We start from the raw sequence: 68,524 nt of genomic DNA on the forward strand, positions 1-68,524 counted from the left end.
ATTAGGACTTCTAGTTTCAGCCCCCAAATGTAAAAAAAAAAAAAAACTTAGAATTTATTACTCTTTTCCTTAAAACAAGAAAAAGTTGGAAACCCTGAAAATAAATGACTTCCCTTTGACCTATCAGAGAACTGAGTTTTCAAAGAAAATCATTCCTTCAGAATCTGGAGAGAAAAGTCATCCAAAAAGAAAGAGGCCTGGGGTCTCCCTGGTGGCACAGGGGTTAAAGAGGGAGCTATCAAGCTATTGCCAAACCACTGCAGCGCAAGTTCAATCCCTGCGGCTGGTGCAGCAGACCTCTGCTGCCTGGCCCGTTGCTCCCTCAGCAGTGTATTTCTGTAGATCTGTCTGTTCTGCTCCCCACTCTCTCTGGTGAGTCCTCTCACCCCTGCACCTCTGGCTTACACCCCAGTTCTTGTATGCATAAATAAATAAATCTTTAAAAAAAAAAAAAAACAGAAAAGAAAAGAAAAAGGCCTGACCTGGTTGCCCTGAGGAGACTTTGGAGCCATAAACTAATAGGAAGGCTGAAAAAGTAATTTAGGCAAATTGTTGGAGAATGAATATGAACCACCATAAAATGTATCTCCCCATTGGTCAAGAAGAAATTCCACTCTAGTGTTACAGGAGTGGACAAAGGACACAACAACAATGGACATACAAGAATGACAGCAGTTCATTAGCCACATACACTCACAGCCCAAGAAAGGAGGAAGATATGGGAGTTTCACTTGGGAACTGAGTTAATAACGAAGGATTGTGGGAGGAAGCTTAGCAGTGTCAAGGGGGGGTGAGGTATTTTCCGTTCCACATAAGGATGTGATTGGCTTGTTTGAATAATTCTTTGGGCTGGCAGGAGACCTGAAACTCACTATTTAGGAATGAACAGGAACTGTATTTGGCGTTCAGATAAGAAGGATTACTGAGCTAGTGTATCTTTTCCAAAGAAGCAGAATGAGGAGGATGTACAATCGAGTGTTCCAGTGTCTGTATTTGATGTATTACCACCAGGGCCTTGCCAGTCCTGGAGTGTCTGCCCTCCCAGGCTAGTCAGTTCCTAGAGACAGTGAAGGACTTGCCTGTGAGCACGTCTTTCATCTGCAGCCAAGCAGTCCAGACCATGTCCTTTATCAAGCTGCTAGATTTCAGGTCATTATTTCTCAGTGCTCATCACCCCAGGACCAGGCACCAGACAACTAAGGAAGACCCTACACCCACAATCCCAGTGAAATTATTATGACAAGTCATTTCTAAGCCTATTTACCCTACCTCACCTGTTCTTTCCTGTAGAAACCATAAATAAGATTCTTGTCCTTGTTTTTCCCTTGCTACCTTTGTCTTCTGATTGTCCCTGGCTCTTCCCCCATGTGGCCCTGGGTAGTTTGTTGTACCTCCTATTAGTAGGCTCTGAAAGTATAAAGAATGTTTCCTTCATGACAGTCATGCCTCTGCCTGCATGGCTTATCTTACCTGAATAAACCACAGCTACCTTTAAAACAGGGAAATTTATAGTTAAGATATTCAAGTTCCTCCTGATTTTCAAGACGACAAGGCAACACATAATATTAATTTTTGGTAGAAAAGAACAATCATTGTGAATATGTCTAGACCTTTACTAGAACAAATAACTATGCTCCAGAGTTAAATATTTGGCCAAAGACTATTCCAGATAGAAGAGGGCATTTTTCCACTCCATTCCTATCCCCCCAAAAAAGGGAGGAAAACACTGAACAGGAGTCAAGATTTTAAGAGAATTCTAAATCCAGGGAAAGGAGCAGTCAACAGGAAAAGAAATAAAGAATTCAAGTAAACAAACAAAAACAAAAGTCATAGCCCTAAGAAACAGTTCCATTAAACACTGAGACTTTGGGCCTCCCTGGTGGAGCAAGGGGTTAAGTCTCAGCACTATAAAGCCTTCGGCAGCCACTGCAACACAAGTTCGATCCCTCGCCAGGGAGCTACCCACATGGCGCCGCAGACCTCTCCTGTATCCCCGCTGCTCCCCTCAGCAGTGTATTTCAGTAAATCCTCCTGGTCTGCTCCCTACTCTGTCTCTGGTGAATCCTCTCACCACCACCCCCAGCACCTCTGGCCTATACCCCATCTCTTGTACGCATAAATAAATACAATAAATATTTAAAAATAAAAAAAAACACTTGAGACTTCGTTGAAGTATTATAAAATGTCTCTCTTTCCCCACCTCTCACCTCACATAAGCTTCCAGTATTATGACAGTGAGTTACAAGCGAATGAAAGAACTCTGAGACACAGATTCTCTCTGAGAAGCAGTTCTTAGGAAATCCCAGAATCAAGAAGGGAGACAAAAGCAGAACACAGGAAAAGTTGAACCCTCTTGTCCCTATAACTAGAGAAAACTCAGCCAGATCACCACATGTCCTCACACTAAGACATACTTACCTCAATTCCTATTGCCTGATAGATGTCCAAATCTGGACACAAAACTATAAGGCACGTCAATTGCAGTAAAAAACAGGTGGAACAAAGTACAATCAGAACAACACTTGCTAAGCCACAGATGTTGGAATCATCACGTAGGAAACTTAAAATAACTATGATTAATATATTTAGGGATCTAATGGTAAAAGTAAACAAGCATATGGGCACTATGAAAGATGGGAACTCTTACAAAAGAATCAAAAGGAAATGCAAGAAATCAAAAACATTGTTACAAAAAAAGAAGGATGTGTTTGACTCATCAGCAGACTCAACACAGCTGAGGAAAGAATTGGTGACTGAGATAAGTCATCAGAAACTTCCCAGATTGACAATCAAAGAAAATAACACAAGAGACAATTTCTAAAGGTGTGACATGCATAACTGGATATCAGAAGAAGAAATAAAACAGAATTGGACTATAAGCCAGTGTATAAAATAGCTATGAATCTATTTATGACATAAATAATTGATTTAATAAACTAATAATTGGGAGAAACAGGTCATTTGTCCACATAGAAGAATTCTAAAATAATCATAATAGATACTCTATTATGAAGAAAATGGAGCATAAGTCCTTAAGAATTGGCTGTGCATTGAAACTTCCTTCCAAAGAGTACAGATGTCGGGGGAAAATATAGACTTTTCTATAAATTGTGCTACAACATTGGATATTCATATGCATTAAAATAAATTGTGATCCATGCCTTGTGCCACATGTAAAAATTAATTTAAAATGGATCATATACTTGAATATAAAACCTAAAACTATGAAACTTTTAGAAGAAAATGAAGAAAAAAATATTGGCGATGTTAGGTTAGAATGTTTCTTAAATATGACACCACAATCATAATCTATAAAGAACACTTTTTATAATGGGGCTCATCCAAATTAAGAACTTCTATTTTACTAGTGGTAACATTGAGAAATGGAAAGCCATGTCATAAACAAGGAAAGTACTTTCCAATCAAATAAATATGAAGTAGGTTTTCACTCTACAAATATACAAATAAATGTATATTTTCAATAGTAAGAAAAACATACAACTCAATAGTAAGAAGAAAAACAGTCCAATGTATAACTATTGAAAAAGTATTAAGTAATTCACCAAATTAGATATACAAATGACAAACATTCAAATGACAAACATACAAATGACAAACATCACCAGTAATGAAAAAAATACCCCACATTATTAGTAATAAGGAAAATGAAAATTTGAATTCCAAAATAGGCCCCTAAACTGCTCCCTAAAGTGGATATAGTCAGAAGTGATTTCTAAATTTTGGAAAGAACATGAAGACATTGGACATCTCAAATACTCCTGGTAGGGATGTCATAATGATACAACCACTTTGGGATAAGTTTAGAGGTTTCTTTAAAAGTCAAGTATAGGGCCTCCCTGATGGTGCACGGGTTAAGATGCAACCTATGAAGCTATCCGCAGCCACTGCAGCACCAGTTGGATGCCCAGCCAGGGAGCAACTCACATGGTGCAGCAGATCTCTCTTGTCTCTCCCGCTGCTCCCCTCAGCAGTGTACATTGGTCAATCTGCCTGTTCTGTTCCCCACTCTGTCTCTGATGGATCCTCTCACCACCCCACAACCTGTGCGTCTGGCCAGTACCCCAGTTCTTGTATGACTTAGCATAGCAATTCCACTCATAGGTATCTCTCAAAGTGAGAACATATGACCAGACAAAGACTTTTTTACATGAATATTCTTGGATTATTTACTAATGCAAAAACCTGGAAAGACTCCAAAAGGTAAACAAGTAGTGATATATATTGTGTGATAAAACACAGCTCAGATATTAGAAGGAACTTATAGTGATACATGTAAAACATGAATGAACCTTAGAAACACTATGCTAGCTGAGAGAGGTTAGATAAAATAAAATACTATTGATGATACAAATCTAATTTTTTTTTATTTTTCTAGAAAATGCAAAACTTTGGACACTCGGTGGTTATCTGGAGCTGGGAATGAGAAGGGATAACATCTAAAAAAGACTAGGGACTTTAGGGGGGTGATGAATGTGTTCTAAAATTGGAATGTTATGCCACAACTATATATTTACTAAAATTCATAAAGCTATATACTTAGAATAGGTAATTTTTTGATCTGTAAAGTAGATTTTAATAAAGCTATTTTAAAACAGTGAATATTTGCTATGGAAATAGAGATTGTGCTTACAATGAAAGGAAAGAGGTCAGACATTAGAAAGAAGGTAAATATGCTTGCTAGATTTTTATTTTCCATTATAAACTGAGAAATAGTTAGGCATCCTTAATATAAAGGAGTCAATAAAGAAAGAGACATTGAAAAGACAAAAAAGGGAGAATCATGAATTAATCCAGATCCTTGGAGAAACTTTCAAAAGCAAGTAGATGAATTCACATTGAATAAAAATATTACCTTACCCTCTATAATGGAAGAGAAGTTGGAAGAAATGGATGAAGTGAAAAATAACTCAAATGGTGGTGACAGGCAAAATGGCAGCAAGCTGAGCTTTCTTTCCCAGTGATATCACATCTTACTTACTTAGAATTAAATGAAAAGGATATATTAATCATTGAGAAACTTCCTAATGGTGTTGACCTTGTCAGTTATCTAGTATGAACAGAGTAGTGTTCTCTCTAGGTGAAGTGTATTTACCTGTAGTTATAACTGTGCAACCTGGCAAAATAATCTTCAGCATCAATCAACTCTGAAAAGTGTGTGCAGTCGGGGGTCTTGGTATAAAAGAGCTGAGAAAATCACCTGATTGCAATTGAAAAGAGAACAGATTGGGATCTATAGGATTGCTGAGAATTCGGAGGCAACAAATAAATAATTGCTCGCATCCTCCCATTGAGTGTTTACCTTCCAGCTATACTCCATAGCAGAAGGTAGACAGGAAAAAAGGCTGGTAGTTAAATGGATCCATTAGTGTCCTCAGCATTTCCCCACAGGTTTCTCTAACAATTGTTTTAACCCAGTTTGATTGCCTCCCTTACCTTTCTCCCAACTAGCCTCCACTACATTTCACCACCTCCCATCTGCCACTATATTTTATCTTCAAGTCTTCTTTAATATTTAACCTGTGCATGTCTCTCCTCTGTTGGGAGTTCAAGAGTAGGAAAACAATCACTTAGCCTCCTTGGAGTTCCTGCATTAGTGCTGAGCAGTTAGGAATGCTCAAGCTTTATTAAGTTGAAAAGAATTTAAAATTATTATGGATCAAAGAAAATAAACTCAGCATACAGCTGGAAGGGATAATGCTAAGTGAAATAAGTCAGAAGGAGAAAGGGAAACACCAGATGATGTCACTAATATGTGGCACAAGGGGTTAAGTCTCAGCATTATGAAGCTATTGGCAGCCACTGCAGCAGAGGTTTGATCCCTGGTCAAGGAGCTACCCATATGGTGCAGCAGACCTCTCCTGTCTCACCTGATGCTCCCCTCAGCAGTGTGTTTCAGTCAACCTGCTTGTTCTGCTCCCCACTCTGTTTCTGATGAATCATCTCACCCTCCCCCACACCTCTGGTCTACACCCTGGTTCTTGTATGCATAAATAAATAAAATAAATCTTTAAAAAACTGAAAAGCAAAATGATTATGAAGTACCAACAAGTTGTTCTGGAACAAAATCCTTGATAAAATATTAGCGATACATGTATGCGTCCAATCTCATTTCTGATGGGTTCTGCCACCAAAGAGCGGGATGACATTGGACAAAGGGCTTAACTTCTGCGAGTCATTGTTTCTTCATCTGTAAAGAGAAAGGGTTGGCATAGATTCTTAAAAAACAGCATTTCTGGGGCATCCCTGGTGGCGCAGGCACTTAAGCGCAGTGCTGTGAAGCTATGCGCAGCCTCTGCAGTGCTGGTTCAATCCCTGCCGGCTGTGGAGCAACCCACATGGCAAGCAGACCTCTCCTGCCTCGCCCGCTGCTCCCCTCAGCGTGTATTTCATTAGTCTGCCTGTTTTGTTCCCCACTCTGTCTCTGCTGAATCATCTCACCCTCCCGCGCATCTGGCCTATGCCGCGGCTCTTGTATAAATAAAGATAATAAATCTTAAAAAAAAAAAAACAGCGTTTTTTCCATAATGCTAACAAAGGGGACTGTGATCATTGTTTCAAAACCAAAATAGGTGCTTCATTACATTAAAGAAAGACAAGAATCAGATTTGATTTGTTCCTGAATCTACCACAATAATTTCACAATAATTGGCACAGAGAATAAGACATATAACATTATTCCATGTCTATATATTCTAAATACCGATTTTTAATGAAAGCTTTCATTCTAATTCTTGATGTTGTTGAAAGAGAACTATTTCTAAGAAAGAAAGTGTATTTAAAATGTCAGTGATAAAAATATATGTCAAAATCTGCATAATTTTCTATATCCTGTAGAATTGGAAATGACTACTCAAAAACACAAATGCATCAATATTAACTAATTATGCCCATGAGAAACCTCTAATTCTAAGTTATATCTCTAATATCTTAATTTTAAATATTTTATAGCTAAATTTAAATGTGGAGTTTTTGTTTTTTTTTTAACTTGATGATGCAGTTAAAAAACTATCTATGGGGCCTCCCCCATGGCACAGCGGGTTGAGCACAGCACTGTGAAGCTGTCTGCAGCCTCTGCAGTGCTGGTTCAATTCCGGGCTGGCCAGGAAGATTCCCACATGGCGCAGCAGACCTCTCCTGTCTCACCCACTGCTCCCATCAGCAGTGTACTTTGGTCCGTCTGCCTGTTCTGCTCCCTGCTCTGTCTCTGGTGAATTCTCTCCCCCTCCCGCACCTCTGTCCTATACCCCAGTGCTTGTATAAATAAATAAATCTTTTAAAATAAATAAATTAATTAATTAATAAATGAATGAATAAAAATAAAAACAACAAACCAATTTCATGTTAACATGAATAACATATTAAAAAGAACTGTCGATGGAGTAGATTGTTTTTCTCTTAAAAGGGTTGAGTCAGGATTTTAAAAGGAAAAGAAATCTTGTCCATGTTAGAAAAGGATTAAAAAAAATCTAGTGAGTGGCTTGAAGGATTGAAAACTTTTCTATGTTACAGAGAAAGTTAAACTAGTTGATTTGGTGAAAGTGGAACCTAAAGGCAGTTAGAAATGGTGTCTATGTAACATAAGTAGTCTAGTCTGCACCCAAGAATGTGGCACACCATTTCAGGAAGGAAGTCAGATTTCTGGTAACCAGAAATCTTAGACCAACTGCCAGAGAAACTTCAAATGGGTTTCTCCATGGTAGACAAGAGGTTGCAATTTCTCAATGGAAGAATCTGATTCTTCATAAAATCTTTGGTTCCCAGATTAATCAAATGATTTCTTAAGATTGTAATGTAAACTTTCTTTTCTTTAGTACCAGAAACAAACTAGTGGCTTCATCCAATTAATATTTACTATTTACTACAGAAAAGTGAATTCTTTTTAAAGGTGTTAGAGAGGACCCACACTAATATTTACTAGTTCCTAACCATCCACTATATGCCAAGTACTAGTCTAAATGCTTTACAGTGACTAATCTACTCCACACAATAATGACTTGAGATGTTACACTACTCCCATATGTAAAACTAGGACCACATATAAAAACTAGGGCCCAAAGACATGAAGAAGTGCATACAAATACTAAATGAAAAGGCCAGAATTTGAGTATCAATGACATGATCATAGACCATAACCTCATAATGTCGGTCTTTCATGTGTGCGTATGTTTTTTATATATTTATATGTTTATATATATTATATATATATATAATATACATATATTCCTTCTTCCCCCACTGGTGCATTTACTCTAACATGGTGAAAGTATAAAAAGGAGTAGGAAGTATCTCAGCATCTAGATCACTGTCTGCTTGCTCCTTTGACAACCTTCATTAATCTTTCAGAAACTTCCTCCTGGTTACAGGATTTTTCAATTAACTAGAGAGAATACAGAGAAGTGTCTTGACTAAATGAAGTTTATTTATACCTGTAGTGTTACAATGCAATATGGCAAAATGATCTTTAGCATCAATCAATACTAACCCAACAAGGCAAAATATTCCATCTACTAGGATAGACAGAAAGTACTTTCTATAAACAAAAGTTATCAGTTTCTTTTGTTTCTATCAAAGAAGATTGAGCTGGTATTTAGGAATCTATTTTAAAGTAATAATTAGAAATATGAACAAAGATTATTATAAGATATGTTATTTATTGGGCCTCCCGGGTGGCCTAGGGGTTAAGTTTAGTGCTATCGAGTCCTGGCCAGGGAGCTGACCCACATGGTGCAGCAGACCTCTCCTGTTTCACCCGCTGTTCCCCTCAGCAGTGTGTTTCAGTATATCTGCCTGTTCTGCTCTCCACTCTGTCTCTGGTGAATCCTCTCACCCTGCCCCCAGCACCTTTGGCTTATACACCATTTCTTGTATGCATAAATAAATAAAAACAAAATATTTTTTTAAAATGTTAACTATCATAGCTGAAAATTCAAAATTATCTAAATGCCCCATAGAAGTGTAATGGTTAAATAATTATAGTTCTATAAATGGATTTCCACCCACCAAAAATGATGTTTTGAAAAAATTAATGTCATTAAAAACTCTCATTATATAAGATTGAGGAGAAAGTATCTCAATATACACAAAATATGAATTAGGAGGTTACCTTCAAATTATTACTAGTGGTAGCTTGGTGATGTGATTATAGGTTATTTTAACATTCATTGTTTAATCTACAGTATGCATAATATGACATTTACAATAATCTATATTAAAATAAAATTTCATGGTTTTATTTTAATAAGATATTTATGCTTTAAACACTGTTCTGGGAATAATGAGCTTATGTATAGAGCTCTCTACTCAAAACATATTTTAACATGCTATTTTGTTTAATAATTAAAGACATCTATGAGGCTTCCACTTCTACCCACGATGAAATAGTATATATTGGATTTTCCTTCCTCCAGAAAACAAACAAAAAAACTGGTGAAAAAAAATCCTGAGACACTAGAAGAGACTGAACAAAGCTCAGACAAGATGAGAATAGTGACTGGTCCACCAGGCAAGCTGGAAAACATCAGAATTCACAGGGCATTGGATAGAGTACTCATAGGGTTTTTCCTCGGTGGTGGAGAAAAATTAGCCTTGGATTAAATGCTACTGTTTTTACATAAAAATTCTGAGAAAAAGAAAGCTCAAAGGATTAAATTGCTTTAAGTAATTTTATTACATTCCAGAATATACGTCAAAAATATTTATAGCAATACAAACATATCCAGAACACAATGAAGTGAAATTTATAATATCTGGAATCAAATTTAAAAAAATAATAATAATAAGCAAAGGAAACAGAAAGGACCTCACAATAAGGATAAAAATTAATTAATCAAAACTGACCCAGAACTGACATGAATGTTAGAATTAGCAGATAGGGAAGTTAAAACATTATATTAAAAGTGTATTCCACTTGTGAAAAATTAAGCAGGGAAATAGAAAATATTTAAAAGACTCCAAGTAAACATGTAGAGATGAAATTAAAATATATATATATATATATATATATATATATATTTGAACTGGGGTGCAGGCCAGAGGATGGGGGTAGGCGGGGGTTGAGAGGATTTACCAGAGACAGAGAGTGAGGAGCAGAACAGGAGATCTACTGAAATATACTGCTGAGGGGAGCAGCAGGTGAGATAGGAGAGGTCTGGCACGCCAAGTGGATTAGCTCCTTGGCCAGGGATGGAACTCCAGCAGCAGTGGCTGGTGATAGCTTGATAGCACTGAGACTTTAACCCTTGTACCACCAGGGAGGCCCTGAAATATATTTTCTAACAGAGAAGTTCTTCATAACTTTAGAAATGTCTAAAGATTTAATTCACACAATAGGTTTTATTACTTTTCTGAAATTGACATTGGGTATGATGGGAAGTATGAATATGATACATATATATATTTTATTCCTTGTAGGTAAATAATTGTTTGAGCACCATTTTTACTGGCCAGATCATTTTTTTACTAACTAGATTATCCTTTTCCTGCTGATGGAAATGCCACCTCTGTCCTTTCTCAAGATTCTGAGTCTGATACTGAGATCTCTATTTGTCTACTTCAGTACCACACAAAAACATCTTAATAGCTTGATAATTTTTGTCTAGTCTATTTTGCTGATTTTAATATAACAGCTTCATTTTGTCTAATGTATGTCTTATACATTTTTAATCATTTCACTTCTACTTTCTCTAAGCATGTGGGTTCTTTTTCAAATTATACATAGCTGGACCTTTAAAAGTTTGACTACTTCTTTCATCTGACAGTTTAATTCAGTTACATTCTGACTGTAGATAGATTTGCATGTGTCTTAGTTCTTTCTCTTTGCTTTATTTCTTTATGTTGATTTTTTTCATTTTCTGCCCTCTTTAAGATTCATCAATATTATCTTTTTATAGTTATAGTGGCTATTATTATTCAATTTTTGTTTTAATTATTTGGGATTTTTCCTTCATTGTTATTACTTTAGTGTTTGCAATCCATTTTAAGTGGTTTGGCATATGTAAAAATTGTTAAAATGGGTCTCTTTTCTCCTGAGGTTTCAGAAAAACCTTCTGACTATATCCAATAGATGCTAGTAACTGCCATATTAAAAATCAGATAGGTCCCATCATTTAGGAACAATTTGCAAAACTGGTGCCTCAAAATCTATTCTGTTAGATCACAGGCTATTTCGAGGCCATATAAGAGAAGTCTAAGGATTCATTAGGTATAGCTGTCATGGAAAACACTGGAAGATGGCTTTGCTGGGCTTTTTGCTTTCCATTTGCCCTCATTCCACCAAGCCAAGTGAGAATCACCTGGAAAACTGACATACTGCTCAGATGGTAGATGTTTTAGTCTACTGAAGAATATTAACTCATGCCAGGCAACATGGAAAATATGCGAAGTTCATTGGAATCTAATACTCCAATTATTTTTTTTCCCTTTTTCTTGTCCTAGTCACCTTCCTTGGGCACAATTCATAAGTTACAAACATCAAATACTTTGTAGATGATAGTATGTGTCTGTTGCCAGTGTTTGTTAAGGTTCTGCCAAGACACAGGAGCCAAGTCCATAAGCAGTGCTTCCTTCTTGAAGACACTGGTCCCTCTCTCAGTTGATGATCTGCTTGTCAGCCTACAATTGAACATTTCTCTGTCTACCCCAACTCTTAGACTCATTAATTCTAGGATTTAACACTTCTGCTCATGCCTAGAAACAAGTCCTTAATTAGCCAATTTATCCTATAATAAAGTTCCTAGACAGCACAATGGAATCTTCATTTTAATCACTTGTACAATAGTGGACTGGAAGGTATTGAATAAAACAGATAACTAACTAAATGCGTTTTTAAAAGTTCTCCTTTTCCTCTATATTTCTTAAATTGCTAAAGAATCGTTTTTTAAAATGAAGAACACACAAAGAGCAAAGAACACATGATGCTCAATTATTGCCCCAAACATTTACAAATTAAACATGCATCACTGCACTGGGGCCAGGAGAGTGCAATCTGTGTGGCCAACCCCAGCAGCAACCTCTACCAGCCAGTGACCATCACTGCCAAAACTTGGTTTTCTTCTTTTAGACTCTTCTGAAATCTGAAACTCAATTGACATTTGTTAAAGTATAAAGCTTCCACTAAACCTTGGCTTGATTTTTGTGTGAAATCAAGGGCTCCAAACCGTGTGTGGATGTAGGCTAGCATCCAGCTTCTTGTCCTCCTTATCTCTAGTCGTGCTCAAGAATCCTTCTCACTCCAATGTCTCCTTATGAGGAAACCCTTTGGCTTCACTTATTCTTATCTAGTGTACAAAAGCCAGGTGGCCTTCTTCCCAGACTTAATTCATGTGCCAATTATCTTTGCCATCTTTTGAGGAGGACAAAATAGGGAAATCCTTTCTTCTAGAAACTTGGAAGTGTTGTAAGATATTAGTTTTTTAAAAAGAAGATCAAAGTGAAGATATATAAGATCTACAAAGTTTCTGCCAATCTTCTGATTATCCCTGTAATTAGTTGGGATCAATTGCTGTGATATAATACCAGTGCTGCTCACCTCAGCAGCTTTAAAATAAAAAAAAATAACTAGCAATTTACTTTTTGAGGTTTTACTTACATTTAAAATACAATAATGGCATTTGAAAAAGAGCCTCGTTGAGTATAAACTAGAAAATCTTGTAGCCTTTTTTCCTTCTAATTTGCTTGATTTGTAACAAGTGAATATTGATTTGAATTTAAAAAATTCATTGATTTAAGTTGTGCCTAGCTTACAGAAATAGTGTTAAAACAAAGTAAACTCAAAAGTCATTATTGTTTATGAGATTGTGATTCTGACTGGTGATTATTTCAGTCAAACTAAACAAAAAGTTAATGCAATTTTTAACTGTTAAAATATTAAATCCCTTTTTCTGCTTCCAAAGAAAATAAGTATTGTTTAAAATGTTTCTGTAATTCTCTAGCTAAACTACTGTTGAACTCCTCTCTGTTTCATTTCACTTATTTGGCTGTGTCTAAGTCACATTTCCACCTTTTCATTAATTATCCAGCCCTTTAAGGCTGACTGATGTCTTTGCCTAGGAGAGGCCTTGCTGCAGTAACAATAATTTCTGACTCAGATCACAGGTCAGAACTGGCACAGCTCTCCTCCATGAGATAATTCTAAGACTAGATGGCATCTGTTTATAATCACATCATCTGGAATACACAAGCTCTTAGCTCACCACCACAGGAAAAGATAGGAATAACATGGCTTATGGTTTTTCATTTCTTTATCCTATGAAGGGTACACTAACATTCCAGTAACCAGTACTATCACACACAAGGGAGGCTGGGAATTGTAGAGGAGCACTTGGGTGGTGGGTGAGCACTAATTGTTTCTGACTCAAGAGTCAACTCTAGAAGACCACACTTTACATATGTGAGATTTTCTAATGCTACAGTTTCAACACTTTTTTTTTTTTGGTGGCTTTATTCCAATTTAGCTTTCCTTATTCTTGGACTACATTGAATTTCCCAGGAACTTGATATGTTTACTCTTAAGGGTAATTTGAATTAGTCTGAAGACAGAGGAGTTGAGTAGCCTGGTAATGGAAGTCTGGCTGCCTCTTTGTGTCATGGACAAAGAAAATGGGACATGGAGGGGTTCTTCCAATTTATCTACAGAGTTTGTTGTAAAGCATTTTATTGTGGGGGGTGGCAAGTGTTGTAGACAGGTCAGTTTGGGGTGAAGTAGAGGTGTGTGGGATGTCTCAGCCTCTGGGATTTCAGTAGGAGTCTCTTCTATAAGGAAATGCAAGGACTCTGACCTGATTCAGGCTACAGCTGTTCTGTGTTATAAACTCAGATTCAAGCCAATAGTCCCTCCCACTCTGTGCCCTCATGTCTTTATCTCTCCCACAGTTCAACCTCTCCCCTGGGTACCTGCTCATGTACCCCTTCATCCAATGCAGTGCCTGGTCTTAGGAACCCAGTTGTTGGCATGAGCACAAGTCAACAGCTCTTTGTACACATCACTCCTCCCTCTGGTGGGTTCTTCTGCTCTGTTATTACTTTAAACAAAGCTCACTTAGAGATTTCCCTACCCCTTTCAGTGGGACCTGTGCTACTATTGTGTCTGCTGATAATCAGTTTTCCCCTGGGGGATTTTGTTATGTCTTGCCTCCATTTTGTTCTGTGTGTCTGGAGAAGGCAATCTGTAGTGACAGGAATGGACACGGTGCAAGTTTTCTGATCCAGCAGACCGGGTAAAGGAGGAATCAGAGTCCTTAGTGGCTTTTGCAGGTCTTTTATTTGGATTTAGCGGGTACATGGCAGGCAGGAGTGCTGGGGGGCCGGGAGGCTGCCCTCCATCAGGCATGCGTTCAGGACCGCAAGGATCCATCATCTATCCTGATGGCGGGAGGGCAGAAAAGCCTGACATTTTTCCTTACCCTACACAATCCCTGTGTTTTTACTCTGCCGCCATCTTGCTGAACTCCTCTGATGACTTGATTCTTAAAATCACCTGACCACCTAAATTTTGTCAGCATTTATAATGTTGATGATTTTTTTAAAAGAATAACATTGACTTGAAAAAAGAGAGCCTTGTTCTATGCTTTTGTGTTACCTGATAAGTTAATATGTGTTAATATCATTTGGATAGACTCCTCATATAATCAAAACATTCCATTTTCTAACACTTCTGAGTAGCCAGCAGTCCTCTGTGTATGTGAGAAAACTGCTACAAGGCTGATTTGAGAATGAGCTTTGACAAAACTTATGAAAGTGAAATAGGAAACAACTGACCCACATAGTGTTTAATATGTCTACTGGGCACACAAACATTTAATTAGCTGAAATGTGTTAACAAAGTAAGACCTTCCTGATGGCTCAACAGTTTTACATCAGGAGATCCTACAAAACACCGACTGAGACAGTTAAACTGTTGAATTGCTTACGATCAGGTTCTAATACTTACATATGTTCTGTCTCAGGAGGAGTTTAAAGAACAATATGGAGCTTTAAAAACACTAGCAGGCATGTATGGGAAGATAATTTTCAGCCACTAGGCACGTAATATGAAAGGCTAGCACTGACATAGCCATAGACCTACCCCGAGTTATGTGCTGATGAGAAGCAGCTAACCAAACCCTTCGTGACTAAATTGTTAATTTCTTCTGCCTAATTTTTTAAATTACTGACATAGAATGAATAGCTCTAACCATGCACACTAGGACCCAGGCTCTATTCTGCCTTCCCATGACCACTGCTACTGCCATAAAGAATTAAAAATATAGACATCATTTCATGTAAATGATGCTATAACTCATAAACAACGTATTGATGAGACTCATTGCTATTTTTACTCATTGGCTCCCCTATTTTAGAATATAACTGAGGAGATGTGAGAACAGTGTGTTTTTAAAAATAGATTAATATTTTAATATTTATAGAGGGTTCATACTAAATCATAAATATGCATGCAGAAATTTCCTTCTACCCAGTTCAAAAGAAATACAAAGATGTCTAAACTAAATCAGCTAAAAAGCGGGACACAAGTAAAAATAGAATGGGATAACTTTATTTATGATTTCTATCAACAGACTTTCTAATCATTATGTCACACTGAGAAACATTAATCAGCCTGCTAAATGTATATGTAAATATTTAAGTTAATACAATAAGAATCACTTCAAAGAGTTTATTTCCTGATTTACTTAGCTCTCTTATTATTAGTTTATTTCCTTTAGTCTTTTAGGTTATAACAAGCTCTGAGAAATCAACAAGAAAAAAATGCAATTAGATTTAATAAAATAAAGCTATTTAAACAAATACTCCTTTTAATTACTTTGAAACTTGTTTTTCTTTAACTTGTTCCATTAGTTAAGATTCCTCATGTTACCATTTGTGTGTGTATATGTATGTGATTTAATTTGGTGTCTCACTTTGTTGTTATTTGAAAATTCTAACAATCATTGGTGTGTGGCACAAGAGATCAAGTCTCAGTACTGTGAAGCTATCGCCAACAACTGCAGCATGAGTTCCAGGTTGCTGACCCACATGGCGCAGCAGACCTCTCCTGTCTCTCCTGCTGCTCCCCTCAGCAGTGTATTTCAGTCAATCCACCTGTTCTGTTCCCCACTCTGTCTCTGGTGAATTCTCTCACACACACACACCCCACACTGCTGTGCATTCACTCTTGTCAATCATTAGCTGAAGGCTATTCCCATAGAAATTAGCTCTCAAACCTATCAACCTGCGCCTTTTCAGCTGTGAAATTTCTATGTCCCCAAGAAACTTGGGTTTCAAATGACTTTTACTGATATGTGTTCCACCCTTTTAATGAAGTTAAGGATCATTTTTAACAGATAAAATAGAAGCAATATTGGTTCTTTTTCTTCAGCATTGGCTATCTTAAATTTATTATATCCTTATCATTCTTCCTTTCTTTCCTAAAACAGACATCTTTTCTAAAATAGGTTGTCTTCAGCAATTTTCATGACCCTTATTTTAGATTTTACAGTTCTTTGGTTTATTCATATTCATCCTTTCCTGACTGCCCTTCATTTCCTGTTTTGCCATGTTCCTTCAAAATATGACTTTATCTGAGAAAAAACATCTAGGTGGGGTACCACTAGGAGACCTTGAGCAAGGTGATGGGTGTGAGATAGTTCGAGGGAACACCTACAGATGACAAGGTAAGAATGGGAAAAGAAAACTTCAGTGCAATGTGTGTTCAAAATTAGGATATTGCCATAGATGACAGACTCAGTTTTGCTGAGGAGCTTGGGAAACTGCATTGTCCCTACCTCGTAGAGGCAAAGGAGCTGCTATTATTAAAAACTCTTGTTAGCCACTAGTTGAAGGATCCTACCATATAAAATAATTTTAAAAACATGTAGGATGCCTATCACAGGATAAGAACTCTCCACCTTCCCAAAAGGTCTCAGGCAAAGAACTATAGGTGTTTACAGCAGGAATCTCTTAAATCAGATCTGCAAGCACAATAATTGCATGTTCAGTGAATTTGGATAAGGATACCTGACAGCACCTGTAACAACACACTGACATTATTACAGGAAAAGGATACAGAGTAAAATCAACCAAAGGAAGAGATTCATGGGGCAGAGTCTAAGAGGATTCCAAATGAACCCATCATTGGCTCATTGGTGTTGGGACATATTGCCACCCTCCTGGCATCAAGGCATGACAATACCTGGTCACACCAGCTCCTCCAAACGTTGGTATCTAGAGTTTTTATTAAGGCTTGCTTACAAGCACAAGACTGATTACTTTCTCATATGGTTGAACTGGGATTCTGGGTTGACTGAAAGCATAGGATGACTCACAGTCCCCACTGACATCACATCATTTTTGTGGTTTTGGGGGGCTCACACTCTAAGAATCTTAAAATCTGTTGTGATGGGCCCTTCTCTAAACAGACATTCCTACCTGGCATGACACAGATTACTTCTAGAAGCAAATTGCAAACACTAAAACTTCTCTTGAGGCAAAGATGACTTTTTTTTTTAAACATTTATTTATTTATTCATACAAGCACTGGGTACAGTCAGAAGCGCGGGAGGGTGAGAGAATTCACCAGAGCCAGAGCGGGGAGCAGAGCAGGCAGAAGGACCGAAGTACACTGCTGAGGGGAGCAGCGGGCGGCAGGAGAGGTCTGCGCACCATGTGGGACCCTCCTCTGGTGGCCGGGGAGCAGCCGGGGATCGAACCGGCACTACAGAGGCCACGGGCAGCTTCGCAACCCAGCACTCAACCGCTGCACCACCGGGGAGGCCCAAAGATGACTTTTCTACTGCTCAAAGTGGCTACAAGGAGTTCTTAAATTATATTTGTGGCTCACATTATAGTTCTTTTTTTTTTTTAAGTTTTATTTATTTATGCACACAAGAACTAGAGTACTGGCCAGAGGTGGGGGGTGGTGAGAAGATTTACCAGAGACAGAGTGGGGAGCAGAACAGGCAGATAGACTGAAATACACTGCTGAGGGGAGCAGCAGGTGAGCCAAGAGAGGTCTGCTGGGCTATGTGGGTCACCTCCCTGGCCAGGGATTGAACTCTTGCTGCAGTGGCTGCAGATTGCTTCATAGTGCTGTGACTTAACCCCCAATGCCACCACGAAGGCCCTCACATTGTAGTTCTATTAGACAATGCCTTCCCATAACCAAATATTTTGTAGTCAATTATATCATACTAAATCTCAGTAATAGCTTTATATTCATATAACCAAAATGTGCAGTATCCTGTCATCTTAGGTAATTATCATTTTTATTCATTTCCAGTATGACCTGTTGGGAACTAACTCTTTCTAGATCAGTTTAGGGCAACTGCATATGTTCATATATTTTAGAATTCCTGGTCTTTTTTCAACTCATCAGTCTGGCTGATTTCTTAGTAAATGAATTTTCCCTATCCTCGGAGTTCCATGTTTTTCTCTATCATAATAATCTTAAACCATTCTCTAGAAAATACTAAATTCATCTAGCAACCAAGAACCTCATTGAACATAACTTTCTTTCTCTTCCTTATTCTATACCTTATTCTATACCTTGTTTGTAGAAAAAGGAGACCAAGGCTTCATAGACCATGGATAGGCTAAGCCTTTCTTAGAAGTTTTATTTATCCTTAGAAAATAGTAAAATGAGAATCATGTTTAATAACTTTCACTGTGTCCCCTGTGTAATTGCTAAAAAGACATAGTCCTTATTTCAGGTAGCCATTATAGATAATTCTCTCTTGATCAATACTTTATTGCTTAGAAATAAAATTAGTTGGTTCTTGTTCCATTTATTCAGCACCTGCGGTGTGATAGTAAGCAAGAACAATAAAAAGATGAAAGAGAATGTTTTGGCTCTCAAAGAATTCTTAGCCTGTAATGAAAATGACAAAAGGCCTTACACAGACAATACATTTTCAAATTGTAAGTGCTACAGGACAGGCAATCTGAAGACAGACCAAGAATGGAACTGCTCAATCCACAGACTATGGGCTCCATGAGGAATTTATTTCACACAATTATTAATCTACACCTTATCATAAGAAAAAGAAATTTGTTATGTTTGATAAAAGCTCAATTAAAAAATACCCACTCTAAAGGAATGTGTGCTGCAGCAACTGAATGAAAGCAACTCAAATTAATTGTGACTTTGCAACTAGGATTCCTGAATACTGGGTCTTATGAGGCTTAAGCAGGCCATTAATTATGCTTTGTTTGGGTTCATCTCTCTACACCACTCTATTATTTCATGGGTCATATACCTATTTAAAATGTAAACACGTAGCTTTTATGAACACATTAAATGGGGATGACAATCATTAATGCAAAACCAAGATGACTAAGTTATTCTGCTGTGATTAGCTCTGGAGGTGAGTATCATACAAGATTCTGCAGCCTCAAGCAATTCTGTTGATGGTTTCCGTTCCCTGGCAAAACCACTGAGGATGACTCTAATAGATGCTACACCTGCACATATGCTGGTGGTTGCCCTTCCTTCACGCTTATTCTGCCCTAGCTGACTCTGCACATCTGTTATAATTTGGCAAATAACAATAAATATTCTTCTGCAATGCATGAGGCTGCAAAGCAGGTGAGATTGGGGAAATAATTACATAATATAAGGAACCACCTCATTGTAGCTATCTTGTACCATAATAAGAGTTAGAAAAGCCAAGTCCAGACCTATTATTTCTGCCTTGCTGAAAGGTAAGGGAAATTTCTTAACTATTCTGTTTCAATCATTCATCTGAAAAAGGAGATAACTGTTTCAATTGCTTCTGGGTCAATACAGCCTCCCCCTACTCCAAATTATACTCCCACCTGAGTTTTCCCTGTTTTTTTTTTTTTCTTTTTGTGTAGAAGAATTAGAGTGTAGATCAGAGGTGGGGGTGTAAGGACTCACCAGATACACAGTGGGGAGGAGAACAGGCAGATCTACTGAAACACACTGCTGAGGGGAACAGTGGGCAAGATAGGAGAGGTCTGCTGTGCCATGTGGGTAAGTTCCCTGGCCAGGGATCAAACTCAGGCTGTAGAGGTGGTAGCACTGAGCCACTAAGCCACTAAGGAGGCCCCGAGTTTTCCCTTTCTGCTGAGATTTCAATTACCCATGGTCAACAATGGCCCAAAATATTGCAAATATTATGTATAATAAGACTTTTTGTGTGTATGGGACCCTCGTAGGCGGCTGGGGAACGAACCGGTGCTGCAGAGGCTGTGGGCAGCCTCGCAGCCCAGCGCTCAACAGCTGAGCCACCAGGGGAGGCCCTATAATAAGACATTTTAAGAGAGAGAGAGCGCACGACCACATTCACATAAATTTTATTAGAGTATATTGCCAGATTTTTTTTTTATTATTTGCTATTGTTGTTTATCTCTTATTGTGCCTAACTTATAAATTAAACTTTATCTTATGTAGTGTAGAAAAAAGCATAGCAAGGTTCATTACTATCCTAAATTTCAGACATCTGCTAGGGAACTTGGAACATAACCCCCATAAATAAAGGGGTGGGGGGTGATTACTTTATAAACGTAGAGATTTTATTTTTTAAGTGCTTAAAAAAGAAACTCCCACAAGTCTGTACATACATTTTCTTTAAGGTTTTATTAACCACAGTCTTGCTTTTATATTCCCTAAATGAGACTGTTTCCGTACTATTCAACAATAATCAGTGACTTTCAGGGAATAGCTTTGAAATTCCTATTACGAGTTTATAAGCCTGGATTTGTCTTTTGAAACGGAAGTCATGGCACTTTGATCGCCCATCAGAAGATATTAAGGCAACAGTTAAGCTTCTTTCCTAACGTGCAGGCTTATCAGGAGACTGCACAGATCTGGTGCCACTGAAGACCACAAATTGTTTCTGGAAACTTTTTACACTTCTTGCAACAGGTAGTTGTACTTTTCCCTTCATTATGAAAACATTCCCTTACAAATAGTTGAATTACCATCAAGTGCTAAAACCATCTTCTACCATCATGGGCCCATGGAAATATTTTCTGCGGTTAACTCATTGCAAATTAACTCAGTGGTGCTGAAATTAATCACCCAGACTCCTTATCTCTATTTAGAAAAACAGGGACTCTTTGGCTTTTTGTCACTGATGCCATGAAGAGCTCAACATAACTTTTGCATCATTTATAGTGTTTTGTAATTGCCTTAATAGGTCTAATTAGTATACTGGATTTGGTTTTCCAAGAGCTTGCATATATTTAATGGGTCTGCTCTCTTGTAAAATGCTCTAAATGACTTCCCATGAAGACCAACTCCAACAGAGGCAGACTGAATATCAATAAAAAGACTACTAAACTCAGTATGGTTTTCCCCATGTTTCCAAGTTCAAATATTTAGTGTTTTTATTTAAATAAGCTACATTGAAAGGGAGAGGTCAAATATCTTAAGTACATGATTCTGTGTTTAAATATTTAGATGTGAATTTTCAAGAATTTATTTATTTATTTGTTTATTTATTTATTTATTGGGGGGCAGAACAGGCAAACTTGTTGAAATACACTGCTAAGGGGAGCAGCAGGCAAGACAGGAGAGGTCTGCTGTGCTAAATGTTGTAAGCTCCCTGACTGGGGTTTGAACACAGTCCTTGGCAGTGATTGGACTAAGACTTAACCCCCCAAATTTTCAAGAATTTAAATAAATGTACTCTGTTAAAATACAATGCCATGTTGATTTAACATTTCAAATCAAAATGTCAAATAATAATATATTTTATTTGAAAATCATTATTCATATGAATGAGCCTTAAATTTTTAATAAATAGTAAAATATAGGTGTTTTAAAGATTCTTGTGTTGAGATAAATATTCCATTCATATTTCTCTTCCGTGAACATTTTAACAATTCTTTTCAAATTAGGTAGAGTACAAAGATTGGCGGAAATTCTGGCAAGTAACTTGAAGGAAATCATTGGACTCCATATGCTGCTGTAGGAGAATAACAGTCAAAAAGACCCCAGAAGATACTCAATGGGACAGGAGTTAGACCAACAGAAGAAGTCACAATATATGATTGATTACTTTGCCTTAAAGAAAGAAAAAAAAATCAAAAGCTGCTCTCTATAGATCAGAATATGTTGGGAAATGAACAAATAAAAGACCACAAGTATGCTTAAACATTAAAACTCAAAAAAACTGTAAGCCTTAGAATATGCCAGACACTGTTCTAGGTCCTACAGACATATCAGTAAGCAGAACATAACCGCTACTAAAATCAACTTATATTCTAGTGGAAAAGACAGCCGGAAATAAATAAATACATATTAAATAAAATGTGAGGAAGTCCTATGATCATGAAAAGTGTAAGATACAAGGCTGTAGAGTGAAAAAGACACTCAGGCCAGTGAGGAAAGATCAAGAAAGTAGGAGCTGAAAGAAAACATAACTAAAATAAGGAGATAACTTGACTATCTGGGGAAAGGCAATCTTATGTTGGACAAAGAAAAAAATGCTCTGAGGCAGCAGAGAGATTAGCATATTCCAGACACGGAACAGAGGTAAATGCCCTAGAACACGAGGAGAAATCCATCTCGCCTTAGAGTTTGTGTTGCAGTGAATCTAGGTTTCCACTGAGTAGATGAAAATGCCGACTGCCCAACATAATGCAGAGAGGGAAAAACCTTTGAACAAAATGTATAAGCATACTGAGTAAAAATCAATAATGTGATCAATATGTGGTCTGCATTTATGTTAGGATAAGAAAAAGACTGATTTATAAAACAAAAACAAAGGCACCACTGGGTTTTTTTTTTCCTGATGCCTTATAAAATTATGTAATTGTATTTTCTCTGAAAATTTAGTCTAGGTTAATTTAATATGAAAGTGAAAATATGCTTAAGTCCACTCATAGCTTGTGGGAACTAGAATACAGATCTCACAACCTAACAAAACTGGACCTCAATTCTTAAACTTCCTTAGGTTTTAGTAATAAAGATGCTCCCTCTCCAGGTATGTGTTTTATAACAACTAGGTAAAAAGTGTTTGATTAAATATTTTTGCCATTGGAATTTTCATCATCATGGATTTGATGAGATCAAAACAAGCCACTTTTTTGGGCTTTTTTAATTTTTTATTTACATGAGTGTTTGCAATTTTATGTAAATTTATTCCGGTATAGGGGATGTATAGATGGATGAGAGAGAGTGAAAGAGAGATAAATGACAGATACATAGATGTTTTAAAGTATAGATGTATTGATTCGTGAACACATTAAATGAGGATAATAATTACTAATACAAAAACAAAATAACTAAGATGGTCTTATGCTTTTTGTTCTGAAATTTGGTGCTTTGAGATTTTCTCTGCTTTATAACTAATCCAAACATTATTTACTTATACAGAGAGAAGGAAGTCAAGAAAATATGATTCATTCAAGAGTAGAAAACAAATAATGAAGAGCACTTGCTCTGAGGATTACTATATGACTTACTCAAGTTATTCAACATCCCTGAGCCTCAGTGTACTTTTCCCTAAACCAAAATTAAAATTCCTTATTGTTTTAAATATACACTATCAAAACCCCATGGCATAGTACCAGGCATTTAAAAGGGTGCCCGAAGATTGCCCCCAATTTAATTATCATTAACAGTGGTGGTCTTTTTTGGTTTTGTTATTTATACTATTGCTTGTCAAGTCTAAGTCTCCCAGTTAGGCAGTTAACGGACAGGGAGAGTGATGCCTAAAGAAACATAATGGCCAATTATATCCAAGATGCCAGGAAAAGCCTGGCAGGGGCATAAAGCTCCAGGAGAGATAAGCACCCAGAGAGGGGCAGGCAGTAACCCGTCCCCAACCTGCCAGGACTGATAAAACTATACCCTTGAAATGCAGCAGAAGGGAAGATGACTTAGAAACTCCTGCAGGGACCAATAATAAGCCAACAGCCAGGAACATCTGAGCAGAAATCCCAGAAAGGTGTTGGATGAGCAGCCCCCTGCACCCTATGTAAGCCAGGAATTCCCCATATTGAGTGCAATTGTTTTCCCATGGAGTCTGCCTACATGGACTGCCTTCCCAAATGTTCTGTCACTAAATAAAACTGCTTTGCTTTGCCTGGACATGGCTTTGAATTCTCTCCTGCCCATAGTAAAGAATGAGCACCTCCCACCCCCTAAACTGATCAAATCACTCTATGGGTGGTGGTACAAACAGCCTGTGCCCTAAGTGAAACTGTAATGCTTGCCCATGCCAGGATCTCCTGGTTACTTCAGAGAAATACTTTGCATTAACTTACCTGTCTGCAGGTGGCACTTTGTTATACTATTCGCTCTGGGAATTCAGCTGTGTTGCTCTAGCATTGTTTGATAGTGAAAGCCATGGCAGCATAGAAGCAAACAGTGAGCGACTAACACTTGCAGAATTCTAAGGCTTGGAAGGAAAATAATGAAGGAGGTTGTTCTCACAACGTTTTGATAAAAGAGTTGTTCCATAACATAAGGGAATTTTAATGACTTATCGACATCCTCAGCATATAATAATTATATACTTTTATGACCTACTTTTTGGGGAAAAATCACATTACCAGAAGACTTCTATAAATTATGGAACAATTCTTCAAGAACATTTATTAATTACAATAGCTTCCAAAATAATACATGTGAAACAAAGCACAAAATCCAGGATACATATGGGAATTTAGTATATGTTGAAGATGGCATCTCAAATCCATGGGGGAGAGATAGACAATCAAAAAAAAAAATCATTTTGAGCTATTGGTAACTGTCTAAACCAAAATGACATTGGTTAAATTCTTCACACAATAAAAAGGATAAATACCCAAATAATCACAAATGGGGCAGTCAACACACTACATCCTCTGAAATCCCAAAGGTCATCCACATGGGGTCAAGATCCAGCCCATTCTAAACAAGACCACAGCACTCCATTCAAGGTCAAGGTCAAGAAACTAAAGCCATACTGCCTAGTACTTGTGTCCCCTTAAATCACAAATACTTTCCCCAGTCTCCGATTAAACCACTTGTGGAAATTTTCTATTATGAATGTACTTGCATGTATATGACATGAGGTCTATAAGAGGTTATTTGTTGCAATATGCATGTCCTAGTAAAATACTAGAAACAAATTTTCATCAGTAATACCTTGCTAGAATAAATGATGTTGCTTACATCAAATGAAATTTTATTCAACCACATAAAAACAATGTGGTGTTCTACAGTTTGATATGGCAGAAGTTCCAAGATGTAATGTTAGATGAAAATTGTGAAAAATAGAACAATATTTTGTTTCAAACTCAAAGAAAGAGTATTCATTTGCCTAATACTGGAAGGATATATTAAAAATTAATAAAAGTAGTCACCTGTGGAATTGGGATGTAGGAACTGGGCAGGAGAAGAGTAGATGGAAGCAAGATTTTTCACTATGTCTCTTTTGTACATTTTCAATACTATTTTTAAACTATAAAACATTATCCTGAAAATCAAATGATTAAAAAAAAGTTGCACAAAAATAACTCCTAAGAAAATCATATGAGCACTACATCATTGAAATGCCAACTAACTTTATTTTATAAACACCTTGACTGAACACTTTATAGATACTAAATGTGAAACCAGAGAAAAAGAGCATTTTTTTTTTAAAATTTGACTCCAGGAAGATTGTGGTGACTGAGGAGCAGGAACTGGTAAAGAATTCATTATTGTTATTTATTAGATACTGTAGACCAGCAAACATGTCAGGAATCCAAATAAAACAAGGCAAGAAGCTGTACTGGCCTCAAAAACAACTGCTAACTGTGAGCAATACCACTTGCAGAATGAATAAACAGGTGTATAGCCATTTAAAGCTTAATTTCCACATAATAGGAACACAAAGATAAATAAAGGAGAAACCTTCCCACTGAGACCCAGAAGCGGGACCACAGGGCGGTACTGCAGCTCTATTGTTGAAATAACAATCAAGATAGTGATTGATAAAAACAGAGGCAAACAGAAACTGGAGGAAACCCTCTTTATATTTGACATCTCGATTTCTTTTGTGGGCAAAGCTCCCACCAAGGTGTTCAAAAGTACACACGTCTTCAAATAATGCAGTTTCATTACAACGTGAACAAATGTTAAATATTGTGCAGAGAGAGTGAGAAGGGAAAAATGGATATTACGCATCCAAATAAAACACCCCAAATTACTTATTCCCTTGTGAGCAAATGCCATTCAAACAGGATTGGCCTGAAGTGGGCCCCTGAGGCCTGAAATCTTGCCATAAATCTAAGGAATCTTCTCAAAGGGACCATCAGAAAGGGGTTCTGAAGCAGGTTCCAGAAAGTTAGGGCAAGAGGAATTATGTCAAGATAATGGCTGCCATTGTCAGCCTCCCCACAGGTCTCACCCACGTATGGCTTCCTAGAGTCCCTCATGTCTCTCCACATATTTCCTTCCATGTCCCCCAAGTCCCGGTGCAACTCCAAAGTTGAGAAGCAAGTGGGTCCTTCTTCACAATGTCACCCCTGAGCCCACCTGTCTTCCCTGCTTCACCTGGCTGCTCAGCTCTGCCCCCAGTTCCCAGTAGCCAGTCCAAGGGGGTGGCATACAAAGGTGGGCATGGAACATACCTCCCCCTTTTATGGAGAGGCCTATGTTACAGCTATAGCTCCTTTTGCTTAAAGTCGCAGTTTCCAGAACCTGTACACAGTATTGAGTGAGGACTTAATGTAAACAGTCAAAAAATGGTGAGTATGGGCAAGTAGGTCTCTCCCTCTAGGGCTCCTATCAAGAATCTTCAATAAGATCTGAGAAATCAAGCGCCTCCCTGGTGGCCTAGGGGTTAAGTGTTAGTACTATCACCTCTACAGCCTGAGTTCCATCCCAGGCCAGGGAGGTGACCCACATGGCACAGCAGACCTCTCCGGCCTCACCAGCTGCTCCCCTCAGCAGAGTATTTCAGTAAATCTGCCTGTTTTGCTCCCCACTCTGTCTCTGGTGAATCCTTTCACCCCACACTCCACCCTTGCACCTCTGGCCTACACCCCACTTCTTCTTTGCCAAAAAAAACAAAGAGAAAAAAAATCTGAGAATTTAAAGGAGTGCAATCAAAAGAGCAAAATGTGTGCTTGAAGAATAATGCAGAATGAATGGAATTGGGAGTATTAAATTTAAAGAGAAAGAGCACATAGAATTAGCATCAACAAGAAAATATTATTGATTACAAACCATTTTACATCTAAAGAATAAAAATAAAATACAGATACTCCCTTGAAGGAGCTTAGGAGGAAGGACATAACGCATTAAAACAAAACTTGTAAATCTGTTGTTTTGGGGTTGATATAGTACAAAAAGTTCTATCATAGAAGGATTTGTGAATATCAAAAATTTAGGCAATTTCATATAAAAATCTGAATGATTAGCTTCTCTTCAAAAACTGAGTATTAGGGCCTCCCCGGTGGCGCAGCGGTTGAGTGCTGCACTGTGAATCTGTCCGGAGCCTCTGCAGCGCCAGTTCAATTCCCTGCTGGCCAGGAAGAACCCTACATGGCTTGACAGGCCTCTCCTGCCTCTCCCGCTGCTCCCCTCAGCAGTGACTTTGATCTGTCTGCCTGTTCTGCTCCTTGCTCTGGCTCTGGTGAATCCTCTCACCCTCCCACGCTTCTGACCTGTACCCCAGTTCTTGTATAAAATAAATAATAAATCTTCAAAAAAAAAGGAAAAAAAAACTGAGTCTTAGAGATTGCCAAGAGTTCACAAGAGGAAGTTTTTCACATGCTATGGCATGAGTTTTACAATGAAAATAGAGGAAGCAACACCTGTGAGAGGAACAGATGGAGCTTGTGGCCTTCCAGGCTCAGAATAAGAGGAAGTGCAAGTTGGGGGGTATACAAGTCTAATGAGGCTGCTGCAACACAGCTCTAGGAATGGAGTCTTAAACAACAGAAATTAATTTTCTTACATTTTTGGAGGGTGTTTCCAAGATCAGGATGCATGGCTGGCGAGAACATCCTTCCTGACTTACGGACAGCTGGGTGCTCACTTTGAGGTCACCTGGGGCAATGGTGACTTTTCTCTCCTCTTTTCCTTAAAAAAAAAAAACACTAAATTCCATCCTGACAGCCCCACTCTCATGAACTAATCTAACCCTAATTACCTCCCAAAGACCAGATCTTCAAGTACTACTACCTTGGAAGTCAAGGATTCCAGAAAAGAATGCAGGGTGGGAAAGATAGATATTCTGTTCTGACCCAGGATCAAGGTACAAGCTTGAAAAATAAGACATTTGCATTTTAATGACAGCTGTGTTGGAAGAACTTAGATTTTTTTCAATGGTCTCATTTTATTCTATTGTATTTTATTTTCTTTTAAGTTTCTTTTTTTAAAGATTCATTTATGCATACAAGAACTGGCGTATAGGCCAGAGGTGGGGGTTGGGGGGTAAGAGGATTCACCAGAGACAGAGTGGGGAGTAGAACAAGCAGATCTATTGAAATACACTGCTGAAGGGAGCAGTGGATGAGACAGGAGAGGTCTGCTGCACCATGTGGGTTAACGCCCTGGCCAGGGATGGAACTCATGCTGCAGTGGCTGCTGATAGCTTGTTAGTGCTGAGAATAAACCCTCTTGTGCCACCAGGGAGGCCCCCTCTTTTGCATTTTAAATCCTATGTACTTACAAATCCTTCCCTACTCTGAAATTCACCTTCTAATTTACAAATATTACTCCCCCCAAAATCTCAGGTAGAGATCCTCATCACTTCTAGAAAAGGTAATATATATTCATTCCCCTAGAGCTATGTGCATAAAACTATGAGGCCAGATTCATATGGTACATTAGAAAATTGTTCTTGCTAATTTACATTCAACTTTTATGAAAACGCAATAGTTTTAGTGAGCAGAGATTTAGAATTAGTCAATAATTTGATCAATATAATTAATTAATTTAATAATGCTAAATACAGTCAAATGAGGCTACAATTTTTGCTTTCAAGTGAATTACCTGTGCACATTCTTTAACAACACGGAAGCATCTCTCTTATTTTTCAAAACAGCTGTTAAATATTTAATTTTTTAAAAACATGCTGTTAAAAATCTGCTTCTGCCCATAAAAGTTACCACATTTGGATCTGCTACTCTCTTTTTGAGAGACTTCTTTTAAGGCAGGTGGTTTGCATTTCATAATTAGCAAATACTCAAATAGATCATCAAAACACAACTTTGTCAAGTTCATAAAAGAAAGAACATATACTAGAATACAGTTCAATCAGACTGGTGATAGATCAGATAAAAGTCAGCTTTTCACAGAACAGTCTCACAGCATTCCAACTTTCCTTTCATTGGTCCCCACTGTCCTACTCCCTGAAACTGGAATTGACTATTCCTGATAAAAAGAGAATGAGCTCCTCTTAGATGAAGGTTTTAGCTAAGAGGCCTCATTATCATGATATTTGAGCCCACTGGATATATCTGAGAGCTACATGTTAGCAAGAACTTTCCCACTCTCTGGATTCCTGGCCATTTAATCTCCCTGAAATTCAGTTCACTAATCTGTAAACATACAATAGTAATTAATGCCTGTTACTAGATTTAAATTCTTACCACAGCGTCCCAATTAAAAAAATAAACAACACTTAGCTGCAGGTAAAGAACAGGCAGAATACATGAATTTACTTTCTCTCTTTGCTGACTCCATGCCATTAATGGAGTTGTTGTGTTTTGTTTTAAAGCACAAAACCACAAGGACAAAGAGAACAGAAAATTCAAGAAAAGGAACAAGTTTTGAAGCCAGAAGGTAAATGATAACTGACTAATGGTAGCTGACAGCAGGCCAGGAAGGCAAAATACAAGCCAGTTGGGGAAGAAGCAGCAACTCTATTACACTGTATAACAGGACCCCGGATCCTACCTTCACAGGAGGTATAGGTGAAAATAAGGAAAAAAGAGGAAGACGGTGGAAAATCTTTTTAAGAATCAGTTATCCCACCATTATAACACTGGTGGGTGACTGTTTCTCCCTCGTAACAATTACACCCTGACTGCTGAGCCCTTAACCCCTGAATGTGACAGAAGTTGAAAGCAGGCTTGTATCTAACTCAGTTTGGAAATTGGAGGAGTTCTTTAAGAATCTTACCCCTATTTTGAAAAACAAACCAACCATAGGGGAAAAAATTGAAAAGAAGAAAGAGGACAATCAGAAACTATGTAGGGAGAATATTATTCAAAATATTATTAAGACCCTTGAAAATAGAATAAAAGATCACAGACATTTGAAAAAGCACAGAGCATTCTTTAAAAAAATCAAAGGGCATCAGGTATCAGTCTCCTCTCTAGTAATAAATACAGTAAGGGAAGCCTTAGTCTGCTTGCTGATATGTTAGCACACAAAAGGTCTAAAAGTATCAGAATCTTACTCACAGGTTGTGGGACCTGCCACCACTGCCGCAAACACAAACAAATGAAAAAAAAAAAAATAGTCAATTTATTCTAACCAACAGGATAGAAGGAGGGAGAACTAGCAGGGTAGCAGGACAGGGAAAATGCATAATTACTGACCTATAATATGAGGAGGAGTTGCAACTACAGGACCCAGTAAATAATGCCAATTTGAATAAATATTATAATATCTTTTTATATGCAAGAAAAGCAATTCCATGGAACACCTATTGAATTCTGTTTCCAGTTGCAAAGGCAGATGCTCTATTTCTATAGTTAAATTCTAAATGTCCATTTGTGTATTTTTAAATACATACAACTGTCACATTTGAAGATAATCTCTTCCTTTTGCTTCTGTATTTTTTGATATTTCTTTGGTACTCATGTATTACCTGGATAATTAAAGCTGGTTTATATGAATAGACATAACACAATATAAATTCAGGTAAATGCTGAAATATACTTCATTAAAAAAAAGCCACAACCTTTTTATGAGATATACCTTAAATAAATAATGGTACAGGATTATCAGTCTGATTTGTGCATCAAAACTATATTTGCCCTGACTGCTCCTGTTGGGGGTAAAGGATGTCCTGTCCAAACTCCACAAATAGATTTTATGGACCCCACCCCCACCAAGACCAAAGAAATCCAAGACACCAGGACTACAAATACCATAATGTCATCACCACAGAAGGGAGGATTGGTGGAAACCAAGGGTGAAGTTAGGCAGCCAGGTTTGGTATATAATCAGACATGTGGGCCTTGGGGGGCCTTATTTTTTCCTGGCTTTCAGCACGCTATTGGGGTTCTAGCTCAGCGGAACTGGTTGGATGCATTCACCAATTTATCTCTCTCTTTCTTCCTGAGTCATTCCTTTCTTCATTTTCCCCCTTTTTTGTAAAAAAAAAAAAAAAAAAAAAAAAAAAACCCTTTATTAACATTTTTGTGTGTGCCTGCAGTTGAGTCTCATTATAAGTTCCTTTTATGTGCACCATTGTGGAGCCATAGTCAGGCCAACCCTTTCACATTGGGGTTGCCCTGTAACACTCCCAGATCTATAGAACTGAAATCTATGGAGAGAGACCCAGTCATGCATGTTGTAAGCTCAGGCAGGTCTGAGATTCACTATTATAGAATGAGGGAGACTCATTAGAGATCCATGATCCTCATCCAAGGACTAGGACTCCACCCACCAATTGCATTCAGTGATTTCATTCATAACTTGTAGGTGGCAAAGTAATCATTAGTTCAGGAAGAGGTTAGGTGGGAGAATGCATAAAGAATAGAATTTCTCAGGGTGACAACTAAGCACAGTTTAACCCAGATCCAAAGTATCTATTAAGTGAAAACAATGGGTAAGTTAGGACTGACAAGACTTATTTCAAATTGATCTTGCTTTTCTGTATTTCTAACTGCTAAGGAGTAATTTCTTAAGGATTACCTCCATTAAAGCTCACTCTTATCGTTTCTGCTAACCATTCTTTTCAAAGTTTATAGTAACTTATTTAAGTTTTTAAGAAGCTAGTTTAATCAAATGGATATTCAAGTTCATTTGCCTGATGTCCTTTGCTAAGAGTTGACATTGAAATAAGGGCATCTGGCATACTCATTTAAGCTACTATGTCTGCTAGCCACTTATATATTCCATTTTTTTCTTAACCCAAAAGCTGAAATTGTTAGCCTGCCTCTTTATTCTTATTCACCATATTGCTTTTGAATAGCATCACTATGATATTAATGTAATAGATCATCTCTGTAATTGAGTGTGAATACTATCACTTTGCACCGTTCTGGAGTTATTAATTTCGCTGCATTCATTGCATTTTTGAAGATAGCTGCATAGCAAAATAATGCAATACAAAGAGGCTTTAACTATTCCCAAAGCCTACAACAAGGACACAAAGCCAATGGTGTATTAACTTAAAAAAATAGATCAATCATATCTTGTTAAAAGAAGATAAAAGGTAGTTCTGTCAGTAAGGACAACCATGCTTCAGGCAATAAATCCTACTGGAGAATATAAAGAGAAGCCTGGAAGCAAGTGTTAAATTTTGCTTCCCGTTTTTGGAAAAAGTCTTCAACTCAATGGACATTTTAAAAACAAAAAACCAAAACCCAAAATCAATCTCCCAGGTAATTCCTCATGTTGACTCTGCTGAGGAAGCATAAACCTGACAATACAAGAATGATAATAATATCACTTCATGGCACTTTACAAATGGCTTTAATATACAAAAGTGAAAATTAATTGAATTCTTAAGTATGACTATAATACTTTCCAATGATATCTTCAGGCATAAAAGCCAAGTAGAGAACAATATCCATTAGAAGAGTAACACAATAGTTCCTCAAACCAGCAACGAACTCAGGGTGGATTAAATATCTGCAAAGACAAGTAGGAAAGATTTTTGGATAATGCAAGAATTATCCTCAAGTGTTTGAAAAAGGCCTAGCCTTTTGCAAAACACAGACAAACCTGCATTAAAGGACTGACTAGTAGATTTGGATTTCTTTGTGTTATTGTTTTCCAGAACCCTGGGGAGTTTGGGATGAAATCTGAAACTATGCCCCCAGGAACTACACAGAGCAAGCAGAGGTCAAAGAAAGAGGCTGACCATTCTAGATTGGTAACTGTACTATTTAGTCAAAGGAATTATCAAGACTTACCTGTAGAGGCTAAAAAAAGAGTATATTTCTGCATCTGCATGCCTGGATCTTAACAATTTATGTAGAGGCCTTAACTGAGCTCACTCACATGTACATAGCAGCCTTGGGAAGATCCCAGTGGAGCAGGGTCTGAATTGTCCCACAGACCCGAGGAGACAGGTAAAAGGGCCCACTCTTAGAGTGAAAGAAAGAATTGTACCTGTAGTGGTGAATTGAATGTAGTATATACAGAAGTAGATTAATATTTATGCGCACCTGAAAGTTATATAATATAATGTGATGTGACTTCAATTCAAAAATAACTAAGTTCATCAAAAAATGTTTGTTGTTTTAAGCTGCTAAATATGTTGTCATTTGTTATATACCAGGAGAAAAAACAACAGACCCTCCATTCTCTAAGTTCTCAATGGCCTCATACAGGTCCTGTATTCTTCAAATTGCCCAGTGAAGTCAAATCTCAGTGTGCGTCAGAATCACCAAAAGGATGGTCAGAACAAAGACTGCAAAGCCCCAACCACAAAGATTCTAACTTTTTAGCTTCACAGTGGAGTCCATGATTGGATAATTCTAACAATAGCCCAAGAGATGCTGATACTATTCGTCTACAAATCACCTTTGGAGAATCACAGGCTATCAGGACTACATTTATTTCCATGTACTTTAAATGTTCTTTGTATCAAAATACTATGAGAATATAAGAATCTGACTAAAGCAAACAGTTGGTTTTCTATCATATTAAAGATTTCCACAAAAAGGATTAAAAAGGTCTTATTAAATAATAATTCATTGAGTTTAATACCTGATTTTCATTAAATTACCTGATTATTATTCTTGGGCAGGTGAGCAAATGCTTACTTCCACAAATGCACTGATACCTTACTTTTCCCCATAGTATAAATTACTTTTCTGTTTTTCTGTACTATTTTCATTATGGTGTACTGATTGTATAGTGGAAATGTTAAAATGTCATAACCAATATTTATATACGAAATTGTTAAAATGTCATATTCAATACTCTAAGAGGTCTCAATAAATTTAAACCAAATTGATAATTATGGATTGTTCATAATAGCCCAATTGTCACTACCTAACAATTCAATATACATTTTTAAAAAAATTATAACTGCTCATAATAATATCATCAGGGAGCTATGAATTGGCTATTCTTCTGGTTTAATATTAGGTTTAATAGCTGGGCCAATACGCCATGGATCCCTCATACATAATACACATCAAGAGAACAATATACCTATGCTTTTTAAGTTTAATGCTCTGACTTAAATCTAAAAAAAAAAAGTCACCACCTTTTGTCTTTATTTTCTAATAAAGGATTTTTTTTTCTGAAGAAGTGCCTCTTTCTATGCTAGCAGCTTCCAAGTATCTGCAGAATGGTAAGAACTACATCATTCAATGAATATTCATATCAAAGAGATATTTATAACATTTTTCATGTCATTGCTCCTTTCTCCTTCCCCAACACACATTTTGAGAATTACAATGAATGCTTAAAATCCTGAAGGAACTACCTTCAATCTTTATACAGGAACTAAAAATACATTTTTAAACAACAGACTCTCAAATTAAAGGGAAAGAAATTAGAAATAAGCATTTGCAGGAGGAAATCACATTAGCAAATTCAAAATAAAATAAAACAGAAAAGAAAGCTGGAAGTTAATAATTTGATTAAATAGGAAATATAAGAATATACATAAAAATAATACTCCTTGGTTTGGGAATAGGGATTGTGTCATTTGTTTGTTTGTTTTTAAAATTTATTTATTTATGCATATAAGAGCTGGGGTTTAGGCCAGAGTGTGTGTGTGGGGTGGGGGTGCGGTTTGTTGAGAGGATTCACCAGAGGCAGGGTGGGGGGAAGAACAGGCAGATTCACTGAAATATACTGCTGAGGGGAGCAGTGGGCAAGACAGGAGAGGTCTGCTGTGCCAGATAGGTCAGCTCCCTGGCCAGGTCAAACACATGCTGCAGTGGCTGCTGATAGCTTGATAGTGCTAAGACTTAACCCCTTGAGCCACCAAGGAAGCCCATTTTGTCTTTTTTTCTTTATTGATCGTTTCCCTATCTCTAGAAAATTAGGTGAGGCGGGTAAGTCTAGAATGTCTGTTGAATGATTACATAAATGCATGGTTACATAAATTCATGCATGTATGTCACCCAGAAAGCTTATCAAATCTCTCCCAATCATACAAAACACATCTGTGATCTTAAGTTCACTCAGGATGGAGTATCTTGAATGTGGAAATGGTTTGGATTCTAGCATAATATGCTATGTCCTCAATATCAAGGTAAAAAATACAAAATCTTAGCATTTAAATGTCCACAGGCTGACATGGGAAAACTACGTATATAAAAACTGCAAGAGAGTAAGTTATGAGAATTACATGTAGGTATTATGGGACCACAGACTAACTGAAAATGCTATAAGTAAATTATAGCATTTCATCATTATCTATAAAGGTGAATGAAAGGACAAGATTACAAGGACTCAAAACAAAAGGAACAGCAATATCAACATTCTCAATGCTTTTGGAGAACAGTAAGTTATGGGTTTCAAACAGTTTAATCATAACTCGTGGCAAGAAGTACATTCAGTGAAACATATTTTATGAAACAATATCCACCTTTACTCATTTCATATATTTTATACTTTGTATTCTACTTCCTTTTTAAAAATGCCAGTGAAGATGTACTAAATCAATTTCAAGATCCATTTACTTGAAAAACATTGGTTTGAGGGCCTCCCTGGTGGCGCAAGGGGTTAAGACGCAACCTATGAAGCTGTCCACAGCCTCTGCAGCATGAGTTCAATCCCCGGCCTGGGAGCTACCCACATGATGCAGCAGACCTCTCCTGACTCACCCGCTTCTCCCCTCAGCAGTGGACTTCAATCTGCCTGTTCTGTTCCCCATTCTGTCTCTTGTGAGCCCTCTAACCCCCCACACCTCTGGCCTGTATCCCAGCTCTTGTAAGCATAAATAAAAAAAGCTTTAAAAAATTGGATTTGAACATTAAATAAATGTGATGAGTAGAAGATGAAAACACAGAGCCTCTCTGCCAACGCAGGTCTGATTCTGCTCCCAGACAGGCTTGCTGCTGAGTTGTTTGCTGCTGAGTTGCAATGCAAACAACTCTGGGTGGTAGAGAAGATAACAAGAGCAATCCCTTTCCATAGCGAGCCAAAGTGCAAGAAGAGAAGCTTGCCATATCTTCTCTACTTTGGGAATAATACTTTGGATTTACCATTATGAAATCTAAAAAGGGTAAGAGTATTTGAAAAACAACTCTCACATTTGGGAGCATCCTAAATTCAGTGTATATCTGGATTTATCTTAAAGTTTACCAGAGTCAGATGATCATACCAAACTACAAAGAGCTAAACTCTCTGCTCCTTCCTCTATAAGAATTAATTGTTTCAAAGTAGGCTTTATGGAAGATGAACTATTCAGCACTGTGTGTCAGGCTCTGTTGTGGCCTACAATAGTGGAGGAAACAGAAATCCAAGTCTCTTGGAGTTTATATTTTATAGAAAAAACAGACAAGGCATATACAGAAGTTTCTTAAGAGACCACAAGTATGTGAATTGAAATTGGTGGCGGAGGGCCTCCCTGGTGGAGCAAGGGATTAAATACCGCCCTATAAAACAATGCGCAGCCTCTGCAGCAGGAGTTGGATCCCCAGGCGGCCAAGGAGCAGCCCACATGGCGAGGCAGACTTCTCCTGTCTCGCCCGCTGCTCCCCTCAGCAGTGTATTTCAGTCAGTCTGCCTGTACTGATCCCCACTCTGTCTCTGGTGGATCCTCTGACACCCACCCCCCACTCCGCATCTCTGTCCTGTGCCCCAGCTCTTGTATGCATAAATACATAAATCTTAAAAAAAAAAAAAAAAGAAAAGAAATTGGTAGAGGAGTGAATACACTTAAAAGGGGAAGGAAAACATTTTGAGCAAGAAAAGAACTGGAGAAGTATAGTCACATATAAAGTGGCCACATTTGCAATTCTAATCCCATGTCCTGCTCTGGTCCTTTATGTTCTTAAAACAAGATATTAAGTGGGGCAGAAAGATGAATTTTTCTGAGGATTTTTAGCTTTAAATGGGTGAGTATCAGCAGGCCACTAAAAATGATAATTTAGTCAATGAAAACAAGGAAGTAAAATTTAACTAGGATCATTTCAGTGAGATTTCAACAGTGGTTCTCATTCTGGCTGCATATTCAAATTCCCTAGAGAGCTTTTAAAACTATATGCCCAGGCTCCATTGGAGTGGTTCTGATTTAATTAGTTCAAGGTGGGACACAGAGATAGGTATTTTTTAAAAGCTCCATAGAGGATTCTAATGAGCAGCCCGGATAGAGAAACCAGAGTTAGAAGTACATCTGAAGATGTCAAGTAACTAAGCCTATTCCATTAAATGGTGGATTAATAGAGGTGTGAAGAAAACTTTCCCCCAGACAAGGAAGACAGGCCCAATAGTTAAGCAGAGTTTGATACTACAAGAAAATAAATGTACATTTTCTTCAGTTTTTTTAAACTGAAAGAAAATGTTATTTTCACTGTACTTGTTAAGAAAACTCAGATAGGCATCACACATGTTTTATTTCCATCATGAACAAGAAAAAGAGGGGAGATTAATAGCTGATACATGACTGAAAGAAAAACAGAAGAGGAAGAGAGAAGAGAGCAGCAATCTTGCCCAAATAAGGAGACGAATAAATGAGTTTCAGAGGGAAAGTGATCCCAAGGCATGAATGACTCAGTTATTTCTGGAGAAAATAATTTTAATAGGTTACCAGAATATGCCAGCAGTGGGTTTCATCGCAGCACACCGCCTTTGCTTTTCACTGTGTTCAGTCTGAGCCCTTGCAAAATTTAATTCTGGAAGGAGCAACAGAATTATCAGAACAGGACTGAACCAAGTAACTATTTTACTAAAATAAAGACCAGAAACAAGTCTTTGACTGCAGTTCCTGCAGGTAGGGAAAGGGTAACTGAAGGCAAAAGTAATTATATAACTTGCTGTAGTGTCAAGAAGGGCACAGAGCAGGTTTTCTGTGATGGGACAGACACCGTAAAGGAGAGCTCTGGAGTCCTCAGTGGCTTTCTCAGGCTTTATTGAGCTTTTACATGTAGTGCAGCAACCAGGTACACCACAGGCAGGGCTGCCAGGGGCCCAGGAGGCCTCCAAGCCCCTGGCAAGTCTTCACTTCTCTCTCTCTCTCTCTCTCTCTCTCTCTCTCTCTCTCTCTCCTGGCTTTCTTTCTCCCCTTCTCTCTCCTGCCTCTGTCCTGCTTCTGCTTCTCTTGGTGACTATCTCAATACCCCCCCATGGCCCCCAGAAGTAAGTAACACACCTTATACCAATGTAACAACTGCAGGTGCCCCATCAGGCAGGGCAATCCTAATGGCAGGAGGGCAGAAAACCCTGAAAACCATTTACCCTTTCACATTTAACCATTTACACTCGCCCTATATCTTCAACCAACAGGGTCTCACTGGAATAGCTGCAATGACCTTAGGTCTCCCATTACTAGGTTTTCACTTAGTTTTACCCACCCCTTCCTTGCACCCCAATTCCACTGACAACAAGAAAGTAAAACCTATAGTGCGATTTCTCAATCTCCACGCGTGGACAGTGTAAAGTCTTGCAACAGTTCAGGGAAGGTCAGCAAAAGGTGCTGCCCAGATAATGGTATGGAAAAACCTGGCAGTCAGGCAGCTAGACAAAGGCAAATTTTCAGTCTCAAGCGCGTGTGTGCACTCCAAGAAGGGGCGAACGCGAAAAACAATTCCGCCAAACGCAGGAGGGGGACCGCGCAGAGTCACAAAACACAGGTGGGACGAGCCTCCCAGGGCACAACAGGTGCGCGGCGCCGCCTCCCGCTGCGCCCGCCCGCCGGGCGTGGGAAGCAGGAAGTGCACTACAACTCCCAGAAGCCCCCGCGAAGCCGCGCAACGCCCGCCGGGAGCCGGCCCGAGCGCCCAAGATGTCGCTGCCCAAGAGAAGAAAGCTTGAGTCGGGGGGCGGCAGCGCAGGCGGGGAGGGCGCCGAGGAGGAAGATGGCGGAGAGCAGGAGGCCACCCAGGCGCGACCCCGGAGGACCAAGCGGGAGCGGGACCGGCTCTACTACGAGTGCTACTCGGACGTGTCGGTCCACGAGGAGATGATCGCCGACCGCGTCCGCACCGACGCCTACCGCCTGGCCATCCTGCGCAACTGGGCCGCGCTGCGGGGCAAGACGGTGCTGGACGTGGGCGCGGGCACCGGCATCCTCAGCATCTTCTGCGCCCAGGCCGGCGCCCGGCGGGTCTACGCGGTGGAGGCCAGTGCCATCTGGCAGCAGGCCCGGGAGGTGGTGCGGCTCAACGGGCTGGAGGACCGGGTGCACGTCCTGCCCGGCCCGGTGGAGACGGTGGAGCTGCCGGAGCAGGTGGACGCCATCGTGAGCGAGTGGATGGGCTACGGGCTCCTGCACGAGTCCATGCTGAGCTCTGTGCTGCACGCGCGGACCAAGTGGCTCAAGGAGGGCGGGCTTCTGCTGCCCGCCTCCGCCGAGCTCTTCGTGGCGCCCATCAGCGACCAGATGCTGGAGCTGCGCCTCGGCTTCTGGAGCCAGGTGAAGCAGAACTACGGGGTGGACATGAGCTGCCTGGAGAGCTTCGCCACGCGCTGCCTCATGGGCCGCTCGGAGATCATGGTGGAGAGCCTGTCCGGCGAGGATGTGCTGGCCCGGCCGCAGCGCTTTGCTCAGCTCGACCTGGCCCGCGCCGGCCTGGAGCAGGAGCTGGAGGCCGGGGTGGGCGGGCGCTTTCGCTTCAGTTGCTATGGCTCGGCGCCCATGCACGGCTTTGCAGTCTGGTTCCAGGTGACCTTCCCCGGAGGGGACTCGGAGAAACCCCTGGTGCTGTCCACCTCACCTTTTCACCCCGTCACGCACTGGAAGCAGGCGCTCCTCTACCTGAACGAGCCTGTGCAGGTGGAGCAAGATACGGACATCTCCGGGGAGATCACCTTGCTGCCCTCTCGGGAGGACCACCGGCTCCTGCGCGTGCAGCTGCGCTACAGAGTGGGCGACCAGGAGGAAAAGACCAAAGACTTTGCCATGGAGGAGTGAGCGTGCCTTTTCTCCCAGCTCCCTCCCAGGGCGGCCAGCCCCCGCGTGGTAGAGGCGTAGGGGGGGTCGGGAGAAAGGGAAATCCTCCTGCAACTAGGGAGCAAGACCTTCCTTCTCCCTCTGCTCTCTGGAGGGAGAGTGATTTCTGTCCCCCTTCCAGGAGAGTCTGCTGGCGAGATTTATTTAAAAAGTGATCCTGATCCCTCCAACCGCGGAAACGTGTTTATTAATAATGGGCTTTGAAGCCTCAGAAGCATGTGGTTCCAAGCACTTGTATTTCTAGTTCTTTTGTTATACGGAAAAAAAAAAAAATACACGAATGAAAATATCAGTTTTTGAAGACTTCATGCACTTCCCTCTTACTCACCCCTTCTCTATGTCTGAAGCCAGGGAAAAAGGGTAAAAGGGTTTAGTTAGACTTCATAAATTTCAAATAGGACTTTAGTATCCCTCCAGAGCCATATACTGTCGTTTTCCAGGTGCAGAGCCTAGGCTTATTCCTTAATCCTAAGGGCAGAGTCTGCCCTTATTCCTCATAATTTTAAAAATAAACATTGCTACTGTTAAGGGGGGGAGAGGGAGACTGAGGAGAATGAGGAAGCATTTTAAATAACCCCCGTCCTCATTAATTACACTTAACTACTTCCATAGGGTGCTAAACTTGGTGGACACCTTACTCCATTAAGTAAAAGACTAATTGAAAAGAACACCTAAGAAATCTAGACTGTACATACAAGAGAAAAAGACCCAAAAGACAGCGAAGTAGTATAGGTTTTATTCTTGTCTTTATTATGAAGACTTAACCAAAAAAAAAGAAAATGTTTCATGTATGTTACATAAAAAAATTCGTGTAATTCTTATAAAAGGAAATTTCTCAGCCTGACCCTGGCATCACTATGGGTGAATTATTTAACTCACTAAATTAAGGAAAATATTTTCCCAGCTCGAAAAGTGTACTCATTTCAACTCCCTCATTTAGAGGGATCATGTGACTTGGCCTACTTACATCAAGTGAAACTTCCGTTTTTAGTGTTGGGTGTTTTTTTTTTTTTCTTTTTAGCTCAGCCAAATGTGAAAGTTGTGAATTTAGGAAAATCATTTGTAATGAAGTATGAGTCATGTTATCAAATTTATTTCACCAATGTTTCCCTCATCCCTGTGGCAAATAAAACATTGGCATTCTCTATTTTTATAGATGAAATAAGAAGTCTTGTGTAATGTTTGAGTTATAATGTTTCTGCCTTTTTCATACTGTCCATTCTTAAGTGTTACAACCCCTTCAGATTATAGCTGCAGGGTAATTCAACTATGGTTTATTTATACTAGTAGCTTTTGTATGCTAATAGTAACAGGTGTGAAAAACTGGTCTTCTGAAATACTCTTAACAGTTTTGCTTATTGTGACTGATTTTTCCACTCCTTTAGTCATCTCACAGCGGAAAATATACTGAAACTAATTTGTTAAAATTTGATGTTAACACCTGACATCTGCCATTATGAAGGGAGATATACAAGTACAAACTCATTTGCTTTACAAAATCCTTGAATTAGCAAGCAGTACAGTTGTCACCAATTTGATGTCAAGATAGTTAACGGACTATAAAATTTTATACAAGCTCCAGGTATAAAATAGCTCCTTATCTTAGGGTCAACTATATCTTAAGCTGAACATTTATCTATTTAGAATTTTAGTGTGTGATTTTGAGTAGATTTCTGGTTTTTTTTTTTTGAACTTGCTATAACAATCCCTTTGGTGTATGGGTAGATGAGAACGTTCTTCCAAATCCAGTTCTTTCAATATATGCTTTATATATACGTATGTTGCTGAGTTCTCATTACCAGAATAAGCACACAGAGAAAATGCAAGTTAGACTTTGGATACCTAAGTAAAAGTTGTTTCATAATTAGGATAAAAAGCTTTAAAATTCTTACTGTTTCCCAAAAGCAAAATCAATTACTATAAAAATACAACCACTAAAATTATCAGTCAAGAGGCAGCATAGCTTAGTGATTAAAAGCTTGCACTGAAGCCAGACAACTCAGGCAGGAAGCTATGGTCCACCACTCTTCCTCTGTGTGACCTTAGGCAAAATAATCTTTTGGCACCCCAGTGACTCTGGAAAACACCTATTCCAGACTGAGGGGTGGAGTTAGGGATGGAGTTGTACCAGTGCAGTTGTACCAGCTCCATCTAAATGTGAGAGTACAATGAGTTAGTGCATGTAAGCACATCCTGTCTGCCCTGTAAGAGCTCAAAAACTCTTACCTGTTATAATTACAGAAAAGTAATATGCCAACCTGGAGCAGTTAGACACATGCAGTGCTACAGAATAAATATTTAGCTTTTTTATTTTTTTTTTTACAGGTTTTGTTTGACAGCATCAGCATGGCTGTGTATGAGGAACGATATATGACACCAAAGCCGAGATGATCCAGAGGAAGGCCAAGATCTTTGGGATGAAGACACTTCTAGAAGGATGAGAGTGTGAGATGCACCAACATCCAGGCACTGTCCAATCCCTGTGTAAACTGGTACTGATTCCTTAGTGCCATTTAGGCCACTGGAAGAACTACCATTCCTAAGAAAAGAAAAGCATGGTGAAGTTCTACCTGCTTTCCTCTAATAGCTTACATTTGTTTAGCACTGTGAAACTTTCCAAATATTTCCATTAATTCACTCAACCAATGGACATTTTACTGGGCATATAATTTAACAGTCTTTGTGGTAAGCACTTAAGATACAAACCAATAAAATATAATTGCAGCTTCCAAATAGGTATATTCATAGTATAAACCAGAAAGTAAATTATAATGGACTGAAAACTGGGTTGGTGGAGGTGTTAGAGAAGGCAGGTAATTATCTTTGCTTTATATTACTAGGAAAAAGTTACATAGAGAAGGATTTGGCTAAGGTTATAGAGCTAATTCTAGGCAATTAAGCACAAGTATTTCAGTTCCTAACCCCAAGCCAAAAATGTATTGATTATGTTATTCTTGCATGCTTTAATCTAAAAACAAGGACATGCCTCTGAAATGCATGACAACAGTTTTTAAATAAATGAAGGAAACAGGGAAAAGTTAGTTTAAGAATTCTCATTGGAGATCTGTCTCATAGACCTCAAAGAACCACTTTCAGTATACAGATCTTAAGGTTAACAAATACTAGGTGTTCACCGAAACACTTCCTCAACCCATTTCCTTAAGAGCCCATCAAATGTGTTGTTCTTTCTGAGGCCCCCGGGAAACTGAATCCTTAACACATTAGCAAAGGTAGATAACTGCCATCCTGGCTATAGGGGCTTGGTGCAGAAGAGCAAAGAGGCATTCATTTCATTTTTTTTTTTTCTTTTTAATCTGAACCCTAACCCCTTTTAATTTTTTTTTTTTAAAGATTTATTTATACAAGCACTGGGTACAGTCAGAAGCGCGAGAGGGTCTGCTGCGCCATGTGGGACCCTCCTCGCTGGCTGGCGGCCAGAATCTAACTTGCATCTAACTTGCGCTGCAGAGGCTGCGGGCAGTTTCACAACCCAGTGCTCAACCGCTGGGCCACTGGGGAGACCCTCCCTTTTAATTCTTTAATGAACACCAACTATAACAAGTGCTATGATTAAAAAAAACAAACAAACCCTACCCTCAAAGAACTAGGATACCATGAGGAAACAAAATTACTTATACCAGTAATTTGCATACATTATTTATCCTAGGAACACTTTATTCCAATTTTCCAATTCAATCTTACCTTTGCTAAAGAAAGGGAGAGCAGCCAGGCCTCATCAAGTCCATGCTTAAAATTTCTCCCAAGTGCAAAAATACTATAACATACATTGTAAGATCCTCCCAGAAAAATCCTCAGATGTTAGTTCATAAATCTATGTCCTGCAGATAACTTTATTTCAGCTAATGGACATAGTATTTTGGGTAGATGACCCTTCTTGTATTGGCTATTCGAAAGCTGAATCAAATTTATGGGCCACTTGCTTGTTTTTTAAGTGTGTATCTGGCTCTTATTTGCATACCCAATCTTTTTCCTTGATTGATCTTTCTCAATTATAATGAATATTACATGTCTTGTTGGAATTTATGTAGCTTTTTCCTCTTTGAATACTTTTGGCATTAAAATGTTTTCTGTAATACCTGCAAGATTACTTTCTGTAACACCTGCAAACGTTCTGAGAGTAAGGAGGTTGTAGAAAGGGACAAATAACTCTGAATTAGACCCTTTTTATTTCCTGTGAAATTCGTGCCCCAAATTGTTTGTATAGAGGGATGTCTGATTAAATCACGCCCTTTATTTAATCACACATTTTATAGAATCAAAGTCTCTGAATGTATGAAATTCTCAGACATAAAGACAATCTTAAGGAAATTTTGGCGTGTTCTACAGCTCTTTCTAAACCTAGAACAGTTGCTGACTGAGTCTTAAATATAACAGAAAGAAGATTATTAGCTTGCCAAACCTCTTCCAAAAAATGTGTCAGAATTGTCTAAAGTGATGATGGGGAGGATGTAATAAGACTATTTTTCAAAATATCTTACATGCTTGTAGGAAAAGATGGTTAGAACAAAGGAATATAGACTTAGAATTTTAATAAAAATTAAGATATGGCCAATAACATTAGAATTATCCGACTTTGGTATCTTTGATAATTAAATGCATCATTGTTAATAATGAAGATTTCAGTCAACTATGTAGCTTTTTAACTCTAAAAACAAGCACTTGTCTGACATTTGGACTTTGTGTTTGGTGGTTGCTACCTGGTAGTGTTACATATTAATCATAGGAATAATCACGTATGAATCAGTCACCTCCCACATGTTGCTCCTCTACTTACCAGTATCTTTTAAGTTCACTCATTTTACAGAAACATGCTTGTTGCAGAACATTCTGTCCTTTGTTACCTTTCCAGAAATTAAAGCAATTCAAAATTCCTTGGGTTTACATGTCTTTTTTTTTTTTTTTTAAGATTTATTTTATTTATACAAGAGCTGGGGTACAGGCCAGAGGCGCGGGAGGGTGAAGACAGACAGAGCACTGGTGAGGGGAGCAGCGGGCAAGACAGGAGAAGTCTGCCTCGCCATGTGGGAATTTCCCTGGCCGGCTGGGAACTGAACCGGTGCTGCCGTGGCTGCAAGACAGCTTCACATCGCTGCCCTCAACCCACTGTGCCATGGGGAGGCCCTGGGTTTACATATCTTTTCAATGCAAATCTTCTTACAGGAAAAATGGAATGGTGTGGGACAGGCTGCAAGGAGGCTGCAATCACATTTTAAAATAAATCTATTTTAGAATTTTGGTCATAAAGAAAAAGCAGCAGGAAGAGGGAATAAAAATGTTTACTTATAGAGTGGAAGGGAGTAGTTGAGTACCGGTACCTGCTGTTTGGAGGGAATTGCGGACAATAGGTGTTTTCCAGAGTCAAAGACAGCTTTAAAAAACATCTTGGTGTTGAAAAGACCAGAAATTAGTAAGCAAAGCAAATAAATAAAGATTAGGATCCCCATGCATACATTTTGCTGACCTCAAGATATACTTAGGGTAAGATTTTTTGAGAGTTGTGGACTCAAAAAAAAAATCTCAATTGATTAAAAACGATTGCTTTTTTATAATATACAACTTTGTCCTTAACACCAGGAGAGTGTTAAGAGTTAAACTTAGTACCAGCACTTAACACCTTCATAGAGTTAAACTTAGTACCTGCACTTTGCTTAGCTGAAGGAGCTGGGAGACACAAAATATCAATAGATAAGGAAGGGGATCCCCTTTAGAGTTGTCATGAGAGCCTGGCCACAGGCCCAGATGACCAACAGGGGACTATGGAGAATTTCCAGGAATGTAGAAACAGGGCAAGCAACTAGGCAGGACACCTCCACCGCAGAAGCCCACCCAAACCCAAGGTCTTAGCAGAGAACAACCTGTAGAGACCGACTCCCCCAGTCATGAATAAAAACCTAAGAAAGCCGGTCATAAAGGAGAACCCCAAAACAGGAGCAGATGACCTCTTTCCTCTTGCCAGCTGCTCTTCTCAGCAGTGTATTCAATAAATCTACTTTTTTCTGTTCTCCACTCTGCCTTTAGTGAATTCTTTCACCCCCATATCTCCATCTTTCACCCCAGTATTAACCACCACATTTAACCTCTCATACAAACCTAATTTCTAAACTTATTCAAGGACTCTCTTATGTAAGAATTTATAATCTCAAATTCATGAATAAAATTTCCAAATTCCACTGTCCCGCCTATGTGCAATTTTGTAATAGTATGGAGTGGGGGTGACATTAGGCCGTGGGGGGAAAAAAAAAAAAACACATGCAGCTTTGCTCTTGGTAAAATTAGTATATTTAAGAATGATGTGGCATTTCAGCTTTAAGTTATATATGATGATGGAGAAAGTATTAAGATCCACAAATGGTTAACATTAATGCATTTATTGCAATCAGTATCTACTAGGAATTTCTATAAAAATACCAAGCTGCTTATTTTAATGTGAACTCACTCTACTATCATTTATCAACTGGTAAATTATAAAAAATAGGAAACACTTAAATGGTTAAGAATATACCCAAAAAAAAGGAATTAAAAAGAGAGGATTTGGAAAATCCACAGATTAAATATAGTCCCTGTATAATTGAGAATTTACTCTACTCAGAATAATTAGGGGAAAACATAGAGGGAATGACAGCAATTACAACAAGGGGATTTTAATATGAAATGAAATTAGAAACTACCAGGAAAAGTGCTGTTTGTAATAAATAGAATTCAATATCAGCTACCCTTTTTTACTTGAACCACAACCAGGGGAATTATAGAACTTAGGCATTATTATAAGATAAAGTCACATATAAATTAATTCCATAGAAGTAAGTCCAAGAAAAATGGGCTTCAGGATGATAAGACTTTATCCAAATAGAAGATAGAGCAGTTGAGTTACTCTAACAAAGTTCTTAAAAGTAAAACTAGACCCGTAAAGGATGTGGTCATTACACCAGCCCATAAATAGGGATGTTATTTAAGACATTAAAATGATATACACAATATTCAGAGCTAAAAAGAGATGTGGTTTTAGAGACATATGATATTTCATTTTTTGATTCATTTTCTGATTTATATTATGCCATATGGCATTCATAGGTTTGATCAATGAAAAAAGCATTTGCTAAAACTTTAGAACAAATGATATTCTAATGCACCAGCTACTACTTCTCAGCATGTGGAATGTTTTTATGCAATAATGGTATATTAATCATACTGTGCAAAGTTCCATTAAAATCAATGATTGTTTACTTCATGAGTTATACATAAAAAAATATTTTTCTGCAAAGAGCAGCTTTCATCCTAAGGAAGACTCCATACCTATTATAAATTTTCATCTAGGGAAACTCCCCCTTTTGTTGGAAATGCAACAGTATACGTAGAGATAAAGAATCACAATACTTATAGAAAGCATCCTTGTTATTTTTTAAAAGCCACTGAGTGCTTAGCATGTGCTAGATGCACTTTAAGTGCATTATCTTAATTTTTGAACGTGGTCTTACAGGTAAGAAAACAAAGACGTGAAGTAGTTTAGTGAATTGGCCAAGGGCCACATGGAGGGTGAATGGCAGAGTCTGGGACTCATCTCCCAAAGTCTGAGCACCTAACCCCTCCCATACTACTTATCCAATCCAAGCTGCCTGGGTGTCTAGAGTTAAGGTGACATCTCTTGGCACTTAAAATAGGCTGGTCCGTAGTTTCAGGCAGGATCCCCAGGAACAGACCTTCAGACAAGTGTACATGTAAATATATTTATTAGGAAGTATTTCCAGAAAACACTAGAAGTCAGTGGGAAGGTGAGACTATGAAGGGAAGGAGACCAGTCTAGAGTGTGATACTAAACCAAGTCCTAAGATAGGGAACTTGGGCTCAGTCCTGCAGAGATGCTAAGGAGACAGCTTAGGTCATATTTCTGAATGCCCCCTATTAGGTAACAATTTAGCTCTACACTCATACCTTCTTAGCCATCAGGCATTGGTTCATGGCTCTCCTGGAGAAGACAAATTCCTGGGACTACTCGGCCCTCACTTGGGCAGACACAGAAATTTCTACAGCCTAAGGACAGTCTCGCTAGGTGAGCCTTGCAATGCAGGTTGAGAGTAAAAGTACTGGGGAAGGAGCTATTTTAAAAAATCAGAAAAGGATAGAAAGGGTATAAATGCAACCTTGATAGGGCCTCCACTGGTGGCGAAGGTGGTTGAGCACAGTGCTGTAAAGCTGTCCACAGTCTCTGCAGCGCCGGTTCGATCCCGGCCGGCCGCGAGGGTCCCACATGGCGCAACAGACCTCTCCTGTCTCGCCCGCTGCTCCCCTCACCAGTGTATTTCATCAGTCTGCCTGGTCTGTTCCCCACTCTGTCTCTGGTGAATCCTCTCACCCTCCCAGGCATCTGGCCTGTACTCCGGTTCTTGTATAAATAAATGAATGCAACCTTGATAGGATGTTGTTACTGTCATTTGTCTATGGCTGTTTTTCACTAGATTTTTTTTTTAAAGTTGCATGAATAAAATACAAGTTAAATGTTTAGAAAGGAAAAGTTAATAATCTATTCCTCATAACTGAGAATGTCCCTAGTACATAAACTTAAACTTATATTTCTGTAGATTTTTTTTACAAAAATGTGAACATATTATCTGTTACTCTGAAATATGTTTTTTTCCAGGTTAAAATAGATATACTGAATATCTTATGAAGCCAATGTATATATGTGTATGTATACACATTAATCTTATTAATAGAAATATGAAAATGTGTGGAATGCATCATCCATAGCTTATGCAACCAATTTTCTATAGATAGTGGTTTGCAATTCTTTATCACTAAATTACACTTACCCTTCTCTTCTTTCAATTCCCTCCTTAAGTGACCTGTCATTCCCAATACTTTAAACAGTATACTATCTATATGCTAAGGACTCTCAAATTTATGTTGTCATCTCTGCTGAGGTTCAGACTCATACAACTGCTTAATTGTCATCTTCACTTGGATATATTAGATATCTCAAACCTAATATAAAAATAAATATATATATGTATATATAAATATAAATCAAAGAAGACACACAGATGACCATCAAGCACATGAAAACTGCTCATCATCACTTATCACTAGGGAAAACCACAATGAGATACCATCTCCAACCTGTGAGAATGGTTCATATCAAAGTCCAGAAACAAGTGTTGGCGAGGATGTGGAAATAAGGAAGTCCTCATATACTGTTGGCAGGAATGTAGACTGTTCCAGTTGCTATTGAAAACAATATGGAAATATCTTAAAATTTTAAAAATAGATCTACCACACAATCCAGCAATTCCACTCCTATCTACCTGCAGAATGCAAAAGCACTAACTCTAATTAGAGGGGATATATGCCCTCCTATGTTCACTGCAGAGCCATTTACAAAGACCAAGCAATGGAAGCCACATAACGACAGTCTACTCAGGTATAACAAAGATGAACCCTTGCCAATTGTGGCCAGTGGGTGGAACACTTGGTGGAATATGGAGAAACAAATCAGGCAAAACCAAACCAAAATATATAAATCAAAAAACAAATGAAATACATATATGTGTGTGTATTTTGTATATGGTTGTTTTTTGTTTGTTTGTTTGTTTTGTGGGCCCCTCGCTGGCAGAGGGGGATCGAACCGGCACTGTAGAGGCTGTGGGCAGCTTCGCAACCCAGCGCTCAACCACTGCGCCACCAGGGAGGCCCTCCAGACTCTTCTTGCCTTAGATGGCATGTTTCACTTTCTCTTCTGTCAACTCTCTCTTCCAATGTCAGTTCTCTGTTCTCTGTTTAAAAGCTTGGAAAGTCCGTCCTTGACTACCATGATGAAGACAGTCCTCTTTCCCCAACAGGTAATCTGTTCCTCTTGTTATCTTAAATTTAGTTAGTATCTTTCCTACAATCCAAGATTTATGGGAGCAGGAATCTTTTCTCTTGTTTGCTATTGTTTAGGCTAAAAAATTATATGGCATCATGCACGTAAGTATTCAGTAAATATTTATTGAGGAAATGAATCTTTTAAACCAAATGAAATTTACATAAGGGGACAAAATGCCATTCTAGGCAAAGACTATGAATGGAAAAAACAAATGCTGGGCCTTCCTGGTGGCACAAGCGGTTGAGCACCACACGATGAGGCAGTCCGCAGCTTTTGTAGCACGAGTTGGATCCCCGGACCGACCGGGGAGCAACCCACATGGCGCAGTAGACCTCTCCTGGCTCACCCACTGCTCCCCTCAGTAGTGTACTTCGGTCAATATGCCTGTTCTGTTCCCTGCTCTGTCTCTGGCAAGTCTTCTCACCTCCCGCATCTCTGGCCTGTACCCCAGCTCTTGTATATATAAATGGATAAATCTTTAAGAAACAAAAAGACAAATGCCCTTAGAGAGTTTTTTCAATCATGGTCTTAAGGCAACTTCTAATCTCTACATGGAAATTTCAGTAATACCAGGAATAATGATAAGATCATTGATGGACCGTGCAATAATTGGGCTTGCCTCCATTATAAGACTCCTTAGTCAACTTATAGTCTATGAGTCTACTCCTGGATCTGTCAATTGTTTCCTGAGAACACGGAATAAAGCTTGCCAAAGAGGACTTGATTGAAACTTTAGAAATAAAATTTTGCAAGGTGTAAAACAAAGGCTTGAAAAAACTTTCAGAATGATTGTTTTATTTTTCAGGATTTCCATAAACAAAAAGAAAGATCAAAAATTATGACAAAGGCTGCAAATGAAACCAAGGTGTAATTTATTAAATAAAGCTGATAAATTTTTTTTTCAAAATAGTGTACTCAGATTTCTTCCTCACTACTATTTGACAGGTGGATATCTGCCAATCTTCTCTTGCCCACCAGACATTAATGGATAAGATTTCAGAAAATTGTCAAAACCCCCAGAAGGAATTATAAACCCACATGCACTTCATTTACTGTCAGGATAGACCCTCACAGGCTCTCCACGATTATCTCAGGCCTCATCTTGTGGGGTAGCGTGAATCTGCATTTCTTCCTCTGCAGAAGGACGCAAACAGGATCTTCTCACTTACTGCTCTGAATCGATAAACTCATCAAGGTATGCTTTATGTTAGATTCCAGAAAGGAACAGCAAGGACAGAGCGGGGCTACATAATATCATATTTTGACAGAATTTCACTGAAAGCTATTTTGAAAAACTATTATTTTGATAGTATTGTTTTTATTATGACAGTAATGCAGGCTGACCACATCAAATTTCAAATTACAGACAGGAGAAAAAATGTTACCCATAGTTTCACCCCCTAGAATATTTTCTATTCCAACTTTTATGTATTTTTTTTATAAAAGTCGCATTATGCTATGTTCTACAACTCTTAATTTACTTAGTAATTACATTAATTTGAATTCTCCAAATAAGGAGATTCTCCAAATAAGGAGAATAAAGGAATAGACTCCTAGCTTATGCAGCCAATGATTTGCTGATTGATGAATAAATGTTAAATTAATATCCTTATAAATATTATCATATTAACTATTGTTTTCATATCTGTAGAATAAATGTCCCTAAGTATTTTGCTTATCTTCAATTTTCATAAATTCTGAGATTGTTTTCTGAAAGATTGTTATAATAGACATTCCCAAAAAAGATTTATGAATAAGTGTTTCTTTTATTTTTATAAAGATTTATTTATGCATACAAGAACTGGGTACAGGCCAGAGGTGTGGGGGGCTGAGAGGATTTACCCAACACAGAGTGGGGAAAATACCAGGCAGGTTGACTGAAATATACTGCTGAAGGGAGCAGCGGGTGAGTCAGGAGAGGTCTGTTGCACCATGTGGGTAGCTCCCTGTCTGGGGATCGAACTCATGCTGCATTGGCTGTGGATAGCTTCACAGGTTGCTTCTTAACCCTCTGAGCCACCAGGGAGGCCTGAATAAGTGTTTTTTGATACCCCCACTCATCTGGATTTTATTAATTTTATAGGTAAACTTTCTGACTTTTTAAATTTTATTAGTCTATTATTACAGTAATGCTCAGTGATTGGGTATCTTTTTTGTATTCTTTGGTTCTTGGCATTTATTTTTCTATAAATTTACTCTTTATCCATGTTTCTATTGGATTTTATGACTATTGGAGGATTGTTAATATAGAATAGTCTATCATATGTGCTATATAGATTTTTTTTCACTTCATTAATTTTGGGTCATTCAGAATTTCTCCATTTTCACTAATCCAAATCTAGTAATTTTGTTTGTCATTGCTTCTGAGTTTCTTTCCTGGTAAAGAAGTCTTTTCCTAATTAAAAATCGGGATAATGCTCCTCAATTCTTTTCCATTTTCATTATTTAATTTTTAAATTTAGATATTTAATCCCTATGTAATTCACGTATTTTTTTTTTACAGTTCAAGTAAATAATCCTTGAGTTTTCTACTTAAAAGCATAAAACTTAATAGTTAAGGATTTTCAGCATAAGTTGGATGAATGTAAATTTAATAATAGATAAAGAGGAAGAAAGGTATGTATAAAAAATGCACAGAGGACAGCAGTAGACAGATTTTCAGGGAAGGAGAGAGAGAGAGAGAGAGAGAGAGAGAGAGAGAGAGAGAGATCACTAAAAAATAATGAAAGAATACAACAGTATTCAGTAAAATGTTGGAGAGAATGAAAGTGATGGCAACCTATCAGTATGTTTTTAAGAAAAAAACTATTTTCAAAGTACAGAAACTCAAAACACTCAGAAGACAGATACAGGAGATGAGACAAAATGTCTGAGAAAGAAAATAATCTAACAATATGACTGACAAGATAAACAAAATCTATCAGCATTAATACTTTTAATTCAAACATATATTGTTTCATAACAGCTTTCTTCCTGTCTAAGTCAATTCTGCTGCAGTCTTTTTAATGATGGATAATAATTATTTAGAGACAGTCTGACATTTGCTATTCTCTTAAATTAAGGGATTGATTGTTTTCTTTTTTTGGCAGTTAAGAACCACAAAAGGCAGCATCTTTTTGGGTGACTATTCCCTGTTTTGCTCCCCAGCACCGTTTGTTACAGACAGTTTTGTCCCCATTTTATGGTCATGGATAAAGTTTTAGTATAGATTTGGTGTTGGTATATGCTGGTATTTTCATAATATTTGCATTCATTATTTCTTATAATCAATATTAATAAACATTTTATTTTAGAATTTATTCTAAAATGTTGGTTATTTTTAAATTTACAAATACTATCCTAACTTCCAGATAAGTTTGTAAATTCTTAAAAGTTTTGAGATAATTCTAGAAAACTAAAGCTATTAGATAATTGACCCAAATAATATGCTGTATTATATACCAGAAAAAAAAAATTTCAAAATAAAGTTGAACTTATATTTTACATCATGTAAGCAAATGCATTTTATATACTTTATTTCTGCACACATGAATTTTTCTTTATTGAAATTGTAACTGAGGATCCTCCCTGGTGGCTCAGGGGTTAAAGTCTCAGCACTATCAAGCTATTGCCAGCACTGCTGCATGAGTTTGATCCCTGGCCAAGGAGCTGACCCACATGGCACAGTAGAACTCTCCCCAATCCCAGGCTGCTCCCCTTAGCAGTGTAATTCAGTGGCCTGTTCTGCTCCCCACTCTGTCTCTAGTGAATCCTCTCACCCCCTCCTCACCCCCTGCACCTCTGGCCTACACCCCAGTTCTTATATGCATAAACACATCTTTTTTAAAAAAATGAGATTGTAACTAAGAACAAAACTCTCCTAACCAAATGGGACAAGCATTTTATATGTACTGAGTTATTTGGGTTATGCTTCCAATGCCATTTTTTAGATCTATGGAAAGATCATTCATGACATCAATTTTCTGTGGACTATTTTTGTCACTATAAGACTCTATGAGCAAATTTTCCCCAGTGTAAGAGTTTCTTCCTAGTATTCAAATCTGTTTATCAAGAACCCAATGGAGTGCGTTTTGCATTGGACTGACTTACCCTCTTGATCAATAGGTATAAGATCAGGCGCGTGTGTACACACATTTTTCAGAAATGCTCACAACAGGCACAGAAGGCATCTGTGTAAATGTGATTCAGTTCCTGTGACCTGCGGTGGCACCGTCCTAGAAAACACTACGCAAACTTAGTTCCTTTCCTTTGCTCTCGAGCCGGCTCCCTGACTGCCTCTTGGCTTTGAAATGTACAACCTACCTTGGCGGTTCTGCTTAAATCCTACCTCGCTATTGGGGTTTCCTCGTCTCCCCTGATGGAAGGCATTGCTGCATCACCTCATGTAATACTTCACCCTCCTGACCTGGGTACTACCATGTAATACTTCACCCTCCTTACTCATCTTTGCATGGTCCACCTTGCCTGATGTGTAGTATTTGATTTTCTTTTTTAGTTCTATAGCACAGTGTTTTTTCCTGTTCCTTAGAAGAGAATGTTTTTACACTTTAAGGCAGGTTTTCTGCTTAACTGATTTTACAAAAGGCCTTAGATGAACTTGCCATTCATATTTTAGTAAATTATATTACTAAAATGAAATCTAAACTCTGCATACCAAACAGAAGATAGTATATTTTTAATTGAATGATACATTCGAGACTAAATTCTGTCTGGCAAATAAATAAATAAATAAACAAATACCTATTTATAAAATAAAATTGAACATGTTATTGTTACTAAAAAAAAAAAAGAAACAACCAATTTACAGCGAGTTTTATTGGAAAGGAATTCATTCAAAGCTGCAGTGCATATGCCAAGTTCTGCTCTGATGTGTTAAAATTGCTTCAGTATAATGTTTGTGGACCATCTACATCCAATCTATACATATAAAATGTGACATTCTTATAAAGTGTAATAATTTCCAGAAACTTTAAAATAAAAAGTAGTTTTAATTAAACATTTGTCTCACAATATATTAACTATACGTCACTTTATCTCAAATAAATTAGGCAATATTTTAACTAGACCTTGACAAAAAATGCATGAAATCTATTTTTTAAAATGTTTTATTACTTGCAAGTTTCAGCCTGATGTGATTTTAAAATAGCCAAGTTATAAACCCCTGAAAATTGAAGTTTATAATGGAAATACTGACAGATCCTTTACTTCTAGGACGAATGAGGTGCTGTAATAACATTTGCTGATGCTGCCTCAGTCAGTGAAGCAACATGGTGAGGCTGGCTGGTAGATGTGGTATTTCTGATATAAAACTGGTTGATTACTTGCTGTAATATTTTTCCTGTGTTTCTAAAATTTTAGAAAATTCATTTGTTGTTTAGGAAATACCTATTCTCTCAAAAGTAATTATCGCAGCAAGTACAAAGTCCTTCCTCTTCTTTCTACATTACCTCCTTAGTTATCTCATCTTCTTCCACAGCTGACTGCCACAGAACTTTCCTATCGGTTTTGCAGATGCCAGTTAGTTATTCAAGCCAGAAAATTAGAGGTCAGCCTTAGCTCTTCATATTAGCTCTTTAGTGCATCAGATTGGTTGCAAATACTGAGAATTGTACCGCCAAAATATATTTTGATGCATTCTTTATCATCACTGCCTTGTCATCTTCATGCATGTCACCAAAACCACAGGCCAATTAGTCACAATAGCCTCCTACCTTGCATTCCAGCATACCCAATAGTTAGTCAAGGAAACTTTGTGTTTATAGAATTATAGCAAATAAAGCATTAGAAATGATAGAATTAGAAAAACAAACATTTTGCAACCATAATGAAAAATAATGGTCTCTCCAATGATCATTCACAGCTGCTATGAATGATGGTGATTCATGAATAATTCTTTAATGAAGGGATCAGGCTGACATGCTCAGAACTTCTCAATTGCATTAATGACTCAAAGTGCGAAAACTCCTTGCAATGTATATTAAAACATGATGAATGCAACAGAAAGTATATTTGCCTAAAATATTGAACCTGAATCTAGCTAGGCCTCTAGATTTACAGGAAATACAAGGGGTGGAAAAGAAAGATAAACAACACCATGAAGAAGCAATCAGCCAAATTTAGAATGTGAGAATTTTACAGAAAACCAGTGGCCTAATTTCTCCAACAATTCAATGGCACATAAAAAGCAGTGACGATGTGGAGTGGGGGTGATATTATAGAATAAAAAAAGCTTTGAGAGACATAACAACTGAATGCAATATGAATACCTAGTTGGATCTGATTCAAGCCAACAATCTACAAAAATTGTATTTGAGACAGTAAGTCCACTCAAATATGAATTGCATCAAAAATATTAAAAATTATAGTTAATACTTTAGCTATGAAAATGGCAATGAGATTTTCTTTAAAATGTTCTCACCAGAAATGCATAGTAAATTGTTTGTGACATATAGGATTTGTTTTAAAATATTCCAGGGAAGAAAAAAGAAAGAAGGAAGATCAACATATACTGACAACTATTATATCTAGAATATGATTATAAGGGGCTCATTATACAAGTTTCTTTATTTTGCATGTGTTTGAAATTTTCTCTAAAAATCATCTTTGGAGTGTCATTTAAGTCCTTGGGAAAAGAAATGCTAATGACTTAGAGAAAGGAGAAAAGAGGAATATACAGATTTGAGGAATTATTGGTAATGACGAATTGTTAATGAGTTGGAGGAGTATGTGAAGGAAAAAGAGGAATCGGTGGTGATTCCTTGTTCTTTTGAGCAACTGAATAGATAATGATGTCATTTACTGAATTAGTTTAGACTGCAAAGGAACAAGTTGCAGATGGATGAAAAACAGACATTAAAACTGGATTTCATTTTGGTTGATGATATAACAAACTCCCACATACTTAGTGGCTTACAACAATAGCTATTAACTTCTCAAGGTCAGAAATCCCAAATCAGTCTCTCTAAGCTAATGTCATAGAGTGAACAGGGCTGTTTCCTTCTGCAAGCTCCAAGGCAGAATGTTTCCTTACCTTCCCCCAACTTCCAGAGACTGTCCTCATTTCTTGACTTGTGACCCTTCCATCAAATCCTCTTTTCTCCTTCAGTTTTCACAGTCAAATCACCTATTCTGCTTTGTCTTTCTTGTTTCCCTCTTATTAGGACCTTTTTGATTATGTTGGGTCTTCCAAGATAATAATCCGGGAGAAACTTCCCACCTCAAAATTTTTAATGGAGTCACAATTACAAAGCCTACTCTGCCATGTAAGGTGCCATATTCACAGTTCTAAGGATTAGGATCTACACACCTTTGTGGGGGGAAAGGGAATGTCATTGTTTAGGTATGATTTAGCCTACCTCTAATATGTTTGAAGATGCCATATTAAATTAGATTTTAGGTACCATTATTAGACACCCATTAGAAACCATAGTAGAGTAGTGGAGATCAAGTGGTTAGACATGAAAGTAGATGACAGAAGAGAAAATTGAGAGAGTCATCAGCATACAAATATGATGCAAACGCAAGTAATGGTAGTCTAGGGAATTCCAAATTTAGAGGATAAATATCCCAGGTGACTTGAAAGTGAAGAGTTCAGAAAGCCAGACAAATGCCACCCACAGAAAGCCAAGAGAGCAGCCACTCATGGAGTGCAAGCTCTTCATTCATGGAAAACTTGTTGAATGTGATTAAGAGGCCATTCAAGAGTAGAAGTATTCACTGTACATGGCATCATAAAGTTAACAATTTTAACAAGGGCAGCTGCAAGCTAATTGGTATGAGTTGAAGGATGAAATGGAGCCCGTGAATGAAGACAGTGCATTGACAAAGCTTCGCTGTGAAAGCAGTGCAAACCTGTGAAGGTCAGAGGAATATCTGAGTCAAGGAAAAGGTATTTTCCTTTGCTCAAGAGAGACCATAAAAGAAAATGCATGTTTGTTCTGGAAATGATCTAATAGAAAGGGAAAGATTGAGCATGGAGGAAAGAGAAGCAGTAAAGCAAGGTGGGAAGCCCTTGGTCAGGAAACAGAGGCCCCACAGCATAGAAGGCAGCCATTTAATGGGAGCGATTGAGTTCCTGGACATAAAGGAGGGCAGATGAGAAGAGACCACAAGGGGAGCCTCTCATGAGGGAGGCCCACTTTGATAGCTCTATTTTCTTTTTTTAAAGATTTATTTATTTATGCATACAAGAGCTGGGGTGTAGATCAGAGGTGGTGGTGGTGGTGGTGGTGAGAGGATTCACCAGAGACAGAGTGGGGAGCAGAACAGGCAGATTGACTAAAATACACTGCTGAGGGGAGCAGCAGGGGAGACAGGAGAGGTCTGCTGTGCCATGTGTGTAGCTCCCTGGCCAGAGGATTGAACTCCTGCTGCAGTGGCTGCAGATAGCTTCATAGCGCTGTGCACCAGGGAGGTCCTGATAGCTCTATTTTCTTAATGATGAGCACTGGGGATTCAGCTGGTGATAGGGTTGAGAATTGTTCCACACGTGTAGAGAATAAAAAATCCCTTTCAAAGGACCAATTTTCAACCAAGGCAAAAAAAGGAAAAGAGGGTGAGGTGTGAAGATGCCTTCCTCTGTGATGAGCTGTATTTGGGAGGTCAGTTTCACGTCTGATATTTCTAGAAACATTTTGGAGAAAGAATTATATTTTAGTCAAATACAATAAATTAATTGAAGAGACTTTCTTTTTGTGGTGATGCAATAGGAGTTATGTTGGCTGCTTGAAATGCACGCAGCAGTAAGGATTTAAATGTTCAGCATCTTTTAATGAGCTGTTAAAAGTAGACTTCAATGTATGTAAAAATGATAGACTTGTTCTTTAGCTCTAGAAAAGCATTTGTCCCCAAATGTTGATAGTAATTATCTTCCCAGAACTACATAAAAGCAGCTTTTTTACCCTAATTAAAATAAGTCATTTTAACAATCTTTCCCATTTTCTCCTAAGCCATAAGATGATATCCCAATGACTGAAATTTTAAGACTGCCTAGATGCAAATTCTTCTCACACAAACATCAGACAGGCAAAAACATTAGCTCTTTTATTTAAAAAAAAAAAAGAATTGTTATTTTGACCATAGGCTTAACATATTGTGTTATAGATTATCTTTCAATGAACTACTTTAAATGTTTAAATTAGGCACCACTTAGATTTATTTTACTGTACCATCAGTAGCTGATTAAAACAAGCAAACATATTTCTAGAAAAAAAAAATGTTTCCTAGGCTGATAGCTACCTCCCCGATATTGATGTTTAGGGCTTTAGGTTGTAAGTGCCAGCAATGAAGGATTACCATGCCTGAATTCTGTTTTAAGGGGTATAAACCTTTGGGAGTATCTTGCAATGCCAGAGCACAAAAAACTCACCACAGTTTTATCGAAGAAGGGATATGTGTCTTAACTATTCCCTTTGGAAGGAGGAAGCGGTATGAAAAAATTGTCTTAGGAAAAAATTACTTTACTGGGAAAGCATAATAGAATTGTTTGTTAAAGTACACTCAATTAGGTTGCATTTGTCAAGATACATTTTGGTTACTTTGATTAGATTCACAGAAATAATCTTGAGTTTTTGATTTGATGGAGGAAATATGTTGATTCAAGAATATTTGTAAACTATACCCTAAGGCTTAGGGAAGAAGATTATTTCTAGAAGTTGTTAATATCACCTCAATGTTGATTTTTTACTGACTTTGTTTTAATAAGGTAACACCTGATTTTATCTCTAAGCTCTGGATGTGCCTTCCTGTGATTGCCTGTGCTTTACAAATAATGTTAATTTTTTTACTACAAATAATGCAAAGCTTTTTTTTTTTTTTTTTAAAGAGGCATGTATATTTATTTATTTATTTGTTTGTTTGTTTGTACATGCACTGGGTACAGTCAGAAGCGCGGGAGGGCGAGAGAATTCACCAGAGCCAGAGCGGGGAGCAGAGCAGGCAGAAGGACCGAAGTACACTGCCGAGGGGAGCAGCGGGCGGCAGGAGAGGTCTGCGCGCCATGTGGGACCCTCCCCTGGTGGCCGGGGAGCAGCCGGGGATCGAACCGGCGCTGCAGAGGCTGCGGGCAGCTTCGCAACCCAGCGCTCAACCGCTGCGCCACTGGGGAGGCCCAATACAAAGCTTTTTAATCGATTTTTAAAAATTTATTATTTCAACCTATCCTTCAGAAAAGTCATGGTTTATTATTCCCATTTTTTTTTCTGAAAAGGAAAGGAAAGTACAGACATTGGAATGTATATCCCCAAATCCAGCAGGTTTCTGTGATTTACAGTTTAATTTTTAAGCCACAAAATGTGTAAATGTAGCATAAAGATGTAAACTAAATGGAGCATTTAGGAGATCACGTAGGTTCCAACTCCATCTGTTTTGTCCTCTGAATTCCAGCAAGACTCAGGTCATATTAACAAGTGTGGACAGAAAAATCTATGTTTATGGTATCTAGAAATTTGTAAGAAGGTAAAAGTATCAATTCAAATTATCATTTGAGCACAGATCTAGCCCCCAAACATATTCAATTCATTGGTTAGATATTTTTTTTTAAATTAAAAATGATGGGTAGTTACCTATGCTAATAGTGTTAGAACAATTTTGTTGCTTTGGGCTGTTGGTATTGTTTTGCTGATGAAATAAATTTCTAATTCACTGATTTCCAATGCAATAGACAGAATTGTTCAAAATGATTGGCCCATTTAAGAAAAAAATTTAACTACGTGTTTTATATTTGGCTCTAAATTGGGTAATCAGCAATCATGACCTTCCCAGTGAGGGGGGGGGGGGGCTTCCTCTTCTACTACTTGATTTATCTATTTCTGTATGGATATGTCTAACTAGATAGTGACTAATTAAAGATGATTCTTCTGCTATTTTGGCATGTTCCTAATTAACACAGTTTCTTAGATGTACCGGCTACTCAACAAATATTAGCTTCAAATTACTTAATTTGGGCATCCCCCTTGGCACAGTGGGTTGAGTGCAGCGCTGTGAAGCTGTCCTCAGCCTCTGCAGTGGGTTTGATTGCCAGCCGGCCAGGGAGCTACCCACATGGCATGACAGACCTCTCCTGTCTCGCCCGCTGCTCCCCTTAGCAGTGTATTTCGGTCTGTCTGCCTGTTCTGTTTTCCGGTCTGCCTCTGGCGAATCCCCTCATCCTCCTATGCCTCTGGCCTGTTCTTGCATAAAAGTAAATAAATCTTTAAAAAATTCCTTAATTCTAACATTGCTGTGTTATGGAAATGTTAAATGAAGAATTTGGATGATGAGTAAACCATTAAACCCTTAAGAACGCAAAGTAACTTTTGAAATAAGACAGTGGAAGAAAAAAGACAAAAAGGAAAAGAAACTGGTCACTTTAAGAGAAAATAATTGGACCACAAGCCCTCGGACAATATCAGAGAGGGCTGTGGGCTTGGTGGAAAACAGGCTTAAAAGGTCACCTTTACAAACAGAAGTCCAAAATATTAGTTTTTGAACTGCATAACCTAGAAGGTGAATCTAGTGATGTTGGAGAGAAATGACGACAGTCCAAAGGAGGCAGACCAGAGTGGCACACCCCTGACCCCTTCAGTGATTCGGTGTATTCACTTATGCCTGGAAAAGTTCAGAGACACCCCTTCCCACAGAAGAAAATGCAGCCCTAGAGGAAAAATCACACCATCAAAATAGAGGTTTTATACACTAAGGCTGCCTTAAAATTCTAAGTCCACATAATGGCAACTAACACTTTTTTTTTTAAAGATTTATTTATTTATGCATAAAAGACCTGGGGTGCAGACCAGAGGAATGGGGGGTGAGAGGATTCACCAGAAACAGAATGGGGAACAAAACAGGCAGATTGACCAAAGTACACTACTGAAGGGAGCAGCAGGAGAGACAGGAGAGGTCTGCTGTGCCATGTGGGTTGCTCCCTGGCTGGCTGGGGATCAAACTCATGCTGCAGTGGTTGCTCCCTGGCTGGCTGGGGATCAAACTCATGCTGCAGTGGCTGCGGATATCTTCATAGTGCAGTGCTTAACCCCTTGTGCCACCAGGGAGGCCCAGCAACTAACGCTTTTTAATGGAAATGTCTTTATTGTTTTGAGTTCCTAGTGTGTACTAAGCATAGAGTTAAATGCTGACGGGGCTAAGGTTAAAACTTTGAACCATACAGACAGTTCTCTGCTTTGCTGAGCAGGAAGTCCTCAGAGAATGATTTTAGGGGTCACATTTTGAGTCTACAAGATTGGTGTTCTAGTGTCACTTTATTAGAGAGATCACTATATTAAAGCAGCACCTCACCCCTTTGCCTGGTAGTAATTTGTATACAATAAGCTATTGTACTTTTCTCTCTCCCACAAAACACATAGACACCATGACAGCAGGGATATTGTCTGCTTTATAATTTTGTCACCAGGACTACAATAATGCCTGCACATAGCAAGCTCTCAATAAATATTTGTTGGATAAAAGGCATGAATAATTAAAGAATTGAGCTTGTTTGCATTTTTGGCTATTGTAATCAACTTTGAGAGGAACATTCCTCTAATTTATTTTGGTCTACTTGTCTAATTTTCTTAAGATAAATTCTTAGAAGCAGAATTGTTGGGTATGCATATTTTTAAAGACTTTTGATAGAATGCCAGGTTGTTATTCTAAAAGGAAATTCAAATTTACATTTCTCTAGTGGGGGATAATCCTCTTTTCTTATAACTTTCCTGAAAGGGGTAGTATCAATTTTGTTCTTCCAGAAAAGGCCATTATCAATTAGGAACTTTATGAGTAGAAGAATAGTACTGTGATGTTTTATTTTGTATGTGATTACTAGGTGGGTTAATTAGGCTATTTTCAACTTATTGGTGATACTTCTTTATTTGTGAATTATTATCACAATGACTTATCCCATTATTCCAATCAATTTTAACTTTAATTGGTTTGTAGAAGCTCTTTATATATTAGAAATATTTACCTTTTGCAACATGTGGTACAAAATATTTTAACCACTTTGTCATTTGTTGTTCAACATTCTGCAAGGGAATTTGGCAGTAAGGCTTTTCATTTTTGTGTCAAACAAAATTGTGCTTTAGGGTTTATAATGGTGGTGGATAGACAATTGCCAAAATCCTTTGCAGCTTCTATCAAGAGGTAGAATTTTCTTTCCCACTCCTTGAAAAATGTCAGATCTGGTGAGTTGCCCTGAAATGGGCAGAAGTTACTATACAAACTTCTGAGCGAAGTCTCAAATTCTCTTCAATTTCTGTTTTTGCCTGTTTGCAATCCCAAGGCCTTCTACTCTGAATAACATTAGTCTGGTCTTGAAGATGAAAATTCAGCTACCTCAATTTCCTAGGTTGAACCTAACCCCCAATCAGCACATGATCTGTTCATAACCAAGACGGAGCCTCAGTCCAGCCTATATCAATATACAAACACCACCAAGCCAACCCACATAACCATGAGAAAAAAATATATTATTTAAATACAGTAAGTGTTAGGGAAGTTTGTTAAACAAATAACAGATAATAGTGGCAGTAAATAGCTAATATTATCGCTTTGGTTTATATTCAAATAGTTATTTTCCAACTTACAATAGAATGTATACCTAATTTTTTTAGTGTGTTTATTATCTTATTTTTCACATTTTTAAATTCAGAAGTGCAAATTATTTTTGGTTAATAGGTGAGATTGGATTTTAGCATAACTTTATTTTCTGAATAGTTAGGTGATTGTACCTAAATTACATATTGAATAAGCTGTATTTATTTCACTTATTTTTTATGTCATAATGCCATCATTTCCAAATGTTGGATTTATTTAGTAACTCTTTAAACTCTCGGTTGTTTTACTTATCTGTTCCTGGCCCAGTATCATACTTTTAATAAATGCAGCTGTACATGATTTTGCTTTTCTAAATAGGACTTTGTTTTTTAGAGCAGTTTTAAGATTTGTAACTTAGAAGTCGGTACCAAGATCTCCCTAAACCCTCTGCTCCAGCATATTCATAGTCTCTTCCGCTGTTGACATTGCTCAGATGTGGCTCTCCTGCCTCTCTGTGACTGTGCAGGTGCCTCTCTTTTTCATTTTCCCTTTCATTCTGTGGATTTGGACAAATGAATAATAACTTTTATCCATCATGAAAATACTACATAGAGTGTTTTCAGTGTCCTAAAAGTCCTCTTTACTCTGCCCTTATTTCCTCTTCTTTCTATCACTGCCTGCCAAAAATTGATCTTTTTATTGTCTTCATAATTTTGTCTTTCCCAAGATGTCATAGAGTTGAATTATATAATATATGCTTTCAGATTGGTATCTTTTACTTAAAGATATGTATTTAAGGTTCCTCCTTGCCTTTTCATAGCTGATGGTGCATTTCCTTTTTTTAACACTGACTATATTCCACTCTCTGGACACAGACAAGTTTATCAGTCATTCACCTAGAGGGCCATCATGGTTGCTGCCAAGTTTTGGCCATTACAGGCAAAGCTGCTATGAACATTTATATGCAGGTATTTGTGGACATGGTTTCAGTTCCTTTAAGGAAACACCAAACAATTCCTGGATTGATGGGAAAAGTTCAGTTTTGTAAGAAACCACTACACTGCCTTCCAAAGTAGCCATAACAGTATGTGTTGCTGTCAGCAATGAATGAGACTGCCTTTAGCTCCACATTTTGCCAGCATTTGCTGTTGTCAGTGTTCCAGACTGGGTATACAGTGGTATCGCATTGCTGTTTTAATTTGCATATCCCTGATGACATATGGTATGGAACATCCTTTTATATGCTACCTTGCCATCTGTATATCTTCTTTGTTGTGGTGTCTGTATTTGACCCACTTCTTAATTAGATAATCTGTTTTCTTATTGTTGAGTTTTAATAGCACTTTGTATATTTTGGATAACAGTCTTTTATCAGGTTTGTCTTTTGCAAATATTTTCTCCCAATCTATGGCTTGTCTTCTCATTCTCTTGGTAGTGTCTTTTTTGCAGAGCAGAAGTTTTTAATTTTAATGAAGTCAGGTTGATGAATGAAGTCAGGTTAATGAAGGCACCTGCATCAGTTCTTTCTTTTCTGGATTATCTCTTTGGTATTGTGTCTATAAAATGTCATTTCAATACCCAAGGTTGTCTAGGTTTTCCCTCTGTTATCTTATAGGAGCTTTATAGAATCTCCTAGAGTAAATTTTGTGAAGGGTATAAAGTCTATGTCTGGGAGGGCCTCCCCTGGTGGCACAGTGATTGAGCACTGGGCTCCTAAGCTGTCCCCAGCCTCTGCAGCGCCGGTTTGATCCCCAGCAGCTGGCGAGGGTCCCACATTGCGCGCAGACCTCTCCTGCCTCGCCCACTGCTCCCTTCAGCAGTGTATTTCATCAGTCTGCCTGTTCTGTTCCCTGCTCTGGCTCTGGGGAATTCTCTCACCCTCCCGTGCTTCTGACTGTACCCAGTGCTTGTATAAATAAATAAATCTTTAAAAAAATAAATAAAAAAAAGTCTATGTCTGGGTTAATTTTTTTTTTTTTGCATGTGTATGCCCAGCTGTTTTAGCATTCTTTGTTGAGAAGTCTTTACTCCACTATATATGGCCCTTGCTCCTTTGTCAAAGATGAGTTAACTACATTTATGTGAGTCTATTTCTGGCCTCTCTGTCCTGCTCTGCTCTGTCTGTTCTTTTGCTAAATATCTCACTCTCTTAATGACTATAGCTTCATAGTAAGTCTTGAAGGCATGTCATGTTAATCCTCCAACTTTATTCTTCTTCAAATCATGTTGACTCTCTGGGTGTTTTGTCTCCACTTCTGAATTTTGAATCAGTTTATTGATAGCCACAAAATAACTTGCTGGTGTGACTGGAATTGCATTGATTTTATAAATCAAGTTGGGTGTGTATGTTTTGATAAATCCGTTGGTTATTAGAATTCACCAAGCTTCCATTTAGGCCTTCTTTTCCTTCTACAATTCCATAGTTTTCATATTAATTGTCTCTGTGTTTGCTTGGCTCAATCATGTGTTACTCCCCAAATGGTTTCTTTTTTAAATTCAAATAGTCTTAAGTTCAAACAGTCAAGAATCAGATTTCTCTTAAAAATCTGGAATTTTGACTTGGATGGTTCTGCAGTCTGACCTACAATTCCTCTAAGAGCAATCTACAGGAGCTGATAGCAGGCATTTCAGTCTCCAGGCCAGACCTCTTTTGTAAACTGTGGACCATATATTCTACAGTTTATTGACATTTCCTCATCCTTAGAAATTGCTTTTCTGGTGTCCACTATTGGTAAGGAAATATCAGGACAACCATTTTTTTTTTTATTCTTTTGCAAGTAACCTGCTCATCACCCCCAAACACTTGGAAGTTTTCTTTACAGAGCACACATGTTAAGCTCTAAATCCCATGACACCCAACTCATGATGAAAGCATTTGCTTATCATTCTCAAATCTAGTCCCTACCACTAGAAAATTTTTCAAAGCGGGACATGGTATTGGGGATATTCCACATTGACTTCACTTTTTAAATCTCTGAATCACTCCCTTTGGATTATTTAATGGCAACTTCAGTGCCACATTTAGTGCTTCTGCTCCTGACAGATTCCAGAAAGTTGTGTTCTAAGTTTGAAGTCTCAAGTTTCATGCTTGTTTTGTGCATCTTCATATGTTTTAGTGTGGGCAGGTGCTAAGATTTCTACCATACTTACATCTTTCCTGGCATGTTTCCCCTCAATGCTTGATGTGCATGTTCCATAGTGTGTGGTTTATTAAACAGCTTTTATTTTTTTAAAGATTTGTTTATTTATTTTTCCATAGAATAACTGGGATGTAGACCAGAGCTACAGGGGGTGAGAGGATTCACCAGAGACAGATTAGGGAGCAGAACAGGCAGATTTATTGAAATACAATGCTAGGGGAGAAACAGGCAAGTCAGGCAAGGTCTGCTGCATCATACACGGGTTAGCTCCCTAGCCAGATAGAACTCAGGCTGTTGTGGTGATAGCACTGAGACTTAACCCCTAGGCCACCAGGGAGGCCCCTACTAAACATCTTAATAAAACTTTTGGTGCAGAAGCTTGCTTTATTTCCTTCAGATGTTCTCTTTATAAGGATGAAATATATGCCACCTATAAACTTTCAATAAAGCTAATAATATAGATGAATTTATGAACAATTTATTGATGGAATTGCTATAAGAATAAATGGTGTTCATAGTTATCTAACATAGTTATGTTGTTCCTTTTCTTCTTCCTTATATTAACAAACAAGATACTGTTAGTCTTGGATTTACTCTAAATATTATCAGAACTGCCACTTAAATGTTTTTAAGTAGGTAGTGTGACTTTTCTTAGATTATTATAAAGCTTATTAATTAATCACAGAGAAACAGAACCTACAGGATAGGAATTTATATCTATCTATCTATCTATCTGTCTATCTGTCTATCTGCATATCTATTCAATCTATTCATCCTTCCTTCCATCCATCCATCATCTATCAATCTACCTATCTATCCATCCTTCTATCATGTCATCTATCTAACCATCTAGAAAGAGTGATTTATTTTAAGGAATTGCCTCGCAGAGTTGTGGAAACTTGATGATGGGTTAAAATCTGATGGGTTAAACCAGCAAGTGGGAAACTGAGGGAGGAGTTGTATTTTACATCCAGTAAGTTGGTGGGGGGAATCCCTTCTTGCTGGGAGAAGTTCACTCTTTGTTTATATCATAAAGACCTTCACCTGATTACATGTGGCCAGTCACATTATGGAAAGTAAACGACTTTACTCAAAGTCCACCACTTTAAATGTTAATCTATTTTTTAAAAAAGGCACACAGAATAAAGTTTAACCAAATGTGTGACCACACATATTAACCATCAGAGAAAATAATTCTTATGGATTTATTTACGAAATTAAGTTATGTGGCATGTTAGGGCTCTTGGAGAAGAAGCTCCATCCTTTGGTGAGCAGTTTGTTTACTGTTAATATGAACTGACTGGAATTATAGCTATTTTAAACCAGCATTATCACAACCCATTACAGGAACTGCATATGCTGGGAAAAAAAAACTGCAATAAAAAATATTGATGACTAGTTATTGACAGCTTTCATCCAGGCGTGCATTTGTAGAAAAAATGAGTACATATTTTCACAACAGGCATTCTTATCACCAACCTAGTATGCATGTAGATGAAACTCAGACAGACATGAACTGAAAATGCAAAGTGTTGTTTCAGTGCTTGCAGATAGCATGTGAAAATCTAGATTCATATTTTGATACAAATATATAGAGAAAGGGATGCATCTCCCATAGAAAGCATTTGCTTGAGGTACTAAGTGCTATGCATTGAAATGCTTACATTAAACAACCTCTTTCTGCAAAAGGAATAAAGTAAAATAATTACATTTTCTTCTAGAAATATTTTAGCTATGACACATCCCTGCCTTTTATATTGATTTTGTTTTTCAGTTTTGTTTTCACTTTAGAG

The 68,524-nt window shown here is 38.1% G+C and overlaps 1 protein-coding gene across 1 annotated transcript; it reads left to right on the forward strand.

Moving 5' to 3' along the window:
* Positions 1-39,035: 39,035 nt before the first annotated feature.
* Positions 39,036-40,163, forward strand: PRMT6 (protein arginine methyltransferase 6; the record flags this gene model as incomplete). The annotated part of the gene is made up of 1 exon (XM_084242441.1): positions 39,036-40,163. The coding sequence occupies one exon, from the start codon at positions 39,036-39,038 to the stop codon at positions 40,161-40,163; it is 1,128 nt and encodes a 375-aa protein (XP_084098567.1).
* Positions 40,164-68,524: the final 28,361 nt, after the last annotated feature.

Source organism: Talpa europaea (assembly GCF_964194135.1).
Source record: "Talpa europaea genome assembly, chromosome: 9".
NCBI classification, from domain to species: Eukaryota; Metazoa; Chordata; class Mammalia; order Eulipotyphla; family Talpidae; genus Talpa; species Talpa europaea.